At 33.2% G+C, this 69,002-nt stretch overlaps 7 protein-coding genes and 1 long non-coding RNA gene across 11 annotated transcripts in view; 6 read left to right on the forward strand and 2 right to left on the reverse strand.

Moving 5' to 3' along the window:
- The window catches only part of LOC121223764 (probable galacturonosyltransferase 6), a 4,751-nt gene extending 4,337 nt beyond the window's left edge, over positions 1-414 (reverse strand). The window contains exon 1 of the mRNA XM_041106109.1: positions 1-414. This exon is cut by the window's left edge and continues 65 nt beyond it. Coding sequence (XP_040962043.1) covers positions 1-47 — 47 coding nt within the window. The 5' untranslated portion in view covers positions 48-414.
- A 6,372-nt stretch (positions 415-6,786) lies between these two features.
- LOC107924800 (E3 ubiquitin protein ligase DRIP2) lies at positions 6,787-12,732 on the forward strand. The gene is made up of 7 exons (XM_041106110.1): positions 6,787-7,371; positions 8,109-8,208; positions 9,005-9,338; positions 9,503-9,945; positions 10,048-10,098; positions 11,689-11,761; positions 12,234-12,732. Exons 1-7 carry the CDS (start codon positions 7,257-7,259, stop codon positions 12,408-12,410), a joined length of 1,293 nt encoding a protein of 430 aa, XP_040962044.1. The 5' UTR covers positions 6,787-7,256; the 3' UTR covers positions 12,411-12,732.
- Positions 12,733-15,665: 2,933 nt separating this feature from the next.
- Positions 15,666-18,960, forward strand: LOC107922991 (signal recognition particle 9 kDa protein). Its single transcript, XM_016853191.2, has 4 exons — positions 15,666-16,072; positions 16,255-16,323; positions 18,196-18,289; positions 18,745-18,960. The coding sequence occupies exons 1-4, from the start codon at positions 16,001-16,003 to the stop codon at positions 18,816-18,818; spliced, it is 309 nt and encodes a 102-aa protein (XP_016708680.1). The 5' UTR covers positions 15,666-16,000; the 3' UTR covers positions 18,819-18,960.
- Positions 18,961-23,337: 4,377 nt separating this feature from the next.
- On the forward strand, positions 23,338-25,905 carry LOC107923050 (probable WRKY transcription factor 21). 3 transcript variants are annotated; one of them, XM_041106111.1, is made up of 5 exons: positions 23,338-23,352; positions 23,615-23,701; positions 24,494-25,257; positions 25,349-25,474; positions 25,563-25,905. In XM_041106111.1, the coding sequence occupies exons 2-5, from the start codon at positions 23,687-23,689 to the stop codon at positions 25,702-25,704; spliced, it is 1,047 nt and encodes a 348-aa protein (XP_040962045.1). In that variant the 5' UTR covers positions 23,338-23,352; positions 23,615-23,686; the 3' UTR covers positions 25,705-25,905. The 3 variants fall into 3 exon arrangements, with proteins under 3 accessions (XP_040962045.1, XP_016708748.1, XP_016708749.1); XM_016853259.2 differs by lacking the exons at positions 23,338-23,352; positions 23,615-23,701 and adding an exon at positions 23,930-24,210 and having other exon boundaries at positions 24,445-25,257; XM_016853260.2 differs by lacking the exons at positions 23,338-23,352; positions 23,615-23,701 and adding an exon at positions 23,957-24,210.
- Positions 25,906-33,072: 7,167 nt separating this feature from the next.
- Positions 33,073-37,642, forward strand: LOC107923844 (uncharacterized). Its single transcript, XR_001691660.2, has 3 exons — positions 33,073-33,163; positions 36,458-36,551; positions 37,434-37,642. It is a non-coding gene; the product is annotated as an uncharacterized lncRNA (long non-coding RNA).
- Positions 37,643-39,773: 2,131 nt separating this feature from the next.
- On the reverse strand, positions 39,774-41,899 carry LOC107923066 (40S ribosomal protein S15-4). Its single transcript, XM_016853275.2, has 4 exons — positions 41,600-41,899; positions 41,309-41,457; positions 41,116-41,172; positions 39,774-40,226 (listed from the first exon to the last, which is right to left on the reverse strand). Exons 1-4 carry the CDS (start codon positions 41,600-41,602, stop codon positions 40,166-40,168), a joined length of 270 nt encoding a protein of 89 aa, XP_016708764.1. The 5' UTR covers positions 41,603-41,899; the 3' UTR covers positions 39,774-40,165.
- Positions 41,900-55,456: 13,557 nt separating this feature from the next.
- On the forward strand, positions 55,457-56,731 carry LOC107924311 (histone H1). Its single transcript, XM_016854691.2, has 2 exons — positions 55,457-55,773; positions 55,875-56,731. Exons 1-2 carry the CDS (start codon positions 55,591-55,593, stop codon positions 56,517-56,519), a joined length of 828 nt encoding a protein of 275 aa, XP_016710180.1. The 5' UTR covers positions 55,457-55,590; the 3' UTR covers positions 56,520-56,731.
- Positions 56,732-57,239: 508 nt separating this feature from the next.
- Positions 57,240-59,950, forward strand: LOC107923023 (putative pentatricopeptide repeat-containing protein At1g12700, mitochondrial). 2 transcript variants are annotated; one of them, XM_016853224.2, is made up of 2 exons: positions 57,240-57,503; positions 58,356-59,950. In XM_016853224.2, the coding sequence occupies exons 1-2, from the start codon at positions 57,410-57,412 to the stop codon at positions 59,273-59,275; spliced, it is 1,014 nt and encodes a 337-aa protein (XP_016708713.1). In that variant the 5' UTR covers positions 57,240-57,409; the 3' UTR covers positions 59,276-59,950. The 2 variants fall into 2 exon arrangements, with proteins under 2 accessions (XP_016708713.1, XP_016708712.1); XM_016853223.2 differs by having other exon boundaries at positions 57,241-59,950.
- The last annotated feature ends 9,052 nt before the right edge of the window (positions 59,951-69,002 follow it).

Genomic DNA, 69,002 nt, shown 5'->3' on the forward strand with positions numbered 1-69,002 from the left:
AGCAAAGAGAGGATGAGAATCCTCTGCCATCGGTGACAATTCTTCATCAACCGACAAAAAAAAAGGACGAAACTCGCAAAAGAAAAGGAAAGTGGTATTTGCTTGCCCACTCTTAATCGTTCTCGAGAAAAACACAATACATAGATTCAAATCGGCAAGGATTTGATGCTTCGTAACAAGAAACAGGAGTTAAAGAAGAAATAAAAATTAGGATTTTTGGTTCATTTTTTGGGCGGTTTGCGGCTGTTTCAGAGGGAGGAGTGTATGTAGCTTTGGAGCTTAGTTCACGTTTTCGGGACTGAGACTGTGATTGATTGAAGGAATGGGGTGTTGGCCGTTGATTTTGGTGGAAAGTAAGTACGTACTCCAATCCTATGCGTAGGATGATGTCTTATTTGTTAGGTACAGCTATCCCTCGCGATTTTGTGGGCTCGTGTCTGCGGGAAAGTCTGTAAGTTTCTTACTCCATTACTAGACCACTAGGAATTTACAGTTACTAATAATAAATAAAAGGTAAAACAAAGATATGTTGCTCTATAATTGTATTTATGTTTAAACAGAATTGAGAGGCAGTTAGAACACAGCTGATAGATTCATGGCTAAATTTCCTCTATATGGGTACGATGTTGGATAAGACTTTTTTAGTCCTTATCCCCAAGAGGAAAAAGTTCCGAAGAGGTGAGTAATTATCGTCCACCAGAGTATGCTGTGTATAAATTTATTGCCAAGATATTGGCAAACAACTTGATTAATTTTAGTAGAATTCTTTTTTTTTTTAACTAATTTTAGTATAGTGTAACTTCTTTATTTGAGTGTTATATAAAGATTTAATTTTATTTATTTATTCTTTATCTTAAACTAAGTTGATTATTATTATATCTAATTAATTAAATTAACAATAAATAAATAATAAATAATAAAGTTTAAATTATTGTGAAACACTAAAATGAAACAATTAAAATAAAGGGAAACAAAACCATCACAATATCATCTTAGGATCAGAGTTGGTCAGCAAATTAAAAGGAAGACAATGGGTAAAGGCAATTTAGAGGCTCTACATCCAATATGAACAAAGCCTATAATAAATTGAGTTGGAATTTTTTGCATGCAATTTTATAACCGTGAAGCATTGAGGTTACCTACGTTGACTTAATTATGATGTGTGTTTTTTCCGTGGTTACCAAATTCTATTGAATGGGATCTTTTGAAGTAGTTTTTATTCTCGAAGAGGCTTAAGACAATGTGATCCTCTTTCACCTTATCTTTTTATGCAGGACAAATCATTTTCTCACTAATGATTAGTAAATATGAATAGGAAGGGAAAGTGCATGAACTTAAATTGAACCAAAGAAGCATCTCGATTTCTCATTTACCTTGGACTAATGACAACTAGTTCTTCAAAGTTAATAGAAAATCTTGCCAATTCTTGACCTATTATGCTTCTTCTCTTAGCTTTACATCAACTTCAACAAATTTGAGTTTATGTTGAGTAGAAATTGTCATCCAAAATTCAAAACGAAGTTCAAGGGTATGGAGCTAAGGTATTGGAATTGATTCTTAGTCTTGATCATGCTAAATGCATTTGAACTTATGATTTCAAGCTTATTTAAGCCTTATATGTCAAAACTTGCAAAATGTGATATTTTGGTATGTTAATGTTGGAGCATGACTTGGAATGATTAAGTTTCATGTAATCAATAAGTGTAAAAGTATTATAAATTTGATTTGACATGATGTTGTGCATTGATAAATTGGTTGAGGTTGATGTTGATTGAATTTGAAAGGTTGATATGGATGTAAAAACATGTTCAATAGGAAGCATTAAATAAGTATTAATGTGATTTTTGTCAAAACAAGGGCATTGTTGTGACATAGATCGATAGTGAGTGGCGTTACGATGTAAAGATCTCTGAAGTCGCGACGTAACTCATTGATTGGTAATGTCGCGACGCCATCTCGTAAATTTGAAAACTTTTCAATTAAGCCCTTAACTAACCTCAAGTTAGTAAAAGAGTTTTCGCAATATCATATAAGACCCGGAAATGATTTTATGTCATATTGAAATGTGTTTTTTACAAGTAAGCATGTTGTAATGTTTGAAGTGTATTAGAATTTATTATAGTTGCTTCGGCAACGAATGTAACATCCTGTAGCTTAGATCCGATGATCGGGTCGCGTAAAGGGTGTTACACAAACTCTTATTCAAAGGTGTCAATTAGAATCCCGTAACAATGATTAGAGCAACTTCAAAGCTAATAAGTAATACCAAAATGACAAACTTGATATGAGAGTGACCTAGGCTACAAGAATATAATGAAGTGCTTGTACCACCAAGAGAAATGACAACTAACTCATAATATTTTTCTTGGTTGGAGCATGAGAAACACACTCACCTCTTGAGTCCTCCTAATCAAAATATCGTAGTCTAAATCATGGTGCATCATCAATGGGAATTTCCACCATGATAACAGAATGGTTCGTAAATTGTTGCTAACTCGCTTCACTCTAGAGATGGTTACCCAACTAGGAGTCTCCTTGTGTGTCATTTGGGCAAAAGACAAATTGATAGGAAAAATAATCAAAGAGAAGCATATTCCTATTAACTAGAAGCTTAAATCGAGCACATACACACTTTAAGGGAGATGATACAAAACTTGTTTTGGCCTAATGAGAGTCATGAAGCACTTTCTTGGGTAACTAGGAAAGCAAGTTTCATTTGTTCAAACAAATTGATAATAGTAGTTCTTAAGGTAATTGTGTGTAGTTTTAGTTATATTTGAATCTGGTATAAAGAACATTTTAATAGAGGAATCAATAATTTAAATTATACAATTTATTTTCAACTATTCCAAATAAACGGAATCAAATTACTTTATTTTTTTTATTTTTTTTACAAAGCAGACCAATAAAAAATATTTTTCTTTTTTCATTTTTTAAACTTTAAATGAATTTATTGTTACAATAAACGTCGATAATAGTAATATCTAGAACGATCGCAAAACAAAACACACAGATTTTACGTAAAAATTCTTTTGGAAAAAACCACAATGTTGAAAACTGAATGATACAATAGGAGTTTCGACTACATCTATTTAAAAGTTAAAAAAACCTTATTCTAATCAATGTCAAGTAGAAGAAATGTAGTTCTATGGTGCCGCATAATCCTTGTCCTTAAGTTCTACACAAATCCCTTTATTTTACTACTATATTTCTTTAACAATGATCCGGATTACACAACTCTAACATTTAGCTTATCAAACAAAACCTTAACCCACAACACTTAAACTTTAGATGAAGCTATCACAAATCAAAGAAAATGAAAAAAAAAAGCACCATAAGGGGAAGCAAAGGTAATCATATATTAAACAAACGGGTAATGATACGCCAAAAATTAGAACAAAGGAAGTCTTGAAGATTCATCCCAAGAACACAACGAATCCAAAGACAACAACTTAATGGAAGGCTAATTGCAATTTAAATTATATTCAATAGGAAAAGAAAAAACCATTGTTAACCTTAACTATACCATAGAATGGAATGGTTATCCACTATCACCCCAGCTTTTGGCCACATGTACATTTAAATGGTTTTTTTTTTTTTAGCAGAGTTGGGTCAATTCTGTCATTTTAGTGGACAGGCAAGCAAGATAACAAATTTATAGTGAATGTTAAGGTATGGCATTTTGATCATCCCGATCTATACTGAAATTCTAACCAAATCTTATACAAGTGTCAATGTATCAAAAATCTTGGGATGATTTTTTAGAACAAATTAGGCAGGTAGGATGATTACAATAAAACATTTTTAAGTCGATCACCTCTCTCAATTTCATCCTGCGGTTGGTTGAGTTGCTTCAATTCATGGTTAATGCTGAAACCATATTTGCGTATAAAATCGGTCGTGAGGTTTGCATTTCTGTATCTATGCTGAAATTGGACTTTTCATTGTTGTGTCTCAACGGTGTGAGTCCAAAACCATCGATTTGACTCTCAGATCACTTTCAAATTATCACTCTCTACTATGATTCTTCGAGTTCACTTATTCCACGCTATCAAGACGCCATCAAACAGCACCCGTAATTTAGCTTCGACGACTGAGCACCAGAATTGTTTCAATCTATAGTAGATATAAATAAATGTTAAATTTACAATAATCTCAAAAGACCGATAGAGCAGGCGCCAAATGTTGAGAGCAAAAATAAGTTTCGTTACATTTTCTGTTTACCCTCTATGGATTTCTATTTTCTCTCTTCAATACTGAAACATTTACATTTCCACTATCAGATCAGCCAACCCCAACTCCGATCCATGCACCAAAATATGTCCCTAATTTTCCTACCCTCTGCTCCACCTCTCTCCTTCACAAACCCTAACACTCCCTCTTCTCTCTTCCAAACTCAATAAAATTTCCATTTTGAGCTTTAATTCTCTCTTTTTTTCCCTAATGGCTCGAGCCTCGAGAGCTGTATTTGGTTCCGGTGGTGGAAATGCAATTTGCTTCGCTGAAGAAGAAAACGACGGTGGCAACAAGCCGGATTACAATAGTCAAAAAGGTTGGCTATATTATATGTCAATGCAATGCTAGATATCTTTATATTCTCGATTCAGTGTTGTCCTATCCTTCCACCATTTTAGGCAGAGAAAAAAGTCACTGGAGGTAACTTTGATTTTAGATCTTTTCCATTTTCCATGGTTTCGAGTTAGATGTTTCCTCAAGCAGATCTCATTATATAGACTCTAATGAGTTGATTGCTACACAGTAAAGCTATAATAATTGCAGACGAGGTAATCCATAGGATTTGAATTTTTTAATCAACTTGGAGATGGTATAACTCCGTTCTAATTTGGCTAATTAGTATTGCATTATTTATTTGGATTGAGGCAGGTTTTGGCTTCAGAGGTGAGTTGTGTCTTAGTTTATGAACTATTTGATGATAATCCCAATTAATGTTGCATAACTTAAAAGGTGATTGCCTCAAATAATCTATCATGTTAAGGCCAAGGAGAACACCCGTCGGGTCCCAAGTGATATGAACACTGGGGAAGAAAATTGTACCACTAATTTTTGATTGGAACGTTTTTGGGTGCTTATATTTGATACCGTCGAGATTTTGGCAGGATTTCTCTATGCATTGTTTGTTTCATAATTTAAGTTTAAGCCATATATTTGAATGGATGAGATTTTTGCTCTGGCAAAATATACATCATTATGCCGTCATAAATATAGTAGCTAGGTGGCAAAGTAGGTGAGAACTATTAACACATGCATATTATTAATATGTTTGTTTGTTTTCCTTTGCGTTCATCATGTGTTGTGTTTCATGCTCATCATCTGGTAGGCCACTTCAAAACTGTTGTAGAGGATTTAGGAAGGTCAAGGCCTAGTGTTTGTGTAATTAGGTGAGGAGCACGCCATCCATCAATTACTTCTCCGCCCGCTATCATCATTAATCATTTCTTTTTCTTTCCCAACTTCAATGACATATACTATAGTTACTATTTCTGATCATCAGACACTGTAGCCTGCTTATTAAATAATTAAGCATTCATTTATCCTGCCCAAAATCTTGTTTTACCATTTCGTCTTCTGCTTCTAAGGGGATTGCGGTTCAACTCGAATTTTTGAAATGAAAACATATATACTTATTTGTTTTTATTATTATTAAAATTTGAATCACCCTTTGAATAATATTTCGAAAAGGAAATTGCATGTATTAAATTTGGGTGAATTTTCGAAATTTCAGTAAAATTACTTGGCAACGCCTTTCTTTAACTCCAACGAAATTCTAACAACATCTATATGAGAGTGCATTGCAACACCGACACAGATCAGTCTTTGCCTTATCCATGTGTTGTTTTAAGTGTGAACAGAATAAACACTTCCAGCCCTCTCTGTTTTATATCCGTCAATTCCCAGGTAGCTTTGCCTCGTACCGTCCCCGTTATGTGCGTGCTTGTTTGCTAAGTTGACCACCCAACACCCAGGCCAATGTAGCATGCCTACCTACCATCTCTTTTTTTTTTTTCTTGTTCATTATAGTGTAGATGCTTTCTTCCCTTTGTTTGCTATCTGGCATTTGATATAATAAATATTTGATTATGGCATTGTGAATCTAAAAAGACAAAAATATGAAAGAGAGACCTAAATTCAAATTTTGATGATAATATGAATACAAGGGATAATCACAAATTTCAAATGGACATAAATGATATTAAAAATAAAAAATAAAAAAAAATGTATGATTATGTGGTAATAAGTTGGATCCAACTCTTAAAAAATAAAACGGGCCAAATTGAAACGACGTAGTAGTGTAAGAGCCTGCCTAAAGATAGGGTTAGGGAAGTCGCAGCCCTCTTATCTTAATTCCCCTTCCTTCGTGGCACCTGCCCCCCAACTCAAAATTCCAAATCCTAATTGTTGGAGCCGAGCACTTGTTTTAAAATTTTAAATTACTGAATGATATAAATAAATTATAATACAAGAAAAATTCGATGATACTATTACACTATCAACTGGGACTACAATAAAAAAATTTATATAATTGTTTTGATTTTTTCAAATCAATATATCATCTATTTTTATTTTACTTTTATAAATATTAATGTCTTATTATTTTTCTTTGGCACCCAATTTTTTTTAAATCCGTCTTAAAGTTATATTTTTTTTAAACCCTTAAATTTAAGAATATTATAATTCATCCAGAAATTACAAGGTATCAACTCCAACTATATTATTATCAGTACTAGAATTTATAAATCTGAAAAAAAAAAACCAAAAGAAAGATTATAAATCTATAAATTAATAAACAAGAGAGAGAGAGAGAGAGAGAGAGACTCTAGGTTCGTCCTCCTTCCTACGACACCCTCCTTGGTCTTTTCTTTGTATTTCTGTTTGTTGTGTTGCTAGATTCAGATCAGGCTTTGGCCTTGCCTTCCAGCAATCCTACTCCTCCCTTATTCTTCCACGTCAAAAAATCGCCTTCTCTCATCCCTTAATCTTTCCCTTTTTCTTCAATCTCAATATCATCCTTCTCCATTTCCATCGTTTCAGATCAAAAACATTCCCCATCTCCTCTCTATATCTCTTACCTTTCCCATCCACCTCTCTGTTTATAATCCCTCAGTATTTCTATCATGGGTTCTGATGCCGCTTTTCATGAAGATATGCACGTAAAGTTTCCTTTGCTTTTTGCTTTTCCTTGACATGCAGTGACACGAGGGGTTTATTCAGATTCAAACTGAGAAGGAGAAGGGCAGATGGCGAATCAGTTCGTCAAAGTGAGGAGAGAAACAATTGCGGCATGCATGACTTGTCCTCTTTGCAATAAGCTTCTTAGAGATGCCACCACCATATCTGAATGCCTTCACACGTGTAAGATTTCTCTCACCTTTTCTTGTTTCCCTTTCTAAATTTCCTTCATTGTTAGGTCATTTGTTCTCAATTCTTGGAAATTTTCAGTTTTGCTCCTCTTCTGATCTGGGTTGCTCTTGTTTTTCCCGCTTTCTTATCTGGGTTTTTTTTCTTGATTTCGTTTCTTTCCCTCTCTCTTGACTTGTTCGCTGAATGCTCAGTTCTATTGCTGCTTTGTTTCCTATCTCTCTGCTTCTTACCAGTTGGTGCTAAGGCATTTTGCGAGAATACCTTGGTATTAAACTAATGCGTACGTATTTGTTGGCGATACAGTTCGGTCATTGGGAAACTGGATTTTCAATGTATTCATTCGTGACTTCTGTTTATTCCAATGTTAATCCGTTTGTTTAAAATTTATAGCTCCCAGTTTTTATTTTCCGCGGCTTCTTACTATCATATACTGTACTTCAAATTTAACAGTGTTCTCCAAAGTTTAGAGCTTTCCTTATTTGATTTTCAAGGCCATAACACGATTCAAACTGTAATATGAATTTTCAATTATGAATTATAGTAGAACCAAAACTCTTTTACGAGTTACATAAGAGTTTCAATTGTTTTAGTTGCCTTCACTTTCTCAACTTGTTTCCGCTAAGATCTTCCCTACGATTGATGTATGTGATCTTTATTTCAGTGCCTTGTAAGTCTGTTGAATTAATAATTATAAACTTACGATAGATTACTCTTTTCAATTTATGTAGTTTGCAGAAAGTGCATATACGGTAAGATAGAAGACGAAGAACTAGAGTGTTGTCCGATATGCAACATTGATTTGGGTTGTGTTCCTCTGGAGAAATTAAGGTATCCTTCATTATATATTCTTCTTCTCTACCACCTTCTCTCTGCCTCATATAGTCATCACTAATTAGTTATATTTTAATTGCTTTCTTCGTGACAAATTTTTTTTTTACATATAAAGTAGTCATTCTAGTTTTAGTCTTGTCAATGCTCCAAAAGATTTCTACTTGAGTACTTGTTTCAAGTGGTTATTAGTGGCGTTTACTGATATCCTATGTATTCCTTAGGATCATTAATCTGTACTAATTAGGAACTCATTCCATCCTTTAGAGGTTTGAAAGTGGCATCTCCTACATGCCGTTCATCTTTTAATTGATTCCATAAATTTCAAATGTAAGGCATTGAATGAAAACTTTGAAGTGGAAAGAGCAGAAATTACAATGCATCTTATTGGAGTCCATGCTTACCAATTTTTCAAAGAAGATAGAAAAACATGAATATCTTTACTAGCAACCAATATTGCTTAGTCTCTCTTCCATCTCCTGAGGTTTATTTGTCTTCCCTTATCTAATAGAGTTGAGTGTATGTAACTTAGCCAATTTCAAGTGAAATGTCTAAGCAGAATCTCTCAGTATTATGCAATTGTAAGAACTCATTGCTTTAATAGGATTGTGAATCTCCATGCGGAAATCATGGTGAAATCTGTTCAATTGGGAAAAATTGCACACACCTTCTGGCTTTCCTTAATAATTATTTTGTATATTTCTTTGTTGAGTATCTGCACATGCTTTATGTTGTTTGATCAAAAATTGGGAGAAATCAATGTGTACTGAGATTCTTCTTTGCTTTTGGAAATCAGACCAGACCATAATTTGCAAGATGTGAGGTCCAAAATTTTCCCTCTTAGAAGAAGAAAAGTAAAGGCACCTGAAGTTCTGCCCCCGGTTACAATGCCTACCAGAAGAAAAGAGAGGTCACTCTCTTCATTGGTGGTTAATGCCCCAAAAGTATCAACACAAGCTGCTTTGACTGGAAGGAGAACAAAAGCTGTTGCCAGAAAGGCCAATGCTTTGCGAGGTTCCAGTTTTTCAGTGGAGAGGCCTCTTAAAAGAGAGGATGACTCTATGGAGGAACACCAGGAGAGTGCAAGCTCACCTGAAACGCTAAATAAATTCACTCAAAATAAAAGACAGGTAAATTGAAGCCTGCATATTTTTAGTATGTGATGACTTTTTCTCTCACAAGGTCCAATATTGTTTAGTAGTTCTCTTTTTCTCAAACACTTATTTACCTGAAATGAATTAATGTTTTGGATTATACTGATAATATCTGTTGTCTTTATAAAATTGAAAAACAGTGTATTTCTTCTGCTGAACCTAGCCAACACTTGAATAAAGACGCCAAGAATGGTGATGAATCATGGGATGGGAAATTGGATCTCTGGAAACCTTTGAATTGTTTGGTGGAGGTTGCAAACAGAACCAAGTCCTTCAAGTCTAGTTCACAAGGTTCTGATCCTAAATTAGAACCTACCCATGTCCCCAACATTGAAGCTCAGATGTGCAAAAGCAAAAATAAGGAAGACAAATGCAAAACAAAAATTGAGGATGAAAAGAATATTACTGGTCCTGCAACTTCAGAAACTGTAACTCCAAAAAAGTTACGCAGGATCCGGCGAAAAAGGGCTTCTGGATTTGGGGATTCTGTCCTTTCTCCACAAGCTGTGCTAGATGCATATGACCCAAAGTATGGAAGAAGAATTGGTCCTGTTTGGTTCTCATTGGTGGCCTCTGAGGACCAGTAAGAATTTATTTTGACCTTCAAACTTTAATGTAGTGAAAGGGAGTTGTCTTAAGATTATTTTTCTTGGTCATAAACTGATTAAAATTTCAATGCTTTCAGGGAAGGAGGTGCTCCCCTCCCTCAGATTCCTGCAAATTACCTAAGGATAAAGTAAGTTCCTTTAGCCAATTCCTTCATGAGTCTTGCAATAGCTTGCTACATATATTCTTCTTCCTTTTGTCTGAAGATCATAAATTTGATCTGTTGCTTATTAGCGCCATGATTCTTACCAGTTAACTGTCCTGTTTTTTGTACCATAATCTCCTGTTATTTTGGCTTGGTGATGGAAAAGAGAACAGACATGTGGGTTGTTACCAATCTAGACTGCTAATGGGATTCAATAAATATTATATGCTGAAGTCTATAAGGTGATAGACAATTTAGAGTTATGAGTTATTCTGGACTGTGAGACCAGAAAGATACTGGTGAAGGCAACGATACATATCTTGGTAGTCTTTCTCCGTAACTTGTACAGACTAAGTTTCACTTGTAGAACTAGGGCCATGGTAGCTACTGAACTCATGGGCAACCGAGTAGATCATGGGCTTGAATTACTTCCACCAATTATGCATGGAAATGCTTACTGGATGACTTATAACTTTCCTGCCTTGTTTACAACATGGATTTAACTAATGGACCTCATATGCTGAGTATCTCCAAGTATTTACGACAACTGATGCTTATAACCAAGAGTCATGAATAAGAAGGCTAGACATTAGAGTATAGATAGAAATAAAGCACTGGTGAGAGCAACAACCATTATTAGTAGTCGAGTGTTACCTTTTAGACAGCATTTTCTTATCAACCTTTGGTAATGTTAATGTTCATCAACTTGTCTAGAAAGCATTTGGCCAGGGTGTGGGTGGTTATATAAGGATCTGGTAAGCCTATGATAAAAACACAAAATGCACATAAAAGTGTGGTAAGACAAGTAATAGTTGGATAAAAATTACTTTTGTTTTAGATTGTTTTATATGAAAATGGTCTCTCTAGTTCTATTGTTAATCCGACTTCTATCCACGGATTATGGGTAATTTTCTCCCCCTCTTTTAAGCTCTCTTTAAAGGTGCTTTTACTTGGTGAAATCATTTTATGACTTGGTTATTTTCGCTCATTTTCTACTTTAACTTAAATCATTTAGGCTTGCGTTCCAGACATTGTAATGGTCAAATTAGTGTCGAGCAGATCATGTTATTAAAAGGGGCACTTTGATCCTGGTTTTCATTTACTTATTTAAGTTCCTTATTTTGTAAGGAGTGAGGACTTATCATTGACTAACTTTACATTAGATTCCTTATTGGAATCCGAAAGCAATTACTACAAGACTGCAAGCTGAGTACATCTTTTGTGGTCATGCTTGGAAACTACTCAATATAAATTTGAAAACTGAAAAAAGCGACATGATGAACAGTTAGGCCCTGAACAACCTGTGTGTTTTGTGAAATGAATTATGTTGTTTTCATACATATTTAATTTAGGTCGTGTGGTCCGTGGGATGATGCCTGCGTTTTTCACTTAAGAGTTTTGAACTGAATGATAGTTACCTGTCAGTGTCACTTTAGATACGGCCTCATCTTCTGTAACCATTTTGGTTAAACTGTTTTTCAATAAAGTTTTGCTACAAAACCCTAAAAGTTTTTAACTTTCTGATTTTTTGAAACTGTAGAATGCTTCATATTTGTTTATTTGTTACTGTGTCAGGGATGGAAATATGCCTGTTTCTTTTATTCAAAAATACCTGATGAAGAAATTGGACCTTACCGATGAAGCTGAGGTAAGTCAATCTATCCTTGAATGTTCTCTGATGATACACTAAGAAGAAATTTGGCCAAAATGATTTTAGCTGCTTTTGGTTTTTCAATGTCTACTTCCTTCAACGAGGCATTTCTAGAATATGATAAACTGCTTTTTTTTTTCTTATGCATGAATATTTCGAAACATGGTTAGAAAAGAATAATTGCAAGCCTTATTCTTCACTTTGTTGAGAGCATGCATATGGCATACCCATATATGCGCGTCAAACTAGTCCAACATTCCTCTCACTACCTGAACAAATTTCCTCATTCAACCACCAGAATTACTTTAGTCATTTGTTGTGGTTAAGGTTCTTTATCTCAGAAAATAGGAATCATTTAAAAGTTGAGATGTGGGAGTTTCTCAAGTTTCCAGCTAAATGTGAGAAGAAAGTGGTTGTATCATCTTTATTTACATTTTGGTATGTATAATGTGTATACTTATATTGGCAGGTTGAAATCAAATGCATGGGACAACCTGTGCTTCCCACACTGCAGTTGTATAATTTAGTGGATTTGTGGCTACAAACAGCATCGACATCACAACGTGTAGCTGCATCTGTGGGTTCTTGTGCAAAGGATTTTGTAATGGTATTGGCATATGCTCGAAAAGTGTCAGGGCAACAATAAAGCGTTGTTTCATTCTTTTCCCACCACGTCAATAATCTTAAATGCAAACATAGATGATATGTATGAGTCATTATTGGAATCTTGATGGGGCAAATAGAGTAGGACATTTTGATGCGGCATGTATTCTGTGATGGCATATATTGAGTTGTTGTTCTTTATACCAATTCTTCATTTCACAGTATACTCGGTTACAACTGGTAGGTCTTCTTTTTCAATGTCTTAAAGAAAATTATAAAATGTGTTGATCAATTAAAAGTATAGTTGGAATTATGTAATTACCCATTGTATTGCCCAAATTAAAATAAAATAAGATTGATGGTAATATCGTCCAGTTTTTTATTTTTGCTTCAATTTGTATCTATCATACCAACAAGTATAAATTAATATGGATTAGTGCTCGTATTTACAAATTGCTTCACTTTTCTTTTCATTTACTCTCTAATATTCACTTATTTATTCCTTTTAAGCCAATTTTAAAACATTTTTTATAATAGATTTAATAATAAAATATATTTATTAACTTGAAACCTAAACCATATCGGTAAAATAAGTCAACATAACTCAATAAACTTTTGAAAATAAAATGTTTCAATAGATATGAAAATGTATATTTATCTGTAATTAACTTTACTACTTTTATTATTTTAGAAGATTAAGAATTTATAATTTTAAAATATAGAGAAATTGGAGGGATTCATACTATCTTACCATACTTCCAGTTTAGGAATTCAGATGGATACAGTCGCGTGCAGTAGTACAGACACCAAATCCAAACTTATTACTTAAAATGCCAAATCCTAACTAAACCCACAAAGGGAAAATGAAAGCAGCTTGATACAATAGCAAAGAATCAGTTCACCTTTAAATGACTAGTTAGGAAGGGCTGCCCACAACCGAAACCAGCCCCACATCGCTACCGTCCGCTTCACCCGAGTACAAATCCTCCGTTCCCCTCAACGCAGCGTGTGCCGTGTAGTCCCACGATCAAAGCTCCCATCAAAATCGAAACCAACACGTTCAACCAAACGTCGGTGAGAACCAGAGCTACGATCGTAATTACGCCGAGGATCGCCAGCACGAGGTGGTCGTCTATCGGACGGTTGAGAATGTACAAGGGATCGCCTCGGAAAAATAGAGGAAGAACCAAGCCACGAATACGACCAAGAAGACAATCATGGAGATTGGGTGCCATAGGAGGCCGAGGAAGAGGACCGCCAGGATTAGCATGGAGTAGTTAACGCGGAAGTAGTTCAGGTTTCGCTTCATGCGGGCGGCGGCGTCGCCGGATGACAAGGGGGTAGCGAATGATGTGAAGGAAAGGAACTCGCGCCACGGGCGACGGGTGAAGGCAGAGTGGGTGGCGCGTGCGAAGAACGCCATTGTGGGTGGGGATTGCGAGAGAATTTTTATTTTTTAAAGATCACGGTAGTTTTATTTAGGAAGTTTACTTTTGGCTAATATATCACAGAAAAATCCCTCAAACTACTATGTTATTTTTAAATGGCCTAATTATAAACTAACCCTCAATATTTTTTTTTGTCAATTTAGCCCTTATCTTTTTTCTGAGTTGGTCATTGAACTTTCAGAAAAATAACCAAATCACTTTTCTTTAAAAGAAATGATGTCTAAAACTTTAACTTTTAAGCAATGTGACATTATTTATCTTATTTATTACGTTGATAAATAATTCAAAAATTATAAAAATGAAAAATCAAAATTGAAATTAGTATGGAGTACATGTGGGCTGTCATGCTTAAAAATTTAACATTTTAGCTAGTATTCTCGTTAAAAAAATCATTTCAACTCTTTTTTAAAAAGTTGATAGCTAAATTTAACTAAAATAAAAAGAATAAGGGTCAAATTGACAAAAAAATGTAAACATTAATAACTAAATTTATCATTATTTCCCTTTAAATCTTTATACTTATTTTATAATTAAATAACCCTTTAATATGTGGTATTTACCCATTAAAACCCTTAATTTTAATTTAGGTAATTTTTTTAAATCTTTTTATTTTATCTGTGCACACTCATAATTTTAATCTACCAAACACTCAAATGATAGAATTAAATCTCTTTTAATCTACCATTTTCTATAAAAAAAAAATTGTATTCCCATTCATTTAATTTTAGTTTTAGTAAATGACAAAGAGTTTTATTCTCATAAATTTAGATTGGTGTTGATTCACCCAAAACATAAAAACTAAGGACCATGATTCCAATAGTTCTACTTTAATAGTTATCAACAGGTGCGATAGCTAACCCTCTTCAACTTCATTGTATCTGCCAACAACCATGCTACTCTCTCAATACCTAGACAGCAGGAAATAGTAAATATGTAAGCTAATTCAGTACATTGTTACATCAATCATATATGTTCAACTTCAATGGAGACCTCGTCAGTGTGATGATCCACCCCTCTCTCTATTTTGCAATGAAATGAAATGTTGTGTTTGTTAAAAAGATCATGATAGTTTCAAGGCACATTTCCAGCAACATATAAAAATTATTAAGTAGGTAGGATATTCCTTCTCACTTCGTGCTTCTTCTAGGTTTTTAAATATTTGATTTTTATGTAACTTCTATATAAACAAGAGGTTGATTGAAACATATTCTAAGTGGTAGGAAACAGCTCAAAAGCAATTACTCTGTGGATCTTTAAAATGGTAATGAAAAACTGTGAATTAGGATGGTTGGATTGGAAGCGAAACTTGAGAAGCGCTTGTGAGCGAAGATCATGTATTTGCTACCGATTAGTCATGTGGATAACTTTTTTAAAAACAACAATACATTCTTATTTTTATGAAACATTTAAAACCTAAGTGAAAGATGAAAACATTTATAGAAGAATAATAATTATAAATTTTAAAAATGAGATTAAATCTCCCCACCAAGAAAATAATGTTTAATATTTATAAATTCTTAACAATTATTCAAGCGGGAGGTTGATATAAAAAAAATGTTTAACTATGTGACGCAATTAATAGAAATACCAATATAATAAAAAGAGAAGATATTACCCACCATTATTATGGTTTTCACATTAACTATTTTGAGTATCCAGACTTAACATATCGGCCATGTCCTTTAAAACTTGCTTTTTTTCATCTATTTTAATTTGAATTGTATGAGAATTAAAAAAAAAACCAACAGGCTTTTGACGTAGCCAAACACAAATATGACACGCAGACAAACAATGGAATGACACATGTCTTCCGCTTTAATTATCGAAAAAATTATCAAAACTAAAGCTCGAGAAATTTCGAAATCCAACCTGCTCGTTCGCTACCTCTAAAAATATTAGTTCTGGCTAACCTGTTGTCCGACAACGCATCGGATGTTAATAAATTCAAACCGCAGCGTTTTGCTGATATTAGTCGGTCCCACACACACTGTTGTATGTTTTCTGTGTACTCGAGGCGAGCTCTATTGGTTAAACAGCGACCTTTGACCGCAATATTTGTAGTACACAAAATCCGCCATTTCAAGACCCCCCCGCTAAAAGGGGAAAAATATCATTTAAAGGAAAAACTCAGAGTCTGACGACGATCTGCACATTGAAATTCGCTTGTTCTCGGATTGACGTCGCTATGGTTTATATAACATCGTGGGACGAATTTGTCGAGAGAACTGTACAGTTGTTCCGTGCCGATCCTGAATCTGTATGTTAACTTTACTCTCCCTCTTTTGCTCTATGCCCTTCTCTATGAATCATCATTGTTGTTATATAATAAGGAAAGTTTCGGGCTGGTTTACAGTTCTTGATTTTCTAAGTTTCAGATATGATTTTTACCTATTTTCTATTTGGGGTTCATTTTTCTGGATTTGGATCGGGGGAACCTAGACGCGGTATTGCATGAAGTACCGACATTGTGATGGCAAATTGGTTTTGAAGGTTACTGATAACAAAGAGGTATGAATTGAGTTTCCTTAATTGTTTATGATGTTGGCTTTGATTGATTCCATTGTTATGGTGAAGTGTTAAATCGATGTTTATTCCCTCAGAATTAGGTTAGATTTGGGATTAATTAAGGAAATGTGTGAGAATCTGAACATCTGTTTTCCTTGAATGAATTTGCTCATATGCTTTATGCGGGTAACGTACTTCACATTATATCTCTTTTAGCTTTCTTGCTGAAATTGCAGCAATGATTTCCTATTCTTTTTTTTCTTTTTCTTTTTTTTTCTGTTTCTTTATTGTTTCTTAGTAAGGAATTTGATGGCATGATCACGTTGTTGAGGGAAAAAGAAATCGGCAAAGCAAAACTGTTGATCAAAGATAGTGGAAGACCTAGGTTTCTTGAAATAGCCTTATGAACCTTGTCCATACGGCCCCCTGGTAAAGTTTCTTCTTAGTTATGTTACTTGGACTTGGATGTGCCAGGATTCAGGAATGTGTCCTATGTGGGTATGTTTTATTTTTTAAAAACTTTTCAACGTATTAGGAGAATATGCGTTCGACACAGTGTGAGAGACAGATACTTTAAGAAAAAACGAAGAGCTGGAGTAACATAGCTTCTTAGGTTCCTACTTTCCTATATTTTTTTGAGCCAAGTTATCGAGGCTATACAGAATAAATAGCACTGATACTGATTCTTTTTTCCATTTCTGGCCCCAAATTAGAGAAATATTGTTGCACATTTGACTATTTCGTAAGGAATGATAATGCATGAGTGAATTTTGGGAGTGGCCATATTCTATGTTTGTCAGTTTTCCTCAAACTCTTGGCTGGAAGAGCAAGGTTAGGGTTCCTTTCAAAGATCTTTAGGAATTTGTTTCTATGAGGTTAGCATTAACTGTTTAAGTGATGCAGTTTGGTGCTACTGATGAAATTTTGTATTATATGAGTGAAATATTCCATGTGACTCGAGTCTTTCCTTGTTTTGAGATCTTGAAAAATCCTTAACATTATACGTTCTTTCCGTGAAATCTGAATTGCTCAGTTGTGTTCAGATAAGTTTGAGTGTTAAATTGATTTCTTTAACCTGCATGTATTAGTCTATACTTGAAATCATGAATTGAAAGGTGATAAAGGTATAAAAATTTAACTCTGCCAGTTGTATCTGACCTATGTGTCATTGGGTGATCAGTTATCTGAACATACATCCTTATAACTTCGTATGTTTTAAAGGTTAGTTACAATTTGAGGATTGAGGATATGATGGCAGAAAAGGGTCAATTGTACATTCTGACCTGAATATCTCAAGATTAAATGATGCAAGAGCATAATTGAAGTCTGCTCAATCGTCTTCAGTTTTTAGGTTTAGAACTTAGTCCTAAGGTCCAATGTGCTGTGATGGCTATGGTTAGATATGGACATGTGGTGAAGGATGCAGTAGATAAGAACCCCAGGTTGCTCAAATATCTCAAGTTGAATGTTTAAGAGCCTAATTGGAACCTGCAGGCTGCAGCTATTAGCTTTTGGATTATTTTAAAGGGTCAAGTTAATTGAGGGATCACTTGTAAAAGTAGTATAACTATAATCAGTTTGATAGGCAAATATCAGACAATGACAATTAAATCTCGATTCTGCTTCTGTCTCCCTCTTCGTGCCTTTCCAGTCGTATATCATCTCAGTAAATATGATATTCGTAACTAGTGTACCTGTATTTAGTTAACGTTTTTTGTTTTAATCTTCTACTGTCTCTTTTGCCTTGGAATTTTTTAGGTAAAGTATTAATAGGTTGTAACCTTTAGACTTTTGAATGAGGTGCATGGCATCTCGATTTGTTTATGCTATATGCCACGTGGTTTGCTCATGATGAACTATTTGACATGTTATCAGTGCCTCAAGTTCAAGACAGATCAAGCACAGGACGCAAGGAAGATGGAGAAACTGAACAATATATTCTTCACTTTGATGGCTCGGGGACCAGATGGTATTGTTTTTTCTTATCTTTGTAATAAGAATAGCTTATCTATGTCGAATATATAGCATGCACAAATCATCAATTATTGGATGAAGATCAAGTGGCAGCATGCTATTCAAACTTAATCCTCTCTAAGAGCCTAATAAAGAAAGGGGGGGGGAGAAGAAGAAGAAAGGTTTGGGAATGATAATTTATGTAGCCAATGGCTTTTTGCTAGGATGTCCGTATTCCTGCTAGTAGTTGTCTCTTAAATATCTTAAATTTAAAGTGTACAGAAAATGGCTTGGAGTATCTTTGACATACAGAGAATCCATAATCAAGAAATTCGGATAAGATACTGGAAATCCCGTGGTGGTCCTATGGATTACTGTTATGAACGAAATTTCACTACGTATCCTTTTATCATTTATCAGTGCATAGTTTTGTATGTGGACTAACTAGTACCGTTCTTCCTTCTGATGCAGTGGACATGTCAGAAATTACAGGGAAAGAACAGGAAGCACAGCCGGTGAAGAAAGGAAGGGGAAGAAAACAATAGCTTGATTTGCTGGTAGACATATAAATGGTTTTGAGCAAACGTGATTGGACTCGATGAATTTTAGAGGAATTTTGTGACTTACGATTTGAAAATGCTGGGATTGTCAAAATTTTCCTGAAAGAAATTTAAAGAACATTCCTAATTTTCTGATTCACCTTTTGTAGTGTAAGCTACAAGTGTACAAGTATAACTATGGGTCTTATTGAGGTGGGTGGGAGTTAAGCTCTCAATCCATAGCTAAACATGTGTGGAATAGCAGAGTGGGCGGTGGACCATCTCGCCAGGGTGTAGACACTTGAAGTTGAATACTACACGATTCTCCATCTGAATCATATGATATCATCTCATTAATTGAAGCGTGGCATGGAGTAATTGCGAACCCCTAAGAAACACCTCCTCCAAACGTTTACACACTGCAAAAGGGGGCCAAGCCCAAAACCCCTTTTTTTCTTTTCCGCTATCCAGCCTTGGCACACAACTGTGTACTCGCTGTACACGAGGCAGAATGTGTAGTCAATATCTATGCCGCTTGTGTTTTATCCTTCTTTGCCAAACTCTCAGTTCATATACTTCTCTGCCAAACTCTCAGTTCATACTCATAAACCACGAGGCACAAGTGACGTTCATGAAGTTACTCAGCGTTCACTAAGTTGTGAAGTGGGTCTCTTCTCTCTTCTTTCGGCCTTTGCAAGCATATTTTAGAGACTCGTACGTTGGGACTGTTTGTTGTTTAATAATCACAATTCGCATAATGGAAGAGCATGCATGAGGTTGATTGAATGAGAACAGTATAATGAAATTCATTCCTAAACATACCATACCTTTCATGCAAACGTTTTCAGTAACAAGCAGACAATATTTGGATGACCCATCAAATCTTGGTCTCTACTAGTACTAATTTTAAAGCAGGAACAGTCGGCCTTTTTAAAAAAAAAATGGGTGGGGTGGGGGACAGACGAGCCTTTTTTCTCCCAAGGTTTCTCGTCTCCTTTCACTGCTGAAGTTCATTCAAAAAGAGCAACTTAAATGCCAAGAGGCCAAAAGACAAACCCATGCAAAAGAAAAGAAAAAGAAAACCGAAGGCAAACTCTAATCATGCTCCACCTTAAAAGCTCTTACTCGGCTCTCCTCAGATCCCAATACACTTGTTTGCTTTATTTCGCTTTAGAAAAAAAAATCCATGTGACGATTAAAAAAAGGCATGTGAAATCCCAACAACACTCTTTTTACTTTCCCTCACTAACTATTTGAAAACGCCAAGGGGTAGAGTAGGGAAAAAGAAGATGGAGAAAATATTCCTCCAATAAGAGGGAAAGATGGAGGGGATGTTTTCGGTGGGATAAGCTGGGACAAAATGCTGCTTTATTTCTTTATAGGAAGATGGTAAGTTTGGGAGGAGAACTTCTGGTTTTGGAACTCCTAAATTATAATAATCAGACTCACAATCTCATTATAGGTTTTAATTATATCTGCTATTTTTGATACAATAATTAGAATTACTTATAACCCTTTCCCAATCCATAAATAAGAGGATAATGTGCTTCAGCGCACTTGAACCCAAGTCCTCTTACATTAGAATAATAACCACGCCAATCGAGTTAATACTCAATCGGCAAAGTTATATCTGACTTGATAAACAATAAATTTTTTTATATTTTTAATCAAAATAGAATGATATTTTTAAATTTTTTTCATGATAATATTAATATTTTTTAGATGTAATTATGTTAAAGCAAATGTTGATATAAAATTTATTATTATATACATTTAGTACAAAGTTAAATTACAAATTAAAAGAAAGTGAAATTATATCAATAGAGTTTGAGCTGATCATTGGGTGTCAATAAGAGGCTTGTTCTCTTTTATATATAAAAGGTATTTTGGTAATTATATTGGGGTAGGATGGGTTGTTTTTTTTCTAAATTCACTCTGCTTTGCTTTATTTCAAAAATGATATTTTGATAATTTTTTGATCATCCCAAAACAAGGCTAATTTTTTAAAGTCCATATTGAGAGGGAGGCCTGACTCACTTGGGGAGAAGCATACAAATTGTCTTGTGCTAAAGGCTAACAAATCCCTCAATATTTTCTAGGACAAGTGGTATCTTTCTTACTATAAATGCCATGTAACAACATGGGTTCAAATTCTTACTTGACATTTTCCTTTGAGAACCTATTTCTCGATAAAGTTGAGAGATAAAACTTAAAAAATAAAATTTAACATAAATATCTTGACCCAAAATTAAATTCATTGATAAATCTATTAATACTCTGACTAACAATACTTGGGGGACTTTTTCCTCAACAAATTCAACCTCCACTTAGTAAAACTAAAAAGAAAAAGAAAAAAAGAGAATAGTATTTTTGGGTGCTTCAATTTCTTTTATCTGCATACATAAATAAATGAATGAGAAATGGACCACGAATTGGATGAAGATTGGGTTAGTTGTACAAGAAACAGACTTTTAAGAAGAATATTTTGCAACCAAAGATACCCAAATGTGCATTAAAAAAGAAGTAACGATTTCACCATGCAATAGCCCTCAAAAAGAAAAAGATGCTCCGGTGATGATGAAAATTCTGATTCTCAAGGTGTTTGTTCCTAAAGTTATAGAATTCAAGAATTTGGAATTAAGACGCTTTCATTTGGAGACAACTAACAAAATTATAATAATAATTATATTTGAAGGGTAATTATGACATTAACTATTAATATCTTAATTTTCTTTTTTGGCACATTTATTACTGTCATTCAAAACAATCAAGGTGTCCCTCTTCGTAAACTATACACGGATCTTCAAAGAGTGAGAGACAAAATTCTCCCCCAATGAACAATAACCTTTCGCTTTTGAGGGATTGGGTCAACATTTCCAAAGACAACACTTCGAAGACTTCTCTTGGAGGAGTTGATCCCTCAAAACAAACTTTATGAATAAATTTAAGCTATAATGTGCCATTAAAATTATTTTAAGGGATGAATATGTTATTAGATTATATTAATTAGTATTTTGTAATTTTTATCATTTTGTTTAATAAAGATAGTTAGAAAATTAGGAAAAACAAATTTTTAGATTTGTTCCTTTTTTAGGTTTAAAACATTATAATTTTTTATAGTTATTATAATTCTATAAATTCATATATACATTTATAAATTCTATAATATAAAATGTATACAGTTATATATTATTATCATATAATTTTCTATTATTATTTGGAGAGTAATTTGCTGTTTATATCATGTCCTAAGTCATAACATAGTTTTATATAATTTGGAATAGTGATTCAATATAATGAAAAAAAAAGTATTTGAGTTGTATATTATTTTTTTTGTGAGATGAAAATTTTAATTATTTGATTATTTTTCATAATTTATATAAATGGTCAAATAATTCAATATTTTAATTATATTTTTATATAAGAATTAAATTATCGTACATATATCATGTTTAAAAATTTTATTAAATGTTGCAAAGTATAGCAAATGAGCGTATTATAATAAATTATATTGGATCAATGTATAAGTGGATTACTAAATTTATCATTTGTTATACTTATTGGTGGTAATTATAGTGAAAATTTTTAAAATAAGAACCAAAATAATTTTAGCCATTAGATCAAAATAAATAGTTTTAAGATCATTTTAATTCTCAATTTAAAAATTATCGTATTTATTTCTTTAAAAAATTATATGAAAAAAAGTCATTAAATATAAACTTAAAAAAAATATCCTACATCCATAACTATGCTTTTACTTTTATGGTTTAAATTTAGTATGACAAAAAAAGTAAAAAGTTGGTTTGAAAAGTGGAAATAGCATAGGGATGGATGCATTTATTCCTTTGTGAATTACTCCTGCTTTAATGCTTTTATCAACTTTATTGCTACTAATTACATGTTTTTCATTTTCCAGTGTGATAGTTGAAGAATAATGTCAACTTACGTGCACTATATTCACATTTAAATTTGAAGTTTTAGTAAAATTAGTAATGAGAAGATCACTCTCCAATGATTGGAATAACAATGCAACTCCTTCCCTCATGCACTTAACTTACATTTTACTTTTGTTTTTCTCATTATTCAAAAACTTGTAAGAGTTTAGATTAAATTAGGAATTTCATTTCATTTTGAGAAATAATTTTGTTATAATTTTAATAGAGTCAGACACGTGATACTCCACACAACCTTGAGCGAGCAACTTTTTGTGAATCTTTAACGACTCTACTTACACACAATTCATAGTTCACCCCTTATTGGAGTCACATTAATATAACCGTTACATGTGACATTAAAGATAAGAATAATAGAGGAGCCCACGCCAATAGTAGGATGACACCGGCACCGAATTAACTCGTACAACCATGTAGGTCATCATACTGTTGACTACATGACACTACGAAACAAACAATGACCCACTATATAAGCCTAGGTGCACAAGGGTACAAGGGCTTCCCTTTCTCTCCACAATCAACTCCATCAGCTAGCTCCCCCACATCTTGTTCTCTTTCTCCTTTCATCAGGTCTCCTCTTAATCTAGGTGAATGGACTCTCTCATCCACCATTTTTCTCCTTTTTGTTGATAGCTTGTATTGACAAATTTTTTTATGTTGTTTTTATTTATTTATTTATGAGATTTAAATACAATTAAAAAAGAAGAATTATCTCTTTACTACTTGACCCATTGGATTTGGCAGATTAAAAGAAAAACTTTGAAAACTATTAGCATATGAACTATAGATATTGAAAAAAGAAATTGCAAAGTGAAAAAGTCCCTAACTCTTGAACTGTGCAATTCACAGGGAAAGACAAAGTGAGAAACGTTAAAGCAGTATCACATCTGGTTACGGAAGAAGTAAAAACTGGAGCTGGAAATGGAAATGAAAATTGTAAGTCTCAAGAAAAAAAAGGAACAGTACTCAAGTACTTAAATATTTTAATGAAAGAAAAGGGGTAAGAAAGCATTTAAAAAATAAAAAGCCAGAAATGGCAAAAGAAAAATGAATAATCCCAATGTCTTTTCTTGGGACCCACCTTCAAATCTGTGACAGAGATGGTAGTTTCATTTCCTCAGCTCCTCTTTTGTTCTGTTGTGCTGCTCTTTCATATCACCCCCCATTCTTTTATTTATTTCTCTTTCTCTATTGAATAATTTCTTGGTTGAGTTGAGTTTCTCTCACTAGAAGTTATTTTATTTTATAAGTATTAATAGTAGTTGTAGTAATATAAATGTAGAAAGGGAAGCAAGATGGCAGCTTTGTTTTGTCATGGCCGTTTGTGAATTCTCTCCTAAGCAAAAACAAAAGTATTCTCTTTCACACCTTTCAATTTTCAATCTCATAAAAACAAACATGAAAGAATAATCTAGGGTTTAACAACCAACATCAACTCCAACAAGGTCTGTTTTTTTTTTCTGTTCTTTGGTAATTTTCTCTATGTTTTTCTCTTAGTGGTAGGAGCTGTTTCTGCTTTGATCCTTGTCTGGTTTCTCTTTTCTTTCTTCCTTTTTCATGGTCAGTTTTTACAGGTCTTATTGTCTCTGATCTTATTGGCCTTCTCTGTTTTGGAAAAGCAAAACAAAAAAAAATTGGTGTTTTGAGCTAAGTTTTGTTCTTCTTTTTTTTTTTTGAAGAAATTCCTGTTGGGTTGATCCTGTGGATGTTTCTTTTTATTGTTTAAAGATCTATTGTTTTCGGGGTACTATGGAGGAGGTTGAAGAAGCTAACAAAGCAGCAATAGAGAGCTCTCATAGAGTTTTAAGTATCTTGTCTCAGCCTCAAGATGAGGTTAGCTATAGACATTTAATGGCTGAAACTGGGGAAGCTGTTTTTAGGTTCAAAAGAGTAGTTTCCCTTTTGAACTCTGGTTTGGGACATGCAAGGGTGAGGAAGTTAAGGAAACTGCAAGCCCCTTTTCCTCAGAGCACCCTTTTGGATACTCCACACTGTAATCCCTCAGCCTCAGATTATCCATCCAAGAATCTGCATCTTGGTTGCCATGAAAGCTCGGTTCAAGAACTGACTTCACACGCTAAGAAATCTCTATATTTAGGGAACCCATCTTTGGAATTGAGTTCCAATGGGAAACACCCTCTTCAACTCTCTCAAAAGGCGTCGTTGGGCCACTATCATTTCCTCCAAAAACAACACCAAATGAAACAACAGGCTGAAATGATGTTTAGGAAGAGCAATAGTAGTGGGATGAACTTGAATTTCGATAGCTCTAGCTGCACACCAACCATGTCATCAACCAGGTCTTTCCTCTCTTCGTTGAGTATGGATGGAAGTGTAACTAACTTGAGCGGCGGTGGGAGTGCCGCCTTCCATTTAATTGGTGCACATCGTTCTTCAGATCAAAGTTCCCAACAGAAGAAGTGTTATGGTAAGGCAGAAGATGGGAGTGTCAAATGTGGCACTAGTGGTAGATGCCACTGTTCAAAAAAGAGGTTAGATTCTCTCTTTTTTTATATTACTTCTCATAATGCCTTCTTTTCCCTCTGATTTGATCTCTTTTTTTTTTTTTCACTTTGTTGGCAGGAAACATAGAGTGAAGAGGCCAATCAAGGTGCCTGCTATCAGTAACAAGCTTGCTGACATTCCTCCAGATGATTATTCATGGAGGAAATACGGGCAGAAGCCAATCAAGGGCTCTCCTCACCCTAGGTATACATGATTAGACTGGGACTTTATATATTAATTTGATGTGTGCATGTAAGTGGAATCTGGTCTAATTTGTTTATAACTGGTGTAGGGGATATTATAAATGTAGCAGTATAAGAGGTTGCCCTGCAAGGAAGCATGTGGAGAGGTGCTTAGAAGAACCATCCATGCTTATTGTTACCTATGAAGGTGAGCATAACCACCCAAGGTTACCATCACAGTCTACAACATAGGAAATCTCACTCTGCCTAAGATTGGTTGGCTAGTTGCCTTTGCTTGTTCCTTTACATATTTTGCATGGATATACATATGGGAGCAATTTCTTTTTCATTTTGCTTTCCTGTTTTGTTTGCCTAGTGCTGGACCAAAAGAAAATTGTAGAAAAAAATTGGGGTTTAAATTGAAAGAAATAGGGTTTGATGATTCAAGGAAAATCAGTGGTTGATGAAGTTGAATTGAATCAAAGGCCATGAGTAGTGCTTAAGGTGTTGCCATCGGTGTTGGGTACTAATTTGGACTTATTTACGACTTATGAGCTAACGAGAGGGGGGGGGTTGTGGGGTTGCAACTATCTCTTTGTCTGCAACACGCCTTGAATCAGAATATATTCTGCTGGAATCTTGTGCCTACTGATATACTGGGCCTTGGGGGTGTGTTAATAGGCACCTATGCTCTCCGGTTATTTACATTTAGTTCTAAAAAAATAAAAAATAAAATTGATTTGATCATTAATTTGAGGTGAGCTCAACCTAATTAAGTGATTAGACGTCGTGTATTTTAATATTTGACTTCACTAACTTACAGATCTTATTGGAGCATAGATTGTTAAGTAAGAAATTGAATATGAAAATTGAACCCAGATGAACAAAGTTTATTCAAGGTTAATTATATTGAATGTTAAAATTTTATCATAAACTGAGTTTGCATAAGAGTTTCTGGCTGCAAAATCCAAGTTGTATTATTTGAGCAGAAAGATAAAGAGTCGATTATGGTCCAATAGTGGCGTGTTTACCCCTATGTTTAGGCGTATATATATATATAGTTGAAATGAAGGTATTGTTCATGTTTCGTCTTTTCGAGCTCAGGACAAGTTTAAACATATTCCTTTTTTAAGGCTTAAAAACGACCTAACAAAGATGTACGAAACTGGTTGTGCTAAAGTACAAGCAATCAATTATAATAAAAAAAGGAAGAAATGTTATGGGAGTTTGGTGAAGCAATCAATCAACATCCATGTTGTTGTTTGTATGCTATCCGTGAAGAATTATTAAAGTCAAATTGGAGTCAGAGTTTGAAGAAGGCAAGGCATGTGAACTAAGATAAGACTCTCCGATTCGGCAACTTTGTGCATGCAATCCAAGCAAACGCTGGGAATTTTTTCTGACCTCTCCCCTTAAAACTCCTTTGAAATAGTATTGGTGGCGAGGAGGGTGGGGACAGGAACTCATCTCACATTTGCATGCATGTTGGTCATCTCTCTATTATCACTATTCCAACTCGCTTTTTTCAATTTTTCTTACTAATAAATTTCAGTTTTATTACCATAACAATATGGGTAAACTATAAAAATAGTCACTTTTGTTTGTCTCAGATTACATTTTAGTCACTTATGTTTGAAATGTTACGTTTTAGCCATTTACGTTATTATTTTGTTACAAAGTAGTCACTCCATCGTTAAGCTCCATTACCTCTCTAATAGCAATCTTACGTAGCAATCTAAATAGGTTTTAAATGCTAACTTGAATGTCCAACTGCGACAAGAATAGATTTTTAATTAAATAAATTTATTTAATTAAAAATTTTAAATTAATTACACCTTGAACTGGAAAAGAAAAACCGTTCGCCTCTCTTTTCTTTTAGTTTTCTTTTCCATTATGAATAAAAAAAACTATTTTCATCCTAGTTGGACATCCAAGTTGGCATTTAAAACCCATTTGGACTGCCACGTAGGATTGTTGTTAGGGAGGTAATGGAGTTTAATGGCAGGGTGACTACTTCGTAATAAAACGATAACGTAAGTGACTAAAACGTAACATTTCAAACATAAGTGACTAAAATGTAATTTGAGGCAAAAAAAAGTGACTATTTTTGTAGTTTACCCTAAGAATATATATTCATAATTTATTTATGAATATAATTTTGATAGATTCACTTACACCAGTGTAACATTATGTTTTACACTATTTTATATATTTTTGTACTATTAATATTTTGGTGATCCAACCATTAAATTTATCTATATAATTGTAGTTGTCATGCATGTAAAATTTTAAACTGATCCAATATCTCTATCATATATATCTAAAATATTGTATATATTAATATTTTTTCGATAAAAAAGGAATCCCCGAAATAAGGCTACATTCAGCACTCCTACTTCGTACAAATGGAATTGAGATAACAATTAATATCAATAACCAACAAAGACACAACAGAGGATGGAGGTCTATCAAATGTATGAAGCCTATTAAGCTCTAACAAATTGCCCTTAGACAAAAGATTCACCACTTTATTATGCTCTCGCCTAATGTACCTCAAATAAACATGCCAACTACGACAGCACAACTCAAAAATTAGTCACAACACAAACAAGAGATTTATGGCAACACCACTGCTTTAAACTAGTTCAACAAGAACAACATTATCACTTTCTACTTCAACAATGCAGAAGCCACTATCCCAAATTAGTTTCAATCCCTCGTACAAAGCTCTTGTTTCCATATGAAAAATCGTGGACACCCAACATGCATTGAGAATCCTATAACTCAGCCTCTACTTATATTTTGAATCACACCACCAATAGTAGCAATGTTCATTCGAGCTGACAATGAACCATCAACATTAACCTTTACCTAATTCGCAAGTGATGGCTACCAACAAATTCTCAAATCACTATTGTCGAGATATGAGACAGTGTTGGCTACCTAATTCCCATTTACCATTGTGCACATACGAGACAACTGTACTTTATAGGTTCCACCTAGACCACTTGTCCACAGAACCACAAAAGAACCTACCTAGAAACCTCTAGGGAACAATGTTGTGCCACACCAGTTCTGTAAAGTGGCACCCTCATAGCACATGCAAAACAATCTTTGTAGGCTCAACATAATGAGCATGATGACCTTTAAAGGCCATTCCCCTATGAACTTACTCTACATTTGTGAGGAGCCGGTTATGCTGCACCAACCAGGAGAATGTATGGACTCGTTGATAGGCCTTAATCTGTCAGACTTGTAACTAGTCATCCCGGTACTTGAGGTATTGGAGTTGTACATGCCTTCAAAAGTTTTTGTTGTCAAAAACTGCTCGCACTCTGTCCTTTTCCAAGTTATTCGATCATTACTAGACACTGGCTTAAGCGACAAAACAAATACAATACATTGCAAAATTTCTTGGGGAAACAACCACTTCAAACACTCCCAATCCCATTTTCTTCATGCATCAAGCACGTCACACATTAGACACGATCCTTCAAAGGAATCAAGCCCACATCATACTCTTAAAGGGGACCTAAGCTCATTATCCCCTATGATTCCAAAAATTCACTAATCGGCCATTGTCTATCACCCAATAAAGACCTTTAAGAATAGTAGGTTATACCCTTACTAAGGATTTCCTTATGTAGGAACAATTACTACGTTCACTCGACTCAAGTAGGACATAATGCACTTTATATTTACTACGACGTAATCAAACCTTTAAAGCGTAGTGTTGGAAACAATGTTGTAGCTCAACTTAAGAAGGAAAATTGTATTATGATCTTTGGCGTTTCACAAGCCCAAACCACCATGCTTTATCGTTTGGTACTAATTTTGCCAGCTAACCAAGGCTGACTTCTTCTAGGAGTGACTAGAATGCCATATAAAGTTCCTAGCACTTTTCAATCTCCTTACAAACCATAACCAACACTTGACTCGTACACATAAAGTAATTCAAAAAAGGCAAGAAGCATCGGTTCATTATATGTCTTGCCAATAAAAGGTGATGCGCATCCCAACCATTTAGCCTGGCGCACACCTTATCAACCACAAACTAGAAAGTTTGACTAGTCACTCACTCAAGGAAAATAGGCATTTAGAGATATTTTCCCAAATCGTCTACTCGAGAGAAACCTAACACCCTACTCAATTCAAAGGGTAGTCCTTCTGGTGTATTACTATAAAAGAACACTTGAGTCTAATGCACACACCTCAACTCATCCTTGCAGAACAAAATTAAGTCATCAGCATGTTGGAAAAGCATATTTGAAAAACGCAGCGAAAAATAAATTTAAGGAAAAACAAGAGTTTTTTTTTTTAAAAAATCCAAAACAAAAACTTGGTTGTGATATCTAAAGTAATAAACACTTAATCAAAATTGTACCATTCTGATTCGTCTAGGATGAACGCTTTGACCGAGTAGTCTTCTCCGCTATCCTTAAGCTTACGTCTAACAAGTGTGGGCTCACTTTAAATCAGAATTTTTTTTACAAAAATTACCAGTGGGGTAATTTTACAATTTCTCTAAACTTTTAGGCCAAGTTATAAATAAGAAAAATATCTTTACAAAATTTCTTAAATAATTTCTTCAAAGAATTTTCTCTCTACAACTTTCTCTTAAATTCAACTGCGTGTAAATAATGACTTAAGGCTATCTTCATATAGGGAGAGTTTAGAGAGTTCAACTATAATTAAACTTAATCACTTTAATATTAAATTAATAGAATATTTATCTACAATATAAACATTAAATTTAATTTAATATTAAATCTATTAAAATAATATTATTTTTTGAATAGTTAATCTGAAATCAAATTCTCTAGCAGAGCCTCAGTAGGAGTGTAATTCTTCCATTGCTCTGCCACCGAAGACCCATCGTCCTCGACAATTTTTCGACCATCGAAATGCTGCCGTCAGCACCCAAAGCTGGTTTGATTACTGTCAATTCGATTTGGGCCAGTGACGGCCCGACCGATTTGGTCCAGCCACCAATTGGATCATCAATCCGATTTCACATATCAAACCTAGTTCGACCAATTTTTGAGTCTTGGTTCCAATTTATGATCTTAGGTCTAATTTTCAAGTTCAATTACTTATTGGGTCAATTATCTGACTTGAAAATTAATTTCTAAAAATATCATATTAATTTTAATTAATTTGATTAATTTAATTTTTCTTGATCAAAATTAATTTTCCTAAAAACCACTTAGATTTTCCAAATTAATTTTTAAGAAAATTCTTTAATCTAATTCTCTAATTGAACAATTTTTACAACCGTCCAATTTACTTCCACATCGAATAAATCGACTCAATTAAATTATTTCCAAAGTCATAGAATTTTCTTTTGATTCAAATACAGTTTGATCGAGCTTTTGTTGAGCTAGCGGATGGACCAATCGGACATATACAATTAGCCTTTAGTAATTACAATTATGTCTAAAAGTATCGTTTCGATAATTTACAATTACTTAATCATGATGTCAGTCCACAAGAAGTACCATAATTGAAAACTCTTTATTGTATACTCTTTACGAAAGGAATTTATCCAACTATTTTGTCCAATGACCTCGTTATGTGTGTGTTATCCTCATATTATATCTTTGATTCCTTTGGGTTAAATCCATTCACTCAATAAAATCTTATTTTTTCTCATTGTCACCATCGTGTCTTTTTAATGATTAATATGATCACAGTCAATAAATGACTGTGATAAATTGCTCGTTCGGGAACAAGCAACCCATGGTCACGTTCCATATTTATCAATCTATACAGTGTCAATGAGAGGATATAGCTAACTCTTTAATTAAACTATGAATTCCGCTACTGCTAGTAAAGTCATGCCATGTAAAACTCATGTACACAACATACCGGCTATTAGCTCGATCATCTTTAGAGCATAAGCCTTCACTTATATCAAAGCACATGAGTTACACACGCATGGTTAGTGACTAACTTAGGATTTACGTAAATCACACCATGAACGTCACAAGTGAATTAATTCACAAACGGATTTAGAATTATTTATCTGGGTCCAGTCCAATGTATCATTCTTTCAATAAATACATTTATATCTCTACCCGTTGAGTCAACTGCTCCGATAGCCAAGACTAGCTATCTCTTCAATTGGAATTGTAAACGACATAATAATCCTTCTCAATATTTGAATCAAATGCTCACTTTGATTCTTTTACGGGATTACAAACTCGTTTAAATTATCTACTAAAGTAAGTTGTCTTTCTCGCAATGTAAACATTCTTATAGTGTCGTTTATCATCAGTTTGAACTTAGACAATCAATTAGTTAATATTTGTTTGTCACAATTTCACTAGTCATGCAAAATATAAAAGATAGAAATACAAAATACATAACAGTGAAATGTGAAATTAACTTTATTTATTTATTCATCGTACAAAAGACAATATGGGACAAAACATCCTTCCTAAACAACATTAATGGCGCCCGTTCTTACCTTTTGACAATCAAACCAATTAAATGCCCCAAACACACCATCTCCAAAACAAAAAAGGTACGAGGGATAGAAGGTCCCCTTGTCGTAACCCCTTGATGAAAATAATGTGTCTATTACATCCCCATTCCATAGAACCTACATAGACGAAGAGGGCACACAATGCATGATTGCTTTAAAGATGAATATTGGAAATCAAACGTTGGATAAAAAGTATTCTAAAATGTCTGAATAGATCCTATCATACGCTTTCTCAATGTCAACTTTGATCACCATCTAACAATTCTTACTTTTCATGATTCGTATTGTGTAGGCTATTTCTTTGGTAATAACTATATTATCTAAAATATTACACCCGCAACAAAATTCGCTTTGATACTGATGAATTATTTTCCACATAATCAACCCAACTGATTAACCATAGTTTTAGTGATGATCTTGTAGAAAATAATACATAAATTATTACACAGAACTAAGATAGAAATTTGACCCCAGTCATTTTTACAAGTAGAGCCAACTATGGTTTATTAAGGTAAGGGCCCATCTATTCACCTGAGGAGACACGTTGCACCATCACAAACACTACGACCCATAATGCCCCACTACGATTAATAGAACTTCTCATGAAAGCCATCTATTCTTAGAGCCTTAAGTTATGCCATATTAAACACAACCTATTTATGTTATAAACTTGTGGAGCAAGAAAAAAATTAAGGGAAAAAATAAACTTGAAGCATGATTCACTATCCTTAAGGCTTTTAATATTGCCTCTAGGATACAACAAGTCTTGAAACAACAAAACAAAATAGTGAAAATGATATTATTGAGTTTTATATACAAACACTCAATACATAACTTATGGCACAAGTTAGTATTTTTCATAACATAGATACTTTCCAAAAAAAGCTATGTTTCTTTACCACGAGCTGAAGATTTTGAATGAATTAATCTTCTATATTAAATCAAAATAGGTACATGATATATATAATTCTGCATAAATAAATAAGGAAACTACCTCCTATAAAATAGTAATACTAAAACAGAATAAAAACTAATTAGTTTCTTGATTTCCTAATACCTACAAAATAGGAAACTAACTCCTAACTTTGAGGACTAAATATGCAACACTCCCCCTCAAGTTGGGTTGTACATGTTGTACATGCCCAGCTTGGTATACAATCTTTCAAGGTTAAGACCTTGAAGAGCCTTCGTTAAAATATCTGCACACTACTCCCGAGATGGAATGTATATTACCTTTACTTCAAAATTCTCTATATATTACTTTTACTTCAAAATTCTCTATCTTCTCTACAATGAAGTGTCTATCAATCGTAACATGCTTAGTTCAATCATGATGAACTGGATTCTTTGCAATATTGATGGGTGCTTGGTTATCACATTTGAGCTTCACAGTCTTTCCAAATTCCATACCCAATTTTGCCATTACCCGCCTAATCCATATCCCTTCCTAAATCATAATTACAAGTGCTCTTAACTCTGATTTAGCACTGCTCTTGGAAACAAAAAAACTATTTTTTACTTCTCCAAGTCACAAGATTTCCCCATACAAAGGAGTAATAACTTGTAGTTGATTTGCTATCTATATGATTCCTTGCCCAGTCTGCATCAAAGTACAACATTGATACTTAAGAATCTGGTATACTGCATCCATGTGTTCCTCCATCGTATTGTTCATGAACTGACTTACTGTGCTCACTGCAAAACCAATGTATGGCTGAGTATGAGAAAGATAAGTTTCCGTACCAGACATTGGTATCTCCCTTTATCCACTAGAACTCCTTCTTCTTCACGCCTGAGGTTTTTTTTGAAGTCCATTGGAGTGTTTGCTGGTCTATAACCAAGCATACCAATTTCCTTTAGTAATTCTAAGTTGTATTTAAATTGTGAAACAAATATACCTTTTCTTGATTGAGCCACTTTCATTCCTAGAAAGTATCGAAGAAGACCAAAATATTTTACTTTAAATTCTTTAGCTAATGCCTATTTGATCCTTGCTATCTCTTCCATATAATTTCCAATTAGAATAATATCATCCACGTAGACAATATGAACAACCAACTTATCTATTGAGGAATGTTTCACAAATAATGCGTGATCAACTTGGCATTGGATAAAGTCATGTCCTTTTACTAACTTTGAGAATCGACCAAACCATGCTTGTAGAGATTACTTCAACCCATATAAAGATTTCAACGGTTTAATTTAATTGTAATTTACTTGACTTAGCATGTAAGCTTGTGCCTGGTGCAGTAGTAGAGTGTTGTGTTAAAGTGTTGCTCAACAGCAATTTTAATATATCTAGTTGTTCCTTGGTGAAGAGGCTGGATTCAGTTGTGCACTGTTGTTCCAACTTGACATTGGTTGCGTTTGCACAACTATCTTGGGCTGATCTATTTGGCCTCCAATCTGTTGTTTTTCGTGTAGCTTTCAACATGCCTCCCTTATATGAATAAGTTTAGAGTAATGGTCACACCAAGGCTACCCCTTTCTTAGCCAGCGATTATCCTTTAGTGTTGGAGACCTTGAGCTACAAGCAACAAATACAGACCCATTTGGGTTTGGAGGTGGCGGTTGATTGCCTAACATTACCTTCTTCCTACTTTATTTTTGGCCAACTTTTGAAAATGTCTCTCGAAGGCTGGGAAGAGCTTTTGTTCCCATTATTCTACCTTTAACATCATCTAAACCTTTATTCAAACCAAGCAAAAATTTAAAAGTTCTTTTTTGCTCCACTATCTTATGATATAAAGCATTATCCTCCGGACACTTCCTCCTATATAACTCAAACAAATCTAATTGTTGCCAATGATGAATTAGAACATTAAAATATCGAGTTACCATTAATTCTCCTTAGCGGAGATCATGAAAAACTGTCTCCACCGCGAATATTTTTGAAATATTTCTAAAATTAGAGTAAGTTTCCTTCACTGCCTCCCATATTTATTGAGTCATTTCATATAGGAGAAAGTTTTCACCAATATCCACGTTCATAGAGTTTATGAGACATGGCATGATTTGATGATTATCGGCCTTTCAATTCTTGCAGTTTAGATCAGTTTTCTCAGGAATTGGAACTTCTCCAATCAAGTAATCTTCTTTTCCTCTACCACACATGAACATTTAGACAGATTGGAACCATTAGAGATAGTTTTGTCCATTGAGTTTATGACTTGTGATGAGAAGAAACAGATTCTCAGATGTTCTAGAATTTCCAAAATTGGGTTGGACTAGATTTTAGTTGGAATGAGAAGATGTCTCAGAGACAGAGCTGACTACTTTATTCGCCATTCCAGGTTTTGTTTTTCAAATAGAAGAAAAAATTAAGATTGTTGGAAAAATTTTAAGAATTTTGGGATGAGAGGGCGACGGTTAGGGTTTTTTTTCTTTTCAAATTATGTTAATATTACTTTATTTTCTTTTCAAGCAATATATGATTCGGCTGTTATGTGTTTTTTTCTAAATATGTTAATGCCCACCATATTTTTACTACAAACTAGGTTGAAATGTGTGAAAAGCTCTTACTTAAGCACTTTTGTAATGGTTAGGCCCTTATATAACAATTTTGAAAATTTTGACCCTTTTGTAAGCAATCCCTAAAAAATTCCCAAATATAAGCATTTAGCCTACTATCTACTTACTTTTAAAGTGCAATAAATTGGAGGAATAATTCATGTAACATCCCTAATAGCCCTGAGTCAATAACCATGTTAAATCGAGAGGAAATGTGTTAGAATTTGATAAGGTTATAAAATAGAAATTATCATTATTAGTTAAAGGTGAAGGTAGATACTAATGGTAATTAAAAAGGCTTGTTTATTGTGAGAAATAAATTCAGGATATTGACTAAATTGTAAGAGAATGAAAAGTATTGGGGCAAGAGTAAGGAAATTAAGAGTTAGAATGAGTAGATTGAGTTGAAAGAAAAAATAGGAGGGGCTAGAGGTGGAATTTTACCAAAAGAAAATATGGCTCAGAATGGTATTGTTGAAGAAGTTGAGGGACTAAGTGGGTAATATGTAATTTAGATAATTATGCATGTTAATGATTAAGGACTAAATTGGTATAAAAGTATGATTGGTAAATATTTATTATTTTAATTATTAAAATTACTAGATTTTTATTTTAGAATTGTTTAGAAAAATGATGATATTCATTCATCTTTCCCCCATTCTCAAGCCCCTCTCTCTTTTCTCCATCTTTAAAATTTTTATATTATTTATAAATAGGCCCTTTTCACAGTTTCCAAGCTTTCCAAGTTTACTTGCCCTAATTTTTTTCATGAATAATTAGTGAAATCAATAGAGAAGCCTAGTAGCTATCTTAGTTTCATGAGAAGTGCATCCATTGTTATCTTGGAGGAGAGAGAAAATAAAAATTAGGATTTGACCATAAGAAATGAAGGTAAGTATGATATGTTTTTCCATGGATTTCATGTTAGTTTTATTTAAATAACATAGATATGTTACTTGATTATAATATTGATAAGTAAAACTTGTATATTTTTATATGGAAATGAAGAAAAAGAGAAATGAACAACAAGTTGGGGACAAAGGCAAAGAGATAGCCAAAGAGTAGAAGAAGAAGAAGAAAGCTTGATTCCAAGTCTTTGGTTGTAAGTATAACTAGAATTTTTCTTAGCTTAAATAATTTTAATTAGTAAGTTTAATTAGATGTTTAAATGTTTACATGATTTTTATTATTAACTATTATGCTATACATAAATAAGAAGTTGATTAAGAATGATGGAATTAATTATTTAATTCCATTTACTAAGTGATTTGTTATAATGAAATGAAGAATAGTGAGGAAAAAAGCTAAATTGTAAAAAATAGAAAAGTTGATAGAAAAGATAAATATTATGATTGAATGTATAAATGAAGTGATATGCATATATGCATATATATACACATTTTTTAATGATGTATGGAAAGATATTGAAATGCTATGACAATGATTGTTGAGCTTTAAAACAATAGGGGCTAAGTTGTAAAGTATGTAAGTTTAATTTTGAAATGTAAAGGTGAATATGATTCTGTTATATTTGCCCATGTAGACAAGATATGAACTAGTAGGATAGATGGCACTCCTTATTCTGCGATTGCACTTCGGTGCCACTCTGTTCTAATTAAACACTTTAGTGTTATTCTATTCTGACATTGCACTTCGGTGCTATTCTTTTCTATTACTGCACTTTGGTGCATCTCTATATTACTTCCGCATATCTTGCATATTCTTTTAAGTCTACATGGAGCGTCCAATAAATTCTAAAAGATAAAATAAAGTTACGAATATTGTGACAAGATTAAGTAGAATGATAGTGAATCCAAGTATAATAAATTAAATATAGTATAGAAATTCTATTGCTAATAAGTTCTAAACTTATTTATTACAACATTTTTGTATTTTTTTACCTTTAATTAATGAAAATGTAAGTTTAATTCTCGTTGTACTTACTAAGCTTTCACAAGCTTACTGCATTATTTTTAATGCGTAGGTAAAGGCGTGAAGTGAGGTTTTGTGGAGGATCAAATTCTTCACGTCTCATCACATCCCAAGAGCTTGGAGAAGAGTATGTTATCTCCACTATTTTGTTATATGTCATGTACCTAGGTGAATTTTTGTGTAATTAAACAAGGAACTAATTGATTCCCCAAACTTGTGTTTGATGTGTTTTGATGAGTAAATATAAGGAATTATTTGGTATATGAGTTATGTTTTATGGTTGGAATGATTATGAATGATTATGGTATAGTTTGAAAGTCTTTGAAAATAGAACTTTTAGGTCTCCTGTCTCGAGATATGTGAAGTGTGTATCGAGACATACAAACTTCAAAGCTAAAAACCTACAGTAACTGACCCATGCCTTTAGACATAAGCCCTTTTGTCTCGAGACATGCACTCACTTGTCTGGAGATAGGACAACATCGAAGCTAAATTTCTATAGTGCTATGGTAATGTCTCGAGACATGGACCTACAATTGAAATTTTTTATTTGAATTAAATAAGACTCGAAACAAATTGTATATGCAATTAATCTTTATCAATAGTCTAGTTATGTTCCTAAAAGTGTAATAAAATCTTGAAATTATTATTAAAAGTATTTGAAATCGTAAATATATATTTAATATTAAATGTAACATTCGTTACTCGAGTTCACTGGAGTAAGAGGTGTTATAATTTATGAAGTAAATCCCTTTGAAATAGTAACAGCGGCAGGTGCTTTGGAGTTCTCTACATAATTTATTTCCCAAGCAATGATGATGGATTCAAGAAATCTTATCATCCTTGTAGTTACTCTTGTTCTCAAACTTAGTGTTGAATTCTGAAAATTGCTATAACTTCGCTTAGGCAATAAGTAAAAGATGGGTTAAAAAGTTAAATGTTAGGTTTCGACTGGGATCTCCAATCCAATCACAAAGGCTGCATCTATGTTAAGCTTTACATTACATGATAAACATAACAATAACGAAAAAGAACAAAAAAAAGTTTGGTAATTGGCACTTTGACAAGTAGACTTTCCTACTCTTATTTTGGTATAAAACAAAACAAACATTTTTCATTTTCAAACTGTAATTGATTACTGTTTGTTAGGCTACCTGAAAATCCCAAATTTTCTACTACTAGTAATACATTGTGAATGAATATGATAGAATCTATGGTGGTTTTCATTTCACTCGTCACTTGTTGGATGTGAATGTCATTTTTCTTCATACCCTTCATTGGATTTAGACCATACATGTATTATTGAACTAAGGAGCCACTTAATTTTTATAATTTATGTGTCATTAAATACTTTTCGGGGTTATTAAACTCTATAAGTAGAGACACATATCAATTTTTTAAGATTACTTATAGAATAAAAATATATATTATCAATATTCTAAATATTAAATCCAAAAGTTAATGCCTATAAACAACAAGTGAAATCAAAATCAGTGTCATTTAGGCCCATTTGGTAGAGGACTAGGCCCAAAAATTTGAAGCCCGGAACTTGTTCTCTTCCCTCTCGAATTTTATACTCCCTACCATTTTTGGTTTTAAAATAAACTTTTAAATTTACCTTTCGCCTTCAAAAATGGTAAATTTAGGATAGATTTTTTTTTTAAAATTTAAAAATTAATATAATGTTAAAAGTGAAATTTTATTATAATAAAATTCTGTAACCTTCTTTTTAAATCAAGAGTTTTGGTTAAAAGAAAAATAAAAAAATTATAACCATTTGATTAAATCACGTCAAAAATTATAAAATTGTGTATTGAATAAGAAACTGTACTAGTCACCTGAAATCTAATAAACCGATTATTGAATTCATCATTTTTTACTGGAACAATCTTTCCTTTTTAGTGTTGAAACATTTCTCTCTTTTGATTTCAGGGATTGATTTGAAAAAATCTCACAAATTCCCGAAAAGCAATTTAACTCTTCTAAAATTGTAATGTTAAATTAATATAATAAAATTTATATTTTAACCTTTTAGAAAAGTATAATTTAATTATTTTCCTAAAATATATTTTTACTTTGCCACCTCAAATCCATCACCACTGCACTTTTGCACATAGCTAAGAATTCTCACCATTATTTTCGCAACCAAATTGAATCAATCAAAACATAGATCCAAAATAAAAAGAAAGATGAATTGACTTGCAAGTCAATTGAAGGAGCCGAATAGAGATTGATGGAACCACCAATTGAACCCTGTCTCTTTATTTCTAAAATATTTTCATTTTGAATTTTCTAATAATTTATTCTATTAAACCAAACAAATCAATGAATAAAAAACCATTAATCTGATTTTGAAAACCCTACTTTTAACTGACATTTGAAAATTGAAGAGTGACGAATACTTATCTTATTCATGTTTATTGGAGGAATAAAATAAAATATTTCTATTTCACGATCAAAAACTTTTCCCTCTTAAGCCTTGTCCTAACGCGTGCCCTCTTCCTCAGAAAAATAGCAGCACTAAATAAACTGATCAAAATTCAACCAAAAAAACATCACATTTCAACCAGGCCAACAGAGAAGAAACATTAAACCTTTACTTGAGAGGAATAAACCTGGATGAATGGGTGGCACCAATACCAGGCCTTCTGTGCTTGACAGGCTTATAGGAGATTGAGAATTCAGCCAAGTAATGGCTGATCATTTCAGGCTTGATTTCCACTTGATTGAAGGTCTTTCCATTGTAAACACCAATGATACTACCAATCATTTCAGGAACTATAATCATGTTGCGGAGATGTGTCCTAACAGGCTCCAGCTTCTCTCCGGGTGGTGCTTCCCGCTTCTGTTTCAACATAGCAGAATAACACTATCAGTATAAAGACTAATCTACATAGCTCATGTAGGCAGCATATCATAGATCTCAAATAACAAAGATTCTATCGATGATAACTAAAGAAGGGCAGAGGAGTCAAACTCTACACAGTTCATTTAGGTTCGGTCTGACATAAAGGAGAAGAGAAATTATGTTACAAAACCGGATCAGTGCAACTCCTGTCACAAAAGCTGATTAATTTACGCAATGCATACCACCATCAAACTTTTCAGAGACAAGCAAAAAATGTCGAACTGTTTACCAACCTTTTTGGTCAAAAACAACATAAAAAAAAAGGAGTAAAACAAACTGACTAAACAGTCTATTAGAATTATCATCAACCATTTATACATGACTGCAGTAAACAAGTGAACATGCGCATATATTATACTTAAAATATGAGATCATCAGTTTCCCATATTGCTCGTACGACAGAGAACCCTATCATTCAAACAAATCAATAAAGCCATCCTAGAGGGAGAAAGCAAATACATTGTTTTTTTTTTTATGGTAATGTGTCCCTATATGGAGTTAAATACAGAAATACCAGTTTCCCACTTGAGCTATTTCAACAAAGTCGATATCAAAATTCAGAACTTCCTAAGTTCAGTAGATGCATTCTAAAACTGTAGATGATCATCAGTACCTTTACCTATATCTATTGAAGCATATGAACAGCACATACATACTCAACCAGCTACAACATTATATTAAAGAAAAAAAATTATGAAAAATTCATCAAAGTCCTAGATATTTTTCGTTTCTACTCTCAAGGTAAAAATAATTACAAAAAAAAAAACCTTCTCTGTAATCAGATATTTCTACAAAAAGGCAAAAAGATGGGCAATGAAACACTCACAGCCTTGCGCAATTTTTAATCAGAGCCATTGGCTTCCTCTTCAAACCTCTCTGGAACCTAAAATAGAATAAACAAACTATCTTAATTTACAAATTAAAAACTATAAAAACGTTCTATAAGAAAAAGCAATAAAAACGAGCTTAAAGAAGCAAAAGAATTAACTAGACATGATAGTATAATAACGAGAGATAACCTTCGGCGAGCACGAGCGGGAAAGAGCTTGACGAGTTCGTCAGTGGACATATCTAATAAAGCATCGAGATCGACACCTCTGAAACTGAACTTCTTAAACGTTCTCTTCTTAGGCACCCCTGGAGCAGCAACATCGCCTTCCACATCCGCCTAAACAAAGATGAACCAAAAAAATCCAGAAATACAACATCGTCAGTGAAGTGTTTGGATCACGAGAAATTTTAAGGAAACGATCTGGAAGACGAAGCAAAATTCAAAGTAAAGCAAGGTAAGAGTAAAAAAACGGCGAGACCATGGCAAGATATGAATCAGTAAACAGCACCAAAAAGTCCCAAGGCCGGGGAGCGGGCGAGAGAGTGTCTGCGGTTTCTAGGGTTTGAAAATTACTGTGACAATTAATAATGGCACCCGAAATGGAGACGGGCTTTTTTCGAGTGAGTCGGCTTGGATCCGAGTTGGTTTGGTTCGACAAACCGAAATCATCTCTTTACCCCTTTTTGGGAGCATACAACAAACAAAACATATGGAGCTCAAAAAATGAAATCTAGGAAAATAAAATCGTGTTTGGCTTTAATACCCAGGGCTCAATCTTTGTTCGGCTTCAATGATTCTTAAAATTTAACCTTTATTCACAATTTAGCTCTTAAGTCATGCATGTTTTCTCGTTTTGACAGGTAAACATTTTTTTTTCTGTTTTATGATTAAAAAATTGTAACATACTATATTAACTAAATGACATAGTACGTTGATCAAATTGAGTACACGTTGATTAGTTGTTGATCAGCATTGATAGTTAACCAATAATTGATCGGTAAAAAATTATTAAAAATATTTAAAATTTGTAAAAATAAATTTAAAAATAAAAAAAATTTGTAAGAATTAATAAAATGCTTGGAAAATTTTGACAAATGAGCTAAATGTTGAATTAAAAATCAAGCATTGAATTCGTATGTTAGAAGATAGTTTTAAGGAAAATTGAAAAAACTATTATAATTTTTACATTTTTTAAAATTCTTATGATTTTCACAAATTTTAAATAATCTTTGCAATTTTAATCATTTTTAAAAAAATAATTATTTTCATTATTTTTTTACATTTTTTAAAAACTTACCTTTTTTTTACAAAACTTAAATATTTTAACAATTTTTAAAACTTTTTAAAACTTTTATATTCTTTAAATAAATTTAAAAAATTTTAACAAATTTTTATAATTTTTTTCATTTTAAAATAATTTTAATGATTTTTTAATCAGTCAACAGATGGTCAAAGTGAGTCAACAACAATCACCTTGCCACATCATCGATCGATCTACCATGTCATTGATGATGTGGCACATTTTGATTGGCCAACTTTTTTTAATGTCATTAGCTTTTATTCTTTAGGTACCAAAACGAGTAATGGTGCAAAGTTTTTGTATCAAAATAAGACAAAAATATTTAGGTATCAATGTGGGAAAACAAGTATAATTCAAGGGCTAAATTGTGATTAAAACCTAAAATTTATAAAGCATTATTTTATGTCATGTTATTGTTATATCTATAGCTTAAGTACCTTTTACACCTCCTAGACATGAATATTTTATACCTCGTGAAAAAAACATCATTGCGACGCCACTAAGAATAAATTATCAAATGATATCTATTCTCATTAATGTTTCTAACTCTCTAATGTGTCACCAACCTAAAAAATGATGACATAAAAACCATACCTTTATTTGGGATTATGTTGGACTCTACCCATAAGGCAATTATGCAAAAGAAGACCAACTATTGACCCTCTTTTGCCAAAAATACCTTATTTTCCAAAAAAAAAATCATCTACATAACCTACACCTTGCTTAAATACTCTCCCGACTTAGAAAAACTACGCTATCTACGTTATGAACCATCATCATTGCCCCCACTACCATATGATGTGAGTCTCAAGGCCCGAAATCAAGCTCATGAAAGTGATGGGCTCAAATTTCTTCAAGGCCTAATAACGAGGTTGAAGGCCAAGCAAATCCGAGCAAGATTGAAAGGGACCATCCAAGACTTCGTTACCAAGGCCCTAGATGCGCACACGACCGAAAAAAAATCAAGATTCACTTTCTTGTTTTCAAGAAAATCAAGGGTCTGAATCTTGGTCCAATTTTGTTGTTTCAGACAATTTCAAGAATCAAGAAAATCAAGATTTCGAATCCTAGAAATCTTGGTCCAAGAAACCGAATCTTGCAACCAATGCACATTAGATTTCACGTACAAGCTTGAAAGAGCCAATCTCGAGAACAAACAAATCACAAGACCAAATTCTTGAAAATATGACCCATTAAGATTTTTACAAGCCCATCTTGAAGTTTGGAAAGTAATTTAATTGAATACTAGGTCAAATTATCAAAGAGGCCTAAATTGTAAAATATTTAAACTTTAGGTCCAATTTATTTTAATAAGTGGACCATCATGTAAGAATTCAGCTCAATGAGCCCATTTAATTTCTTTGGCCGAATTCCCATTAAAAGTCCACATTTAGAATTATTTTGTTTTTTTTTATTTGATGAGTTGTCATGTTAGTTATCCCATCAGAGTTAGGAAAACTTATTTTGGGGGTCTATAAGTAGCATGGTAGTCCACTGTTATACATATGCAATTGATTTTTTTTAAGTTAATAATAATTCTCTTTGAGTTTTTTTTTTCAAGAATTGCTCTCGAGTTTCTTTTAGAAGCTGTTTTATCAATCTTTTAGGTTGTGAGAATCATCTTCAATCTTTTTCTTGCCAAAATCTCTTTCTTGGAGGGGGAATTAGAGCCATTGAAAGGAGTTGTGGATTCTTAATGTTTCCAAGGCTTCTTAGGACATCATCTTCTCTTTCTAGCCTTAATTTATCTTTTCTTGTTTATTTTAATTTAGTTCTTATTGTTTTGGCTTGCTGATTTTTATTGATTTTCGTTCTAGGTTAGAATTGCTTCAAGAGAGATGTTCTCTTATCTTGTTCCATCAAGAAACACATCAAAATTAGGAGTTTTAATATTTTCTTGCTGTTTCAAACATTCTTGCACAAAACAATTTGCTTTTGTCTTTAAAACCACTTCTAACAAATCTGTTTTGTGTTTTGTTTTTCCATATCTGGTTGGGACATTTCTTGAGGTCCAAGGATGATTTCTTTCCATCCAAGAAACCCTAATTCATTCTCTATTGGACTCTTTACCAATTGTTTCATCTTTCTTTTGTTTTAATTTCGTTTGACTCTCATTTATGACAACTAATCTGTTTTTGTTGTTTCTCGTTTCAATTTACATTTATCTAGACATCTAGGTTAAATCCGCAACTTAGACAGGCTACGATCCTGTTCTGCGTGTGTCGTATCATTCTTTATCACCGTGTATAACATAATTGTTTTAACAATTATTTTTATTAATTTAAAATGTCCAACTGGGTATTTTACCTTTGTTTTTATTAATTAAAAGGTTTAATTGAGTTTTTTTAAATGCCTGGTTAGCTCATGATATCATCTCAATTGAAAAAATTACTAGAAAACTATTTTATTTAAAAAGTAAAAAAAAATATTATTATGAAGCTGACTTTCTCTTTTATATTTTATATAAAGCTTATTAAAAAAATTTTAAACCTATAATAGATCCACAGAAAGTGAGACTTGATCTTAAGACATCAAAATTCTCAATTTTATGATTTCAATCAAAACTTCATTTATTTTCTACACAACATTTTAATAAAATATGTTTTTATAAAAAAAATTCACCTATTATTTTCAATCTCGTCATGGGTGTGCCATAATGTTGATGTCATAAAATGAGTAAATTTATAAACTTAACACGTAAAGTGCTATTCTCTTAAGCTTCAATCCCTAAACTCTTCCTCTGAAGTTTTTGACTTTTTTGTAACAATTATTTTTCATGTAACGTTGGTCTAATTGAGTCTTTAAATATTTGTTCGCTCAATTGAGTCATCAACATAACAAAAATTGGCGATAATTTTTTTTTTTTTACGATCAACAGCTTAATTGGATAAAATTATCTAGCATAAGAGAAACTTTTACTTTTTATTAATTACTAAGGTTCGCTTATTGTGGAAAACATTTCAAAAGAAAATCCTCGATGCATATTTGTATGCATCATAAATCGATTTGAAAATTTATTATTTTCTATTTTGGAATTAATTGCATTTATGTCATTTTTTGTTGGAAAAATGTGTGGTACTTAAACACACTATTTCATTAACAATCCATTGTTGGTGTTGAAAGGCGATTATAAAATGAGCAATACAAATTAGTTATAACCTTTTGTTTTCAGTTGTATTAAATTTTATCACTTAAATAGTTAATTAAGTAAAAAGGACTAAATCATAAATGTTGCAAAAGTTAATTGCTAATAGTTAAAAGTGTCAATTGGCTATAGAAATTTTAATTGATGGACTTATGTGGTAACTAGACCATATGAACTTTTTGTGGATAGTTGGGACTAGGTATTACATGAAATTAAATTAAGTTTTAAAGGATAAATTTGTAATTAAATAATTAAGTAAAATTAAAACAAAAGGAAACCAATATGTTTTCATCTTCCATAAGCTCTCCACCGATTTTTGAAGAAGGGAAAAACACCATTTTTTTAGCTTGAAGTTTGGATAGCTTGCAACCTTGCATGTAAGTTCGTTTTGATCTCGTTTTTAGTAATTTTTATGTTTTTGAGATCGTTGTAGCTTAATCTAGCTAACTAGGGGTTAATTCGTGAAACTGTTAAATGTTAGATTATGCCAATGATGAGTTTGAAGTATTTTTTTAAGTTGAATGGTAAAATTACAAGTTGGATATTTAAGTGGGGTTGTTTTGTAAAGTCGTTTTTGATGATTTTAATGTGCAAAGATTAAATTATGAAAATAGAAAATTTGCATGGGAATTCTTTTGAAAACAAGATAAATATGGGTTGTAGAGAGACCCTAGGAAATTCGGCTAGCTGGAATGTAATTAAATGTGATTAATTTGTAAGTTTCGAATTTAGGGACTAAATTACATAAAGAGAAAAATGTTGAGGTAATTTTATAAATTGTTAATAAAATGGCTTATATGCATAAATTTGATTGTTAAGTTGTTTGAATCAATTAATTGAATGAAATTATTATTTAGATCAAGAAACAAATCAATTGGACTTAAAGTCTTAAACCATGGAAAAGCTAAGTTAGCAGAATAGCCGTCGGCATCATATTCTTAACCATTTTCGTTTAGGTAAGTTCGTATTAGGTTTATTATAATATTTTTATTGATTTGAATTTAATTATTTATGTGTTTGTGTATATATATGTAAAAATAGAATGTCGGTAATGATAATATATCACAAAGAAAAGAGAAATAAAATAAAGAACATACATATTTTTACGTATAAACTCTTTCGGGAAAAAAAACCAAGGGCAGAGGAGAAGAAAATTCACTATGTCAAATTCGAATGATTATAAGAGGAGTTTCAACTACACCTATTTATAGGTTGAAAAAAACCTAATTCTAATCAAAGTCAAATATATTATGCTAATAAATGCTAAAAATATTATACTCATAAATATTAAATCTTCTAGAAAGAAGATATATTATGTTTAACTTGACTTACAAGCAATCTCTTAGAATTTGGGTCACACAACTCTAACAATCTCCAACTTGACACGAGTTCTCAACGAACAAGTTTTTCACCTCTTCCATAAAACCCCTTAAGGGTTTAACTTCAACAATGAACATCAACCAAGTCTAAGCAATGCTAAAACTAGGTTATAGGAAGTGACTTAGTCATCATATCTGCAGGATTTTCATGAGTACTAATTTTGCTCACAACAATATCACCACGAGCAATAATATCACGAACAAAATGATACTGAATATTAATGTGTTTTGTTCTCTCTTGAAACATTTGATCTTTTGTAAGGAAGATGACACTTTGACTATCACAAAATACTGTACCGATTTGAAGGTATTCATTGAGTTCACTAAAGAGTCCCTTCAACCAAATAGCTTCTTTACAAGTCTCAGTAATCGCCATGTACTCAGCTTTAGTGGTAGACAAAGAGACAATAGTTTGCAAAGTGGCTTTTTAACTTATTGCACAACCTCCGATCGTAAAGATATAATCTGTGAGAGATCTTATTCTATCAAGGTCTCTAGCAAAATCAGCATCAACATACCCAATGACTCCATCTCTAGTTCTTCCAAACTATAAGAAAACATCATTAGTACCTCGTAAGTATCTTAAAATCCACTGAACTACTTTTCAATGTTCTTTACCGTGATTCTCCATGTATCTGCTAATTGCATTGACTGTATATGATAAATCTGGACGTGAACAAACCATAGCATACATGAGAGATCCCACTACACTAGAGTATGGAACATGTGACACGTACTCAATATCATCATCTGATTATGGAGACAAAGCCGATGAAAGTCTGAAATGGGCTACTAAAGGAGTACTAACAGGCTTAGCACACTGCATATTGAACCTGCAAAGAACTTTCTCAACATACCCCTTCTGACTTAGGTACAATTTACTTGCTTTTCTATCTCTGAGAATCTCCATACCAAGTATCTTATTTGCTGGTCCCAAATATCTCAAATTCTTCACTTAGTTGGGCTTTGACCTTAGAAGTCATAAAGGAATCAAACCTCTTATACCACTATCTTGTTGACTGTTTCAAACCGTAAACGAACTTTTTCAGCAAGCAAACATAGTCCTCTTTTTCTAAGATTGTAAAACCCTCTAGTTGTTGCATGTAAATATCCTCCTCAAGTTCTCCATATAAAAATTCATTTTTTACATCTAACTGCTAAACTCCAAATCATGCATGGTCACAATACCAAACAAAGCTCGAATCGAACTATGCTTTACAATTGGGGAGAACACATTTGTGAAGTCCACTTCTGGAATTTGACTGTAACCATTTACAACAAGCCTTGTTTTATATCTGGGTTCTTTAACTCTTGGAGTCCCTTCTATCTTTTTAAACACCCATTTACAATAAACAACTCTTTTACCTTTAGGAAGTTTCACAAGATCTCACGTTTTGTTTTTGTGGAGTGATTCCATCTCTTCTTGCATTGCAAGCATCCACTTTTTTGAGTCTTCACAGCTAACCGCCTCAAAATAATTAGATGGCTCTTGGTTTGCATCTATATATTCAGCCACATTTAAAGCATAAGTAACTAGATCAGCCTCAACATACTTCTTTAGAGGTTTAATTTCTCTTCTAGTTCTGTTTTTGGCGATAGAGTATTGTGGTAAAAAAGTAACTCTATTCTGAATTTTTGTACTGGCTTGAGGAGTCAACTCTGTTGTAGATTCTGACTTAATCTAATGCTCCACCTGCTTTTGATTTTCTTTATTGGAAGAGTCTTTAAGAGATAAGTTAGAAAGCATAGCAGTTTCATAAAAAATATCTCTATTAATTACAGCTTTTCTATTTTTAGGACACCATAACTTATACCCTTCTACATCAGCTATATAACCAAGAAAAACACATTTAATGAATCTCGGTTCCAATTTTCTATTATCAACATGAGCATAAGCGGGACACCTAAAGATCTTTAAATTAGAATAGTCAGCAGGATTACTAGACCATACCTCTTGTAGAGTCTTTTTCTCAATGGCAACGGATGGAGATCAGTTGATCAAAAAATATGCAGTAAAGGTTGTTTCGGCCCAAAACGAATTTGGTAAGTTGGCTTTTAATAACATGCATCGAACCTTCTCCATGATAGTTCTATTCATTCATTTTGCAATGCCATTTTGCTGTGAAGTATGACGAACTGTCAAGCGTCTCACGATCCCTTCTGACTTGTACAATTTATTAAACTCATCAGAACTAGACTCTAAACCATTTTCTGTGCGGAGGTATTTTTGGAAAAATCATTAATAAAAGTTAGCATATAATTAGCTCCACCTCTCGAAGGCACTCTGGATGGACCCCATAGATCAAAATGAATATACTCTAACGTTCCCTTCGTGTTATGGATTCCTCTAGTGAATCGAACTCTCTTTTGCTTCTCAAAAATGCAGTGCTCACAGAACTTTAGTTTGAAAATTCCTTACCCATCAAGAAGTCCTCTTTTGCTCAATTCTGCCATGCCATTCTCACTCATATGCCCTAGGTGTATGTGCCAGAGTTTAATAATATCATCATTTGACAAGGAAGAGGAAGCGACAACTGCATCACCAGTAACAATAGAACCCTGCAAAACATATAACTTGGAATTCTTTCTCTGCCCTTTCATCACAATGAGGGGACCTTTAGAAATCTTTAAAACCCCACTTTCAGCTGTGTTATTGCACTGCTTGGAGCCCAATCATTTGAATGTGAGTAAGCTTGATTTTGAAAGAAATTTTGGGCAAACACGGCCTGTGACATGGGCTGCCACACGGCCGTGTGTCACACATGGTCTTATGACATGGCTGTGTATTTTTTAATTTTGGTGTAGGTTTTCCCCTCATGGTTACAGGTTGTTACACGATCTGTGACACAACCGTGTGACCTTATTTTGAATTGCACATGGTCGGGCACACAACCTTACGACATGGCTGTGTGACCCTATTTTCAAATTGTACATGCTTTGGACACACAGCCATGTCCCTGAGCCACACGGCCTAGGTTCTGTCACATGGCCGTGTGACCTCGTTTGCACTTTTTACTTAGAATTTCATAGAAGTTTCAATTTAATCGATATTTGATTCTAATTTGCTGTAAGCTTGAATTAGATCCAAAATTGATTGAAAAACATGGAAATGATTGAATATGAACTAGTTGATTGAATTTGATTGAAATTATGAAAAATGTCTAAACATTATTGTTGTAATGCCTTATAGCTCGGGTCGGGCAATTGAACCGAGTATAGGGTGTTACAGGTATGGCTAATGTGTTACAAAATATTTGTTCAAACAAATTCAATAAATAGGTTTTTTTATTACAATATTGTTTTTTAAATGACTTCCCAAACTATTACATATATGGGAAACAATCCTCAAATATGTGTTTTGTAACACCCCTAACCCGAATCCATCACCGGAACAGGGTTATAGAGCATTACCAGAGTTTACAAATCAAATAGACAGAAAATACAAACATTTCATATCATATAGTATTCATGTTAGAAAGCAATCAAAATCAAACATATTGTCCCTTTTGCGAGCCCTCATGACCCAAAATACTCGTTAGAAACAAGTCGAGACTAGATCGGGTACTCAAAGAATTTAAAGAAAACATTGAAAATTTTCAAATCTTTAGGGATCACACGGCCAAGAGACACGCCCATGTCTTAGATCGTGTTGGCATTTGAAATAGGGACACACGACGTGTCCCAGTCCGTGTCTGTGTAACTCCTTGACTTGGGCCATACGGCCAAGCCACACGCCTGTGTGCTAGGCCGTGTGAGCATACTGACTTGCGTAATTTAAAAGATACAAAGGACACACGACCGTGTCACTTAGCCATGTGTCACATAGGACTGAGACACACGCCCGTGTCTCTGCCTCTGTGGATGAAAATAGGTCATTTTCCAAGCCACATTTCTCACCCAATTTGGCACCAACCTAACTCAAAATTTTTTGCACATCAACAAGACATTCAAAACAAGCCAAAATCAAGTCTAAAACAAGAAATATCACCACATACAACCAATATTCCCTTAGGCACCTTAAATGACAACTTAAAAACATGTCAACCAAGTATCTGAACTTACCTAAATGACCAAATACATATATATGCATATTCAACCACATTTTACTCTCTTTCATTCCATCATAGCAAACACACATCAAACATGATAAAACCACATTTATACTCATCATAATATACCAAACACAAGCCATATAAATGGTTAATTTCAACAAAACATTTATATGCCAACATTGGCTAAAATAACATATACATGCCATTATAACTAGAATTAATTTACTGAAAGTACCAAAACGACCGATGGATAGTGTGAAATAGCTTCGACCAGCTTCCAACTCAAACGAGCTTCCGAATTACTATAAAACATGGAAAATAACACAGAGTAAGCATTTAAGCTTAGTAAGTTCATATAACATGGAATTTAACTTACCATATATCCATAAAATAGGTAAGTAAATATAGCATATCTCAACCAATTTGGCCGAAAGCTTAAACACATGATCACCAACATATTAGCCATGAAAATCACATATAAGATCCATCACACATGGTTGAATTCATCAAATAATCATAGTTTATGTATTTCATGTAAATACCAGTAATAGTTCATATCGAACTCAAATAATCTCGTAACAGAACTGTGCCTATTGAACCATTTAGAATATCGTTGGATATGCGGGCAGTACACACGAAGTGTACTGAACTGTAGCCCGTCAATTCATGTACATGCATGCTCATACAAACTGTAAAGGGTAAGCTCCTCCAAGTTGAATAACGGGAAGCTCATGTGAGCTGAATAATGAGAAGTTTATGCGAGCTGAGTATCGGGAAGCTCATAAGAGCTTAAATCGGTGAACCTAATGACATGTCATTTGTATCCTATAGATTTCTAAGGTTTGAACGGGGTTCAGTAATTGTCGAATATACAATCGATATTTATTCATGACAATTATGCAATTCACAAATAAATAATTCAATTTAAAACATATAAATGTACAATTTAATTACACGAACTTACCTCGACAAGTGTACGTAGATACGAAGGCGACTAATCAGATATTTTCTCATTACCTCGATTTAACTCTGTACGAGGTCTGACAGGATCTATATGAATTACTTTAACTCATTTCAATATAATTCTCATTCAATTTAATCCAACATGGAATTTTGATAAAATTACCATTTTGCCCTACACTTTTAATTCCTTTGTAATTTAGTCCCTATGCTCGAAAAATGAAATTCATACAATTTAATCCTTACTCAAGCCTAGCTGGATTTATACATATCACAAAATTCACAAATTTTACCATAAATTTATCATTTTTTTCAATTTAATCCCTAATTGATAATTTCATCAAAATTCTCTTTACAAAAGTTGTTTATCTAACAACAACCATTCGTTTTCTATCATCAAACTTCAAAATTCAAGCATATTCATCGATGGAAAAACCCAAATACTTTAAAATTTTTGTAAATTAATCCCCGAACTAGCTACGATCTTAGAAACATAGAAATCATAAAAAACGGGCCAAATATTCATACCTAATTGAGCAAAATAAGCTTGCCTAAATTTTCAAGCTTCCATGGCTAGGTTTATTTTTTTTTGGTGGATGATGATGAGAATGGTTTATTTTATTTTATTTATTATAACTTTAATCACTAATTTCCAAAATTAACCTTATTATTTCACTCAATTTCCAATGATGACTATTCATACTTATCCACTAAGCATTTTAATAGCCTATTTACTATATAAGGACCTCCAATTTAAAATTCTATAGCTATTTAATACCTTTAGCTATTAGAACACAACATTTGCTTTATGCAATTTAGTCCTTTTTTATCAAATTAGGCATATAAACGGTAAAATTTCTTAACAAAATTTTTATACAGTATTTCTATCATACTGTAAACCATAAAATAATAATAAAATAAAATTTTCCTACTTCAAATTTGTGGTCTCAAAACCACTGTTCTGATTTCATTGAAAACGAGTTGTTACATGTTTTTCAAAAAATCATTAATATTGACATTCATAAGTGTTGAGGTTAGTATAAAATTATCAAGTATCAATACCTACGAGTGTACGTGTTAGTGTAATATTCAAATATGCTTTTTTGGGATTAGAGATGAGAGAATGATAGAGAATATTGACTAACACCTATGAGTGTCCATGTTAGTGTAAAATTCAAATAAAATGATTTTTGAACTTTTTGGGATTAACGAGGGGAATGGATAGAGAATCTTGACTCACACCCATAGGTGACAAGGTCTATTTTATTTATTTAACTTTGTAGCTAATCTATGTTATTTGGTTATATTAACACACATGATCAAGAATGAATTTAGTTTTATATATGCAATGAAAGCCGTTTTGATTGTATGTTAACATAAATAATAGGCAAGATTGTTCATAACATTTTTTGGATATGATAGTAAAACTTTGAGTTCATAAGTTTATGGTATACAATTATAGGGTGATAAATACATGTATTTATATGTCATCCTAGTAGGAGATCGGTAAATTTATGGACATATATATAATAAGTAATAATTATATGTTATTTACTATCATAAAAGGTTAGTCAAAACCAAAAATGATGTAATACGATTAAGATTATTTGGATTTTAGTTATTAAATAAAGTATGGGTTAAATATGTGTGGATTCTTAAGTAACTAATTTATAATTGATGATGGCTAACTAGAAATTAAGGTCAATGTGAAAAAAACACATGTGAAAAAAAATTATGATTCCTAAATTACATATAACTTGTTTGACGTATAATATTCAGAAAAAAAGAGAGTAATTTCTCCGAAATACTTCTATGTTAGTTTGAAAGATCAAATCATAAGACTCAAATACTTCAACATATCAGTTGATACAAGTATGTATTTTATATCTAGTTATGATAAATCATGATAGATTACATTTTACATATGATATTTTTCGGTTTTAAAAATATGTTTTAAATCTAAACCATTCTTTCCAAGTCTCATGGGTAACTCCTTGTACAAAAAAGTTCAATATTGAAGGAATTTGAGAAGCATGGATAAAAAATTCCTTCTATAGACCTCTATTTCTCTCTTTATATGTATTGCTTTAAGCAATTATTCTCATGAGTTTACAATAACAAAATGTGCTGCTTTTCAATTGAACAAGCTAAGGGGTAACCTAACCTAAGTTTTGCAGCGTTTTGTTGCGTTGAAGTGAGAAGAATTTTTTGTCAAATCATGCACCCCGTTGTTTTAAATTTACACTTACTTGTACCAATATTGTAGATTGCATTATAACTATTATCATAATTCGTATAGTACTACTATTATTGCACATATTGTATTTTTGTATCGGATGTTGTGAGCCAATAAAAGGATTAAGAGTCGTATATAGACTACTCGGGATAGATGTGATGTATTGTAGGATAATTCGCTGTCCTCCATCGATTAATACTTTAACATGTAGTTGAATCCTCCATCGATTAGGATATGCCCATAAATTGAGGTGTCATTTTGCAGCATAACCTATACTTTGCTTCAACAATTTGCTATTCAGCACTAGAATAAGATATTTTCAGTTGGCTGTTGTGGGGGTGAGGTTATAATTTTGTATTATGATAGTAGATATTGAAATTTAAAATTTTGGAAGGATAAAAGTATGAATCTATTGATTTTTAGCTAAAATTAACAATCAATTGAATCTCCCTTTTACAATTATCTCGGAGTAGGCATTAAATTTAGCAAAGTAAGAGTTTGAATGAGTTGTATTAATAGAATTTACATGCTAAGCAAAATCATTCCCAAGTTAAAAAAAAAAAGATTTTTGTTTATGGTCATGATTAAATGTATGTAATGCTTACAAAGAGTATAAAAACAATGTCAATTTTATTTGTTATGAATTGGAGACATGTATGCACATGTATGGTAGATTGTTAATACATATGAATATATCAATAGGACATGTTCAACTTCAACAACATTTTAGGCAATATTTTTCCATCTAATTCTTAACCGATTTTCATGATTCTTGAAGCATTAGACTGCTTTGCTAATCTATTATCAAACGAGATGCAAAAAACTGGGATTAAAAGCAAGCATTCTTCTAAAATCCAATAGAACCGCAATAACATCATGATGAACCCTAGTTTTGACCAATGTAGCTTCTAAACCATATTCATTCCAAGATAATAGCCCAAAAATCACGTAAAAATATTCATTAGAAAGCTCATAAAATAAGCTACGTGATGCAAATTTTTTTACAAAATTTCATCGATTATAACTCAAGTTATGCTTAAATCAATTGAGACCAAAAACACACCTAAACTACCCTAAACATAAAGTTCTTGCTCATGTCTTCCTCCCAATCCCTTCCTTCCATCCCCCTCATATTTTGGACCATAGATGAACGTCTCATCCAACGGTCCATATTTAAAATTATGAAAGAGAGTGATCCGTGTGCTAGTCGTTCCTACCAATCAAATTTCATTTTATGGATACCGTCTAACTCACACATGACTATTTAAATCCCTTCATTTCCGTTCCCTTCATCACACGACGAAATTATCAGTGCATTACCACTTTGATCAATCCTTAATTTCCCAATTTCTTCTGAAACCCTAATCCTAAATTGATACCCCAACTTCGGTGTTCCAATGGCCACTGAGGAACCAACTGTCGCCGTGGAATCTGCGCCTGAGCCGGCGGAAGAGAACCCCGCTGAGGCTACAGCCAATCCCAAATCTGGCAAAGCAAAGAAAGCTAAAGAGCCCAAAGCCAAGAAGGCTGCAGCTCCTAGGAAGCCACGAGCTTCTCCTGCTCATCCTCCTTACGAAGAGGTATTTCATAATTCAATTTTTTGCTAAATGGTTCAGATTATGTTGTAGGTTTCCGTAATTCAGATCTGAATTCGTGTTAATATGTTATCTGTCTGTGACAGATGGTCAAAGATGCAATCGTTACTTTGAAGGAGAAGACTGGATCAAGTCAGTATGCTATCACTAAATTCATTGAAGAGAAACAGAAGAATCTTCCTGGAAATTTTAAGAAGCTTCTGCTTTTCCATTTGAAGAAGCTTGTGGCTGCTGGGAAGTTGGTCAAGGTTAAGAATTCGTATAAACTTCCTTCGGCTAAGGCTTCGAAGCCGGCTATAACTGCTTCTGCTCCCGCTAAGAAGAAGCCGGCTGCTAAGTCCAAACCTGCTTCGAAGCCCAAGGAAGGGAAACGTGCTAAAACAACTTCTAAATCCCCTGCTAAGACAAAGGCTAAAGCGGCGGCCAAACCAAAGGCTGCTCCTAAGGCTAAATCCACCGCAACGAAGACAAAGGCTGTGGCTGCTGTGAAGCCGAAGGCGACTGCATCTGCTAAGCCAAAAACCGTAGCAAAATCGAAGGCGAAGCCAAAGGAGAAGCCGGTTAAGGCTTCGAGGACTTCAACAAGGACTTCTTCTGGGAAGAAGGCGGCTGCTCCTAAAGCTGCTCCGAAGAAGGCTGCTGCGCCTAAAAAGGCTCCTTCGAAGAGTGCTAAGCCGAAGAGTGTCAAATCACCGGCGAAGAAAGCTACGACGAGGAGGGGAAAGAAATGAGAAGGGAGGCTAGTCGAAATAGGGGTAGTCTTGTAAATTGGAGTGATGTACAGTGGGTGTATATGGATCCATGTATACCCACGAAATATAACATTCAGATCTCTTTTTTAATATTTTTATTTGAGTTGGTTTTTTTTTTCGTGAGTTTAAAAGTTGAAACAGTTGTTAGATGTAACTTTCAGTTGAATGTATTATGAGATAAACTTAGAGCATTGATCTCTCTGATCTGTTTCCGCTTCATTGTGGTTTCGATGTTGGTTTGTAATGATAGCTTCACCAAATTTGATGGATTCAATTATTCTTTCTCGAGTGGAACTTCTAATTAACCATTTTTTCCAACTTCAAATATCAGTTCTTGGAGATGGGCCTCAAAATTTCCAGCCATTTGTGTTCTAGTGGTGTATCTGCAATATTGTCCTTCTCTTATTGATATTTACGTGTCGGATAGCTTATGACTCTATCAGTGAAGCCCATGCTTCTTCCGACTCTTCCACCAACATGATGATTGATGATGAAATCTAAAAACGAATCAACCCCAAAGAATGTACCCTATTATTTTAAGGTAAGCAAAAAGTAAGGCCACTGCATTACATAACCAATCTATTTATATTTATATTTATATGTTTTGATGCATTATAGAATATAGATTTATACAATGAAATTAGTAATTTAATTTATATGTATTTATTTAAGGACTTATGGGAAAATCCTTTTTTCCCCGTATTCCTAGGATAGGATGGTTCAAGTTCAAATTGTCTGCTTCTAGCCTCTCGGTCCATGACCCAATGGACCTGAGAAAACAAAAGATCCGTATCCACTAACATTGAGTTGCGACTTGCGCGTTATTAGTTGAGGTTCCCTAGTCTGGTTTTTCTAAAACATCCGGCAAAATGGTCGCCAGCAGGATGGTCCGCGTTGCTTCAGCCGCTAATGGAGCTGCTCTATCATGTTCTTCTTCTTCTTATGCAGAATCTACTCCAATAGGTAAACTCTCATCTCTTTTCAATTCCCGCCAAAGCCCCACTTTTTCTAAGAATCCCAAATCTTCAAACCTCAACAAACAAACTTTTGCAAGTCAAGAACCACTTCACAAATTTCTCAAATCAGGGGCTATTACTCTCGATAAAGCATTGCAACTTTTTGATCAGATGACCCAAATGAAACCCTCTCCTCCAATGTCATCATTTAATCTGTTGTTAGGTGCCCTTGTTAAGATTAAGCAGTATAATCATGTCGTTTTGCTTTGCAAGAGATTGGATTCTATTGGGTTTTCGCCTAATTTCTTTACCTTGAATATTCTGCTTAATTGTTTATGTCGTGAGGGTCGAATTAGTGATGCTTTCGCTGTTTTCGGTAGGCTTTTTAGGTGGGGTTTTAGACCAGATACTCTAACTTTTACATCTCTGATTAAAGGGCTGATTGTCGAGGATAAGGTTGGTGAAGCAACTAGGTTGTTTGGGAAAATTGTTGTATTTGGTTGTCAGCCTAGTGTTATTAGTTATGGGGCTTTGATTAATGGTCTGTGTCGAATGGGGAATACGAGTATTGCTCTTCGGTTATATGAGGAAATGGTTAATGGAAATGGGGTGTGTAAGCCTAACGTTATTATTTATGGTAGCATTATCGATGGCCTGTGTAAGGAGGGTATGGTAGAAAAAGCTAGTCAACTTTTTTCGGAAATGAAGGGTTGGGGAATTTTTCCGGATGTGATTGTTTATAGCTCCCTACTTCATGGTTTTTGTTGCATAGGTAACTTGGAGAAGGCTAAAAGTCTGTTTCTTGAGATATTGGATAAAGGTGTGCATCCTAATGTGATCACTTTCAATGTGTTAATAGATGCACTCTGCAAGATGGAGAAGTTGGAAGAAGCGAATCAGTTGTTGAATTTAATGATTCAGAGAGGAGTAAATCCTGATATAATAACATATAACACATTGATGGATGGGTATTGCTTGGCTGGTAAGCTTGATTTTGCAGGGGATTTGCTTGCTTCCTTGCAAAATAAGGATAATGGACCAGATGTTGTTAGCTTTAATATAATGATCAATGCTTATTGCAAAAACTGGAAGGTTAATGAAGCTATGAGGCTTTACCGGGAAATGATCGCGAAAAGGATTAAGCCAACAGTTATCACGTATAACACCTTATTGACTGGTCTTTTCCAGGCAGGAAAGGCTGACGAAGCAAGAGAACTGTTTGGTAAGGTGCAGTTCGGTAACATTGCACCTGATTCTTGCACGTATAACATCTATGTGGATGGACTTTGCAAAAACGATTGTGTCTCAGAGGCACTGGAACTGTTCCATAAGTTAGAAAGTTGCAAGTTTGAATTTAGCATTAAGGTGTTCAACTCCGTTATTTATGGGCTGTGCAAAACAAGGAAGCTTGAAACAGCTTGGGAGCTATTTTATGGATTGCCAAATAAAGGCTTGGAACCAACAGTTGTAACTTATTCTATAATGATCAATGGGATGTGTAAGGAAGGGCGACTAGAAAAGGCAAATGATTTGTTAATTGAAATGGAGGAAAAGGGTTGTGCTCCAAATGTTGTCACGTTTAACACACTCATGCATGGTTTTGCTCAGAAGAATGACACCCAAAAAGTAGTGAAACTTCTTCATAAAATGGTGGAGAAAAAATTGTCACCTGATGCATCCACTGTTGCCGCAGTTGTAGATTTACTTTCAAAAGATGAAGCATATCTTGAAACTCTGAAATTACTTCCTACATTTCCAGTCCAAGTGCTACCTAAATAAGGCCAGAGTGAAACTTGTTTGCGAGCTTTGAGTGCCAGTCAAAATCCTTGACTTGACAGAGCTTCTGCAGAGACTTAACATATTGAGGGGAGGTTTCAAAATGTGTTGGCTTACACACATGTTACATCACTTTCATTTGAGTCCAAGCCCGGAATTATTAGCATTCTCACATTCTGATACCAATTCTTCAATGTTAATCTGTTGTAAAGTTTATGGTTTGAAATCCTGGGGAAATTGCAAAGGCAGTACGTATAAATGTCAATATGGTTTGAAGGATTATTTGAAGGAATAGTTGGTTCTGACAAAGTTATTACAAGGTAGAATCATGTAGTTGTTGGTGGGAAAACATTCAATGTCTTAGAAGTTGGGAATTTGGTTGCTTGATCACAGTAGAATAATGTGTTTGTGGAGTAGTTGCTGGCAAACTCAGCTGAGAAACTAATATTTCTTCATGGCATTTACATTATGTAAGCCTGCAATCAAATATTCTCTTATCTTGGTTCAAGTTCAGATTAGAAGAACAGAGCCTTCCACAGTGAAGCTGAGTTGTCCTCCAGAATAGCCCTTCAACCAGAACGTCTGGGAGGCATGAATTTTCTTCCTTGGCTTAATACGTATTATAACTAAATTATCACTTTGATACTTGCAGTAACTTTTTATCAGTTTGACCTTGTACTTCAGTTCTGCATAGTCCATTACCCCAATCCGATTGTCCGTTTTAAAAAAATACCCAACCAATCATATATATATTTTAAAAAAATAAAAAGTAAAAAAACAGAAATTTTAAAAAATCATTAAGAATCCAAAAAAAAATAATCATAAACAATCCCCAAAATTATTATAACTTAGAAAATTATAAAAACTAAAAAAATCATAATTTATTTTTGAAAAATGATAGAAAAACATTTTTTAAATTATAAGTAAGCGAAACTTCAAAAAAAAAATCATAAAATTTTTAAAAAAATGCATTTGTTTGGAATTTTAGATTTTTAGAAAAACTTAAATTTTATGACTTTTCTTTTTGCATTTTTATGAAAATTTTGACATTTTAAAGGAATTTTGAGTTTTCAAAGTACCATAAAAATTTTAAAAATTTTCTATTAAACCTAAAATTCTAAGCAAACAATTTTTTTTATATGTTATTACTTGTTTTTAATTTATTGAAGTTTTGCATACTTATAATTTTCAAAAATAGTTTTTAGTTTTTTAAAATAATTTTATGAGTTTTTAGAATTTTTTTTGGGCTTTTTAAAAGTTTTTATGATATTCTTGGAAGTTTAGTGATTTTTTTAGTTTTGTTATATTTTTAAAAATTTTAATTTCTTTACATGTGGCAGCATGTCATTGGTAGGTTGAAATTTTTTAATGAAAATTTGGGTTGGGGAAATGGGATTATAGAATTAAATGGCAAAGGTCAAACTGATTACAGAAATGAAATGCAAGGGCCAAATTGAGAAAAAAATAATACAAGTATCAAAGTGAAAATTTAACTATAGTTCAGGGGCCAAAAGCTGTATCAGGCTTTTTTTTTTGCGGATACATATGATCCATCTTACTATTTGTGGTTGTTGAACAGATAAGAGTGGTCAAGGCTCAATCAGTTGTGGTTTTGGTTAATGCTTCTATAACTTTTCGAGGAAGCAACACAATGAAAGCCTGTCTTGTTTTTGTTATAAATATTTGATGCAGTTAAAAACCGAGTGGACAAAGTTTTGAGGAACAATGCAGTAAATTTGGAATTATCTTGTAATGAAACTATTTCTGTACTAAAATGAATGTCGTAAAACATAAATGATTGAGTTTTGTCATCGTAGTTCGTATAGTCTTCTCGACAAATGGAAAAGGGGAGGGGGGGGGTGAACTATTGTCACAAATTTGGATGGAATTTGGCTACAAAAAGCGACTGGGACGGCAAAATCTTCAAAAGAATCTGAAGTCTAAACACCTACTTTACCTAACTTCCTACATTTCCCACTCTCTCTCCATTGAAGTTTGCTCCCAAATCATTCACAACTCTTCTATCATTAACATAATTTTATTCTAATTACAATTATTATATAGCTTGCAAACAAATCATTTACAAATCATTAGACGGCATGCCCTTACGGAGCCATGATACCGGAGGGGATGATACCTCATGGCTGCTCTTAACCCCTTTCAAAGTTAGAGGTTTGTGCCTGTTGCCATCTGAAAGTTGGCTCAAGTGAGTGTTGCAGGTTGAGACATGATCTAACATGAGGAAGGAAAAAAAGAGAGGAGAGATTTTCACTATCTTAAAGTTTAGTGCATGACTTTATAGGTCTAGGGGTTAAGGGGAAGTAGCCCATCCTTTGTTGCATGGAAAATAGTTATCACAACATGGGGAACACAAGCAGACAAGGTTCAATGGTGGCTCCCCTCCTCTCCCTTTTCTTTTTAATCTCCTCCCGAAGTCCTATCAAATCCTACAAAGAAACTACTCTGCTTCCAATTTTTACAACCTTCTTTTCTTTCAACATGAGAATTCTTCTGACTTACGAAAACATAAAATCAATAACAAACGCTTGATATTGTCTTCATTTCATCTTCCACAAGCTGCAAGTGTTGCATGTTCCCTTCAGTCAGCTCAAGGAGATGAACTTCTGCTATTTTCTTTTGCCTTTTGACAACACTCAAAACTAAACATATCTGCTGAACATATTGACAACCCCCTGGAGTTCTGACCCACACGGAATTATGAACTTCACATGGGGTGTTTTTTTTTCTATGTGGATTTGACCCACCAAGAGTTAATGTGTCTGCCCGTCTGGTATCGGTATAGGCACCATGTAACAAAGAAAAAGTTATGATGAATCCTGAAGGGAAAAATATGAGACAAATTTAAAGTTTACTTTCAATCTTTCACCATCTTAGACATAAAGCAAAAGTGATAGCAAACAGGAGTTATGGTCTTCTAGTTCTTTGCAAGACTCTGCAAGCAAAGTCCACAATGAACACTCCAAATCCCACAAAAATAAACAAACCAAAAAGATAGACGAAGATTGAATTTTTAGCAATCAGATGTTCACATTAAGATATATAGCTATTTATGAAAACATATTAAAAACCATGAAAATCAGGATACGAATTCTACCCTTACTTTTCACCTGTTATAGAATATGCATATTTGATCATGGGGACAGTGAAGCTGAAGCTGAAAATATATAACTATTAAACCAAGTTGAGGGGAATGAAGCCTGGTCCGAAATCATTCAAAACACATTTAAGGTCCATATGAATGAATGGTCTCGAACCAGTCAGCATTCCCCGCAACAGTTCACGTTATAGACGCTCAAGAGAAAAAGGAAGAGAGCAAATAAGGAGAGATACAGAGAGACTGATGAATATGGGATTAGTGCATTTGATTTTTCCATGCACAAGTTTTACACAATGGGGTCCTTTATATACGTAGTGATTGAGGGAGATTCCACGACATGAGTCCCACTAATTTCTACCATAACCCTTCTTTTCACACAGAGGGATCCAGGTGGTTTATAATTTTAGTGCTACTATGAACCCCTTATACCACTTCGTATATATTCCGCTCCAATAAATTAACGCCACCTCATTTTCTTTTTTATCAGATCATTAAAAGCTGTCACAAAAATTTACCCACCAAAAACCCACTTTCCCGTTGAAAAAAAACAATCCAAATTACCCGAGTCTAACTTCTGAAACCTATCTTTCAACTCTTCCTCTAGAGTTTTTGCCCCATCATCTAAAAGCTTTATTTTTTTTTTCATGTCATTAAAATCCTTTCTATATGTGAATAATAAAATTGAAGAATATTAAATAAAAAATTAAATTGTAACATATAAATACATCAAATTAAGAATATTAAATTAATACAATTATTTATCCTGATGTTGTCTATATACTATTATTATTTTTAATTTTTATGGACATACTATGATATCATTTCTATATATAAAAATAAAAATATTAAAGTACCATCGAATAATATAATTTATTTTAAAAATGAAATGATATTTTTATAATTTTTCAAATCGAGTTAGTATTCGATTAACTCGTGACACCAACTCACTCAATAGTTTATTTAATTGTACAAAAAAGTATAACCTATTTTAAATACGAAAGGGCATTTTTATAATTTTTCTAACCGAGCATTTGGGACATCAACTCAGTCAAAGCAATTTTTCTAATCGGGATTTAAATAATAGTACAAATAAATATAAAAAAATCTAATGGAGGTTTAAATAATAATATAAATAAACATGAAAAATAATTCCAATTTCAAAAAGAAGAAGGAATGGATCTAGAACGCTAATGAACAATAAATTTATCACTCTTAACAAAAAAAGAAGAAGCTGTGAACAAGTTATTGATGAGTAAATGTTTTGTAAGTGTTGCTATTGTATTAATGATTTTGAGGTCAACTTCAAGGCACCCATTTTTAGCCTCTATATTAGGATTTTGGCACCGGCATTAGCTTGTGTCAACTACTTGCTTTTCAGTCAATATTTTTTTGTATATATATTCCAACCAGTTGGTAGCATGAAATTTTGATAAATATTTAGACGAAGAAAAAACTTGCTTGAATTAAGCAGTAAAGTTGCTTTTTATAAAGTGTAAAGAAAAATCAATCCATGTGTTTTCAACTGACAGCTCGAATTTGTTAGAAACAAAGTAGCAATCCTACTGTAAATAACGTCGACAGTGGATATTTTCCTTAGCTGAATGCTTAAATGGTTCCAATAATTATAAAGAGGAGATTTTGTAAAATTTTCTCACTCATTTATAGTGGTATTAAAATTTTTGAGTTTGGATCATTTTCTCTATTAATATATCTTCACTCAAAGTATTATTATCCATTTCATTCTTACTGTTTTAATTCAACATTTACATTTGAATCTTATTAATACAAGACGTTGGGATATAAACTATGCTGGTGATTCATACCATTTATAATACGGAAAGCCACTAAAAATGGTAGTTTAGAATATATATATATATATAAAAGGAGATTGAGAGAGAGCCATTTCAGGGAGTTTGTATTACAAGTAGTTAAGTTATTTTATTTGCCTTCTTTGGTGCTCAAGAGAGATATGTATAATGGGAGGTTGGCTTAACGCGAGTCTTAACCATTAAGCATAAATATTGTTGGAGTCTATATGAGGTGACTAAGTAAAGTGATTTTAGATTTGAGAAGGTGACTGATTGACGGGTGTTAGCTTGTGCTCTTCCTTATATATCTTCTGAGGATTATATGGGCTCACCTTATATGACATGGCGCTTGGCAAGGTTGAGACTAGTCTCTTGGAGCGGTTGAACTTCGTTGAATTCTATCTTCAAACATTAAGTGGTACAACATAAGTCCAACTTAATTGAGCATAATAATTACCTCCTAGATGAAAGACAAAATACAAAGTGACTTGGATTGAGTAAACTTGGCAAGGTTTAGGAAGTGTTGGTGAGGCTTGAAGAGATCTCAAAGTGTTATGATTAAATCGCTAATCACCGTGCCTTTGCTTTAATTGTTCTTAGAGATGCATTCATCTCTGATTAAGGTTTTTAAAATAACATCATTCTTTGTTTGCGAATTCGAAACCTTTATTTGTTTCTATTTTCCGTTTTTGCACTTAAATCTTTTTTCTTATTTTGTTGTCTTTGGTCGAGAGATTCCTTTTGCATTTCTTGTTTTTCCATTCTTATCATTTTGTTCTTCGGGCTGGATATTGATTTTTCTAAATTCCAATCAAAGCATGTTCTGATGGTAGATGAAGAATAGTCACTTTCCGGCAGAAAATATAATTGTGCTAAAACTATTGGAAAAAATACTTTAACCAACAAATATAAATATAAATATTTATGTTAAATACAATATCTTAACGAATAATATAAACAAATATTTATTTATTTTTATGTAAAAAACATCAGATTTTAAAAATAAAACAAATTAAATAAATATATTTATATCTATTTAAAACATCAAAAATTAAATAAACAATATCTTTTAAAATGAGAAATGGAATAAGGGAATCGAGTTTTACAAGATGTTGAAGCCTATTTTCCCAATTTTCTTAAGACTGATTCAATCGCTCCTACGGTACTTGGAGAAACGTTGGTCGTCTGTCTCCCAAGGTACAACAACAAAATGATCGTGGCAGTAGTACCTTTGTAGTGATCAACGAACAAACCTTGCATTCTTCTATTACCGAAACGTTTGAAAATTTGGAGAGAAAAGAGAAAATAGTTTTTGAGAGTGAAAAAATTCGTGGTGTGTCTGTCAAGAATTCTGCAGTATTCTTTAGGTTTTTATAGGCATTCAATATGGAGAAATTTTGGAAATTTTCATGAATAAGTATACAAATCTGCATCAAAAGAGTCTTTAAATCAATTTCAATAAAATAAAATCAAATTGATTGGAATCAAATCAAATAGAGATATTTATCCTTTAAAACAGATTCTGTATAATATCTGTTGAGAGAAAAAAATAAATTTCATATTGGGCTAAAATATCTGCAGGTCCTTTTTGGGCCCGACCAGTCCAAACCTTTCGCGTCACCCACGTCATGCGGGCAATGGGTTTGGATCTACACCCCTTGCGCGTGAGGCAAAATTTCAAACTCAATAATTCAATAACCTTTAAGTAAGTTCTCATATATATACATATCTCATACTTGGTATTTAACCAATGTGAGATTTAAGCTTTTTTTTTCCTCAACAAATATTCACAAGTGGCTTACTTTGAGTATCAATTTCTCATTCATCATTCAACCATTTTGAGCATATAATATACCGTTGTAAAGGTCTCATGGAGTGGAATATAAAACCATAATTTTATGATTCAACTCTACCAATTAAGAATATGCCTCAAAATTTTCAAAAATTACAATTTTTCCAACAAAAACTTAAGAAGTTGGTGTTGTATGCGACTCTTTTTTGTCTCCCACCAAACTGCTTCCCAAGATGCTATTAGGCACTCTTGTTCTAATATGGAGATTTGAGGAGGGGAAATCATCAATCTGATATGAATTTCATCCTCATGTTAGCTTCATAGGAGTGCCTAAACTTTTTCGTTTGACATTAGCTCGTTTGGAGTAGCAAACCCTTGTCCCTTCAAGATATTTTCCTTCCTGCAAAGCTTTTGTAGCTTTTGTTTTGAGGGGCATTTCATCTTCGCTTTAAGTAACCCTCTTCGCATCATTTTGGCTTGTGTGAAGAGGTTGAGTTGTTTTCCTTGCCAAGTGATTGACCATGGGGAAACCTATTTGACTTTTTTCCCCTTTTTTTATCTTTACTTTTGAAGGGGGTTGATGTTGTGTGTCAACTTCCTAAGACTTCGCTTTCTTTTGTATATATATTCAAGGTAACAACAAGAGGGGAAGACAAGGGTCCTGCCCCCCCTAAACTTGGAAATTTAAAATTTGGCTCTTTGAAATTTATAAAGCTTTAAATTGGTAAAGGATGAAATTGCACTTTGATTCCCAAATGATAAAATTTTGAGCTAATCCTTTAAAAAATTATAGAAATATAAGCTACTAAAATGATGAAATTACCTTTTAACTTTTATAAAATTATACAACTTAATTCCAACCCTCAAAATTTTTTTTGGCTCCACCCCTGCATATATCATAAGGCTTCTAGGACCTTCTTTACTGTGATATCTTCCCTCTTTCTTCTTCTTGAGAGTGAGGTATTCACGTCATGTACAATATGAAAAGCCTCTAGCGCTGAACATTTAGGATATATAAGGAGGTTGGGAGAGGGTTGTTGTATGGTGTTTGTATTATTAGTTATCTATTTGCCTTATTTGGTGTTGAAGGGAGCCGGTATTCATAGTGGGAGGTTGACTTGGCGTGAGTCTTAATCATCAAACATTTTACTTCATAAGTACAAATGATAGTGGCAAATAGGGGTGAGCAAACAGTTAATTGTTCGGTTTGATTGTTATTTTTTTTTTAAATTTTATCGACTTAACTGCCATCATATATAATAACTAAACCGATTGACTTATATGGTATAAACTAACTTAACATCAATTGATTTACTAATTTATTTAAAATATATTTAAAACAATGAAAATATAAAGATATTTAATAGATTAACCAACTTATATTTTATAAAATATAAATATATTAAAAATAATTAAAAATATTAAGTTGGTCAATTCGGTTATGAAATTCAATAGCCGATAGCCGACTGACATAACCAACTTAATTGGTCCTACGACTAATTTAATTGACAACACCATTTAAACCAAAATCAACTTAACCGATCAAATCAAATTTAACTGATTTATACAATCTCCTAGTGGCAGATTGTCAACTAAGAGTAATATTGGAGTGTATGTGAGATGAGTAGACAAAGCGAGAGTAGACTTAGGAGGTGACAAATTGATGAGTATTGGTAAGTTCTCTTCACTATATATCTTCAGGAAATTGCGCAGTTCCATCTAATGTGACATGGTGTTCGAAAAATCTGACACTAAACTCCTAACGGAATCAAGCTTCGCTAAATTCTATCTTTAGACGTTAAATTGTATGGTACAAAGCTAACTCAAATAAAAGTCCATCAATCATTGATACATGTTGCACGTTAAAACTTAAATATATATAAACTTGAACTTAACAAATACTACAATATATATATATATGATTACATAGAGTTTAAACAATGCTATTCTAAACATTTGATAAATTAAAGAGAAGTTGTTAATGATTATGTAAGGGAAAGGAGGTGCAGCAGGATCTATCTAACCCTTTTATTCCCTTCCCCTAAGGTAAGGACAGAATATTGCAGTCAGGGAAGATAATTTAATCATTTGCAGCTGTAAATTTCAGTCTCCTAATCTACAGCTTACCAAATCTAACGAGTACCTTTACTGAAATCTCTACCTTAAATATGTTAAAACTTGAAACTGTTGATCCCAATAATAGGGCAATGGAACTATAAGACCATCCCAAAGTCTTTCCTTTGATCATGAAAAGATAATGATTTGAACCGCAAATCATTGTGAAGATTTACATCATTGTCAAAGGCGGTTTGTTGCTGTTTTGAATTAATTGATCATTTGCGAAAAGATATGATGGCCTTATAATCGAATCCATTGATTTAAAACATTTTGGCAGAAAGCATATATAGTTAAAATTTTCTTGGTTACAGCCTTGATTTTAGTTGCATCAAAATGAACTGTGAACAACCAAAAGGATGGGATGTATGAGACAAGAAAGCTAATCCAATTAATAGTTAAACCCATTATGAGATACAGCTAAGGAAAAAAAAAAACAAAACAAACTCTGAATTATCATTCAAGCTCCTGTGGACATCGGTCAGTGTCCAAATTTCCAACCATATGATATAACATCAACAAAAGTTGGCCCAGAAATCTGCTGTTTGTGGAGAAAAACTTGCACTATGATTTGCGTCTGTAGGTGGAAATTTTTGGAGTCTGTTTTGGGACCCCATTTTGTTGAATATCATCAATCAATTAAACTCAAAAGCAAAGGGAAATGTAGATTATATATAGAGCTTTTGTAATATTTCACTTTCTGTTTCCACATTTCAAGCACGTTCTACTACAAAATTCCTATTTATATATATTTTCTAGTTGAGCTTTATAATCAGTAAGATTTCCATAAAAGCATCCCTCCCTGTCAAATCCCAAATGAGGTTTTCTTTTTTTGATTCCATTTCGCCGTTAAAAACTAGCATTCAGTCTCTTTTCCATTAAGATATATATGGTTTT

This window comes from Gossypium hirsutum, chromosome D11 (assembly GCF_007990345.1).
Source record: "Gossypium hirsutum isolate 1008001.06 chromosome D11, Gossypium_hirsutum_v2.1, whole genome shotgun sequence".
Lineage (NCBI taxonomy): Eukaryota > Viridiplantae > Streptophyta > Magnoliopsida > Malvales > Malvaceae > Gossypium > Gossypium hirsutum.

What these genes read in the sequence shown, in the direction of transcription:
- LOC107924800 (XM_041106110.1), top strand. Translation starts at nt 7,257, where the DNA reads ATGGCGAATCAGTTCGTCAAAGTGAGGAGAGAAACAATTGCGGCATGC. An exon ending in TCACTCAAAATAAAAGACAG is followed by an intron (nt 9,339 to 9,502) that starts GTAAATTGAAGC and finishes ATTGAAAAACAG; the next exon opens with TGTATTTCTTCTGCTGAACC. An exon ending in GCAAATTACCTAAGGATAAA is followed by an intron (nt 10,099 to 11,688) that starts GTAAGTTCCTTT and finishes TTACTGTGTCAG; the next exon opens with GGATGGAAATATGCCTGTTT.
- LOC107922991 (XM_016853191.2), top strand. Translation starts at nt 16,001, where the DNA reads ATGGTTTATATAACATCGTGGGACGAATTTGTCGAGAGAACTGTACAG. An exon ending in AGGTTACTGATAACAAAGAG is followed by an intron (nt 16,324 to 18,195) that starts GTATGAATTGAG and finishes ACATGTTATCAG; the next exon opens with TGCCTCAAGTTCAAGACAGA. An exon ending in GATGGCTCGGGGACCAGATG is followed by an intron (nt 18,290 to 18,744) that starts GTATTGTTTTTT and finishes CTTCTGATGCAG; the next exon opens with TGGACATGTCAGAAATTACA.
- LOC107923050 (XM_041106111.1), top strand. An exon ending in TGCCACTGTTCAAAAAAGAG is followed by an intron (nt 25,258 to 25,348) that starts GTTAGATTCTCT and finishes CTTTGTTGGCAG; the next exon opens with GAAACATAGAGTGAAGAGGC. An exon ending in AAGGGCTCTCCTCACCCTAG is followed by an intron (nt 25,475 to 25,562) that starts GTATACATGATT and finishes TAACTGGTGTAG; the next exon opens with GGGATATTATAAATGTAGCA.
- LOC107923066 (XM_016853275.2), bottom strand. An exon ending in CCCGCTCGTGCTCGCCGAAG is followed by an intron (nt 41,173 to 41,308) that starts GTTATCTCTCGT and finishes ATTCTATTTTAG; the next exon opens with GTTCCAGAGAGGTTTGAAGA. An exon ending in ATTAAAAATTGCGCAAGGCT is followed by an intron (nt 40,227 to 41,115) that starts GTGAGTGTTTCA and finishes ATGTTGAAACAG; the next exon opens with AAGCGGGAAGCACCACCCGG.
- LOC107924311 (XM_016854691.2), top strand. Translation starts at nt 55,591, where the DNA reads ATGGCCACTGAGGAACCAACTGTCGCCGTGGAATCTGCGCCTGAGCCG. An exon ending in CTCATCCTCCTTACGAAGAG is followed by an intron (nt 55,774 to 55,874) that starts GTATTTCATAAT and finishes TGTCTGTGACAG; the next exon opens with ATGGTCAAAGATGCAATCGT.
- LOC107923023 (XM_016853223.2), top strand. Translation starts at nt 57,410, where the DNA reads ATGGTCGCCAGCAGGATGGTCCGCGTTGCTTCAGCCGCTAATGGAGCT.